The 62,858-nt window shown below is 32.3% G+C and overlaps 2 protein-coding genes across 2 annotated transcripts in view; both read left to right on the top strand.

Annotated features, from left to right (window-relative positions):
• The window catches only part of ena (ENAH actin regulator enabled), a 26,585-nt gene extending 3,117 nt beyond the window's left edge, over positions 1 to 23,468 (top strand). The window contains exons 2-9 of the mRNA XM_011508219.1: positions 15,720 to 16,041; positions 17,661 to 17,830; positions 18,829 to 18,890; positions 19,533 to 19,731; positions 19,909 to 20,551; positions 21,985 to 22,188; positions 22,368 to 22,638; positions 23,092 to 23,468. Coding sequence (XP_011506521.1) covers positions 15,720 to 16,041; positions 17,661 to 17,830; positions 18,829 to 18,890; positions 19,533 to 19,731; positions 19,909 to 20,551; positions 21,985 to 22,188; positions 22,368 to 22,638; positions 23,092 to 23,120 — 1,900 coding nt within the window. The 3' untranslated portion in view covers positions 23,121 to 23,468. The remainder of the gene's footprint in view (positions 1 to 15,719; positions 16,042 to 17,660; positions 17,831 to 18,828; positions 18,891 to 19,532; positions 19,732 to 19,908; positions 20,552 to 21,984; positions 22,189 to 22,367; positions 22,639 to 23,091) is intronic.
• Positions 23,469 to 37,553: 14,085 nt separating this feature from the next.
• On the top strand, positions 37,554 to 57,918 carry LOC105368997 (uncharacterized). Its single transcript, XM_011508218.1, is given in 19 exon segments — positions 37,554 to 37,721; positions 39,236 to 39,912; positions 39,914 to 40,056; positions 40,730 to 41,013; positions 45,287 to 45,382; positions 45,632 to 45,811; positions 47,114 to 47,320; positions 48,068 to 48,315; positions 49,007 to 49,196; positions 50,307 to 50,502; positions 52,339 to 52,436; positions 52,555 to 52,578; positions 52,849 to 52,893; positions 53,098 to 53,173; positions 53,264 to 53,431; positions 55,350 to 55,476; positions 55,691 to 55,798; positions 55,877 to 56,029; positions 57,698 to 57,918. Coding segments are annotated over 18 exon segments (2,664 nt in total). The 5' UTR covers positions 37,554 to 37,721; positions 39,236 to 39,646; the 3' UTR covers positions 57,753 to 57,918.
• Positions 57,919 to 62,858: the final 4,940 nt, after the last annotated feature.

The following is a 62,858-nucleotide window of genomic DNA, read 5'->3' as shown; positions in this document are numbered from 1 at the left end:
CCCACCCCCCGCACACATGCGAACGCGCACATCCCCCCACCCCCATCTAAATTAATCATCGCGGGTAAGACAAGGAGACTTAGAAGCGTTGATTTTTTTTAAAATATTCGTAGATACTAGAACTCCATCAAAGTTGCGACCCATTTTCGTTTGGTCGTATTTTTCTTGACAATGTGCCTGTCCCTTGGCGGTTTACCTCGGGAAATATCCCCCCCCCCCCCTATTTAGGTCTGCAAACCTTTGACGACCAAGTTGACGAACGGAAGGTCTTTATGCAAGAACCACCCGAAGCTCCCGAAGCTCCACAATTTATCTGCAACAGAAGGGTCAATAAGGAGAGGATACGTTTGCTTCTAGTTTTTCTTCCTGTAACTTAGTTACATCTTATTTTGCATAAATTATTTTGCACTTGGACGAGATTTTACTTTGCATCTTTCTCTATAAAAGAACGTGTGTTTATGATAACCATGCAGCCATTAAGGGCGTCAAAGTCGCGGCAAACGTGCAGAAATAGCATTGGAGTATCGTTAGAGAATTGTGACGTGTGACGTAAAAATTCCGTAACTCGAATCGCCCAGCGCAAACGCACTTTAAGCTGTTAAAACCTACACACATTAGCTCGGTTAAAAATTGCCTTTGTGTGCGCCCAACATATTCTAAAGGTAAGATAAAAGACAAGAACGACGTTGGATAATCGGGGAAGGCAATGTCAAGGGGTCTTGGTGACAATCAACAGCTTCGTAAACATACGGTAAAATCAGTTGTCGAGTGGAGCAAGACGCGTTCAACGAATCCACGGGTTACCATTGTAGGCTAAAGGGCGTAACGAGAACGTCGAGGAAAAACCTCGATCCGCGAAATGGAACCGACCGGGGGTGGCGGGATAGCGTTGGCGAAATGAGGTCGGGAGGGGTCGCGAAGTCGGCCAGAGTCGTAAAGAGCTAAAAGAAGGATGGAAGACGAGAGAGGCACGTGATTCTCGAGCATCGCTTCCTTAAAATCCAGACACTTCTTGCTCTTTCAACTTCATCAGCTTGGCCATTGAATAAGTAATCAAGTGTTCGGTACTCCTTATCGCCGCGTCCCAATCGAATACATAATCTCAAGACCTGGACAATGTCTATTACGCTCTCGGTAATTATCTATTTAGAGTGCGTTCCTTTATTATAATTTACCCTATAATAAAGCACTTTGTTCGTTAACCCATACTAAGATAATTGCTGCAAGATTACCACACCATAATGATTATAGGATATTGGTGAAGGATTGGATATCAAAGTGATGTTAATTCTTAGCTAAACACACTCCTCGTAATTCAATTTCGACTAATGAAATTTAAAGTCATCGAGATTCGATAGGCAATTACTGAAATTTAATCCTTTGTTCATTTTTTCCCTTCTAAATTAAGCTATTAATAGTTTATTAAAAAAAAAAAAAAAAAAAAAAAAAATCATGTGGATGTGATTGAAATTTATTAATATAACGAATTGAATAAAAAATCATTTTCAATTGTTTGTAATTCATAAACTAAAAATTAATTGCTCAAGTAAATTGAAAAGTTTAATATAATAATATATAAATATTATTGTTCACAATACATTTTCATTGTGTCTTAAAATAAAAAAACAATGATTAAATTTAGATATAATTATATCATTAGGTATTTAAAAAAACTACGCTCCATTTATTTCAATTGAATTTTTATTAGTTTATTAAAATTCTATATAAATTGATCTACCGAATAACGATGAACATTGAATATTAAATGTTGTTATTATTATTATTATTATTATATATATATATATATTCCAATAAAATTAACTTTATTTATAATTACATTTTTTAATTTATTAAATGATTAAAATATAGCAATATTTATAAAATCTTTAGATATGAAAATTACAGGTGAAATTATTTTTCGGTAAAATAATGTTAAAATATTATCTTAAGGTTAGGTGTGATATAAATATAAGATTACACGATAATATCAATAAAAGCCATTGATATATATCCCGATTAAATAGTAAATATGTAATGGCATAAAAATTTCGAACAATGCGGTAATAGATTCGTAGGTAAAAGATTAGATTTCGGAAATTTTTTTTTTTATCGTCGGCTGTATTTATTCTTGTTTTCGTACGAGAAAGCCTTGTGTGCGATAGGAAAAGAAAATATTTAGAGATGAAAATCATAATAAAAAGATTTTTTTTTTTTTAAATAATACAAGAAGATAAATTCATTCGTTTTTATAAAATATAAAACTTTTATCGTAGCAAAAATTTGTTAACAAAATTTTTCTTTTTTTTGTAAAAGTATTCTCGTAATTATTCGTAGTTTTAAATAAGTGTAGAGAATTTTTAATACTAATAATATCTTTCTAATATCATATACCAAATTTAACAAAAATGTTATATTTATTGTTGTTGAAAGTCTCTCATTATAAAAATAAAGTAATGAACAGGCCGCCACAATGTAAGAAGAAAAGAGAAAGAAAAATAATAATGAGCACATTTCTATTTAATACAAAAAGAAAAAAATCTATAAACAAGAGAAAACATTAGTTTTCACAGAAAAATATTTAAATATAAAAATTCTGAAGTACAAAATTAACGGAGTAATTAATGTTTTTCAATATTCGAATAACTACAGTTACGTATAAATCAGGCACAATTTTTTGAGATTTATTATAAAATGTAAAGGCTTTTGGAAGCTTTTAATCAATGAATAATTTCGAAAAGAGAAAAAAAATACGATAATGCATGCATGCACGCAACACACGCGCGCACGCACACGTACGCACACACATGCACGTAGGCATACTGAATTCGAAATGAAGTTCCATTTTGTACGTAAGGGGGGCAAAGCTTAAGGACTTCATTAATTGCAATGAAATGCGCATATGTTGACTAATGCACATAAAGAGTGCACTTGCACTAAATAATCCGATCAATAAACATATATTTTTAAGTGGAATTAAGTCCGATGAAATATAAGTGGATGCAAAGCCATCTCTCGCGATACGTGCCGTTACGACTCCTCAAATTCAAATGTGCTCGTCCTCTTACGCGTCATTTACTGTTTGTGACGTCAGTAACTATCACGTTAAAAACATTGAGAATATAGGCAGCGCGTTTGTTTTTCTTGGCATATCCATTAGGTGCGGCGTGCTTGAAAGTTGGCTCAAATCTTACACGGAACTTACGAATGAAATGTTAGTTGTAGCATATTGGCCGAGTGCTTAGAAAATTCGTGGCAATAACCGATAGGAGCAATTGGCCACGAGGGGCACTATACTTCTCAACACATCTCACTCTCGGCATCTTCGCAAGATGCGCCCAACAATGAGAGTCTCGGCTAATGAAGTACGCCGAAGGTCCTTGTCCATGCGAGAACACGTCCCCTCATCCTACCTTCTATCTCCTACCTCTCCTCCCCATCCCCTCCCCACCGTTCTCCTCATCCCACAGACAATATGCCACTCCTTGCCCCTCGTCCCACCCCCTCCTCTATTAGCTCGTATTCTCCAGTTCAACACCTGGCTTGCTCGAACTTTTGTAGCTCGGTGCGTCAGCCCGAGAGCCAAGCTCCTCGTGCTCTCTTAAAAGTCCGTAATCCAATCGCTGGCTTCGGTATGGAGAAAAAGAACGAGGGGAAAGAGGCCCCGGTTGCGGTCAATAAGGCCGGTCGGACGGACAATATGCCCAACTTGCGACGAAGAAACTGGCTCCTCGCGACTGTAAGATGAAACAGCTTGCGGTACCTTAAGACAGACTCCCTTTGCGTCTTTTTATTCGACGATCGGCACACTGACTCACATGGAGCTACTCGTATAGGCGCACCGTCGACCGAATGCTACGCCTCGCGCTTCGCTTTTATTTTCGTCCAGCCCCGACGTACTTCGTTAAGAGCGTTTCGCATTTAATAGCGGGCGGCTGGAAAAATCGTGGCCCCATGCGCTAATAATAGCGGCCGGAGGGTCCGGGAGGCGTCGCCACGCGCCGGCCATGTGTTCGCCAGGCCCGGAGCAGCCTCTAGCAATTCTCTGGCTTCATTCGGAAATGGGCCCAGTGGCATCCGGAAGCGCCCTCGGCTCTGGGATTCGCAAACTCCATTACACTTGCGATTCGGAGAGCGCGCCATGCGTGATTCATCGCGAGCGTCAAAAAGGACGAGAGGAATTGGTAACGGTGAGCTTCGTGGATTTTAGCTCGACGGTCGGCCGAGACGACCATCACTGTCCTATGGAGTGGTGGAAAGACTTTGTGACCAACGTTAAATACTACTGTCGAGCCATGTGTTCATGTATTCGATAATTAAATGCTCCAAGGTATAAGCGCAACGGCGCCATTTAATTTCGTTCCGTTTAAAGTCCGTTTTGCGTTGCTTATTTGCCCCAGAATCTCAACAAGGAAATAGCATCAATTCGTTATAGCTGTTGATAGCTAGTTTAAATAGGTTTAAATAAATAAAAAGCAAAAGGAGAATCGCCATTTGATTGACGACGGTTTTCCTCGTTGAACGAATAAAGTCCTACATATTTGTTAAACACGATCCTTTTGCAATGCTTCTTCTTACGCTAAACATATAAATTCGGACATGAGCGCTCCTCTGCGACAAGCATTATCTGCAAGGTATTTTTTTTGTTTTGTTTTTTTTGTTTTGTTTTTAATAGAATACCATTAGGTCTACGATTGTTTTTTTTGTTTTGTTTTTAATAGAATACCATTAGGTCTACATCGAAATTTCTAAAATTGTTTATTTGACAGCTGAGAGAGCAAAGGGATACGTATTTCCATACTTCTTGTATTACAAGTAAAAACGGCCTTCGACTCAAGATATTTTCACCTTTTTTTTTTCTTTTTTTTTTTCTTTTTTTTTTAGCGTAACATTTTCAAACGAAGACTCTCAGATTTCTATGAACAAATTTGAGAACTTGTAAAACATATGTCACTGAATATGGAAGTTCGGCTAAGTCAGAATCCCTATTTTTCCATAAAACCAATGTAGGACTCCTGACAATTGTATCGTCGTTATTTTGTTTTTAACAGAGATCGACATTTTTCGTGCAATGATATTATGATAATCTTTTGTTTTTTCTTTTTTTTTTTTTTTTATTATTATACAATGTAGCTACAGGCACGTTCGAGACAATGTTGAAAAAATATAATCGATATATACTGGCAAGATCTGAAATTAAAATTTAGTATAATATTTAACGATAAATAATTAATTTTTACTTATTTATCAAATTGACAATGTGTATTATTAATTTGTATGAATTCAAAAGATTGACTTTTATTTTATAACTAAACAAGTTGTTCATTGGAATTATTTACATTAATGTTTGGAAATTCTAAATAAAGCATATGTAATACGTTGGACAATATTTTTTCGTAATTTTTAATTTTTTTTAATTTTTGACCAATTTTCACACCACAAATTTATTTATATATATATACATATATAGTAATATTTAATTATTAGTATAATTCTCAGTAATTACATTATCAATTAGGAAATAAACTATGTTTGTTTTTGTTTAAATATTATTTAGAAGATATTCTTTGTAATTAAATTAAGATTGCATAATTACAAATACGAGTTTTAACTTTTTAATTATTATTATTATCGAAGTCATGAATAGTATTATGATTTCAAAACACTGGCTCAATTTTAAACTCGTATTATATCTATCCGAGTTTGGTAAATATCCATCTTTATGCGCCCACATGGTCGAATCAATTTGTAATTAATCGATTATAAATAATAAAGTTTCTCATTAATCTTTGAATCTGAATTATTTATGTGTACCAATACTCTCTACAGTTTTTGCACCCTTCAAAATTATTCGTCCCAGCTGCATTGTTTATTTTTGATACTTGTAACTATAATAATAAATGAGTTCATTTTATTGATTATACAAGATATCTTTGATTAATTTGTTAATCTTAAAAATTTAATCATTCGAAATATACTGCATATGTATTGAAAATTTTTTTTTAATTTTTTTTATTTTTACAACGTGTTTATCTTTATTAGTTTTTGTATTAATTATTTTATATGTGTCATACTCCATAAAGGGGAACAGCAAACATAATAAAAATGCATTAGAGTTGTGAAATAATTGTTTAAAAAATATCGCTCTTTGTATTTTGGCGGTGTAGCGGAATGGTGCAGTCAAGCGTTTTGTTACGTTCTTTCTTTCGATTTAGCCATTTTGTTTAGTTGATTTTGTCGAGAACGTTGCCTACAGGACAGCTGTATGTGAAATTAAAATTGTATTAGCATTATTTTTCATATTGAGATGATTGATATTATTCGTTAATATATAATGATAGATATTTGTATGAGATATCTTCTCGTTTTCGTACAGCCAATTGTGAAAAACACTGATATTACATTTATATTGAGTATGTATCAGTAACAATGACGAATGTAAAAAAGAGCGACAACCAATAATTATTCGATTTTAAAATAACAAGGGTATTTGTCATATTGAGAGTTTAAATTGAGAAAAGTGGTTTTCAATTAATTAAACAATTCTATTAATATATATGGCTTATTTATACATTTGTTTGGTTAAAAAATTCTTAATTATTATATTTCTCATCATATTTTTCATAAAAGCTGTAATGGTATAAATGGTATGCTAATATGTTTTATAATGTCATTTAATAATAGATTGCCGTTAAAATTGCGTACAATTTTTTATTGCACTGAACTTATAATATCAACATTTTTAATGGCGAATAATCGAACTTTTCTCAAGTACTTTTCCAAAAAAAATTGTCTTTCTTACTCTTGCATATCAAGCTAATTTGGCAAATATTTCAGCATTTTCGGTATTTTTTATTTAAAACAATAGAATTGTTCGCAGTCACAATGAACATTTGAATAAATATTTTATTGCTTAATCCATAGTATTTGCCGACAAATATTAATGCAAATAAACCTATGTATCATATCATTTCGCAAATTGTTTAATTATATCTATATTTTTATTCAACATTTTATTATGGGAAAAAGTAATATAAATCATTAAGTTAAAATTACTTATTACATAGCTGATGAGGTCGGCCGTTATTCGGTCTAATAAACATTTTTTTATTTACTTTTTTAACTATAGTTTGATATGCGAAACTTGTTAATTCTGTGCAAATAGCATATAAACCTATATCACACAAATTAAAATAAAGGTCTTTATATTTAATTTGCTGTTATTTTATAAGTATATAGTAAAAGTATTGTTTTTAGCGTAATTTAAGTATTTAAGATTCTCTAAGAACAAAATTACATAGTTATTATTTGACGGTATGGCTAGTTAAAAGCAACAAGTTTACAATATTATGTGCCGTGTGTATTGTTAAAATGTCTTGGCAATATTTAAAATTTTTGACGGCTATCGGCGTTTGTTTCTTATTATTATAGAATCATTTTAAAAGGAAATCTTATACAATTTTATCCATTTTATTTAGAAATTTTGATTTTTATATACAACCATCTTGAATGTGTAAACTAACATTCTTAATTTTATTAAAATCATATCGCCATATTTTAAGCTGGTTTAAGCTATAGGAAAATATGATTGCATTCTAGAAATTTCTAATGCTATTCGATTAAAGACTAAAGATTTTTTCACTTATCGAAGATAAGAAATTTCTGGAATGAAAGATTATATTTGTAATATTTACAAATTGTCTTGGTTTTTGAAGACTTTAAGATGGGTCATTTCAAAATATATATAATACACTCCTGCCCACCTACTTGCCTATCATTATATTCTAATTAGATATTTTATTCGACACCTTTATGAAATTTTTCCGTAAATATAATTATTCCTCTGAGCATCATGAAAGAAATTTGAGTGATTTTTAGACATATATTAATCCTAAATATTTGCAGTCATCAATATATCTGCATTATTCTTTAACCGATTTAATTGATATTATAGACAAATATATAGCATAATGCATGGACACACATACACACACAGTGTGCGTGAACGGTACATCGACCTATTTAATAATCCGGCATGTAAATGTTGCAATACATTTATTTAAACGCATTCCTTGTCTTCCTTATAATTGCCGGTATATATAGTATTTTGATTCGGTAGCGACATGTAATATATAAATAATTAATAATACAGCGGAAATAATGTTAATAATTGCTGGCTAGCATTTGTCACGCAAGGACACTAATATTACGTAGTTTTGCGAAAAAGTCAGTGTAGAATATAATTTGTTCATCGACGTTACAAAAGTCGTATTTTTATTAATCTAACGATAAATACGGTGCGAGACGATTGCCATTGTTATTCTTAAAATACGCCTTCCGACATTAGAATCTGCTCCAGAAACATTGAGACTACCAGTTTGTCGAATTGTGTTAAAATTTTATGGAAACCGCATCATAAGCGCACACGAGTACAATACCCAATATTCTTACAAATTCATCATTGCCCGATCTAATTACCTTCGATGAATATGCTTATCCATGTACGCATATATTATTAGTATTATGCAAATCAAGGAATTAACATATGCCTATGAATATAAAAGGCTTGCAGTTAATTCTTATAGAAAGATGAAAAATTAAACACGAAATAGAAAATCTTCAATTAAAAAAGTTGAAGATTGCTGGCTTTAATGAAAGTTCCTGATGAATACATCAATTTGTGGAAAATAGATTTATAAGCGCACGAAGTTGGGTGAATGCCCTAGTAAACGAATGGCTCGCGCAGCTATAACGAGCCGGTCTATTATATGTTTTTTTGTTTTGTTTCGATTTGTTTGTTTGTTTGTTTGATTTGTTTTTTTTTTTTATCGAGACAAAGGAAGCACGTTCTAGGCGTACCGCGAAGCAACGGCGCGTTTAGTTTTCGGAAGCGTCGATGAAATTACGCTTTTTATCAATGAAGAGGGAGGAGATCGGTAGAAGTAGCCATTGGCTCGTCTCGTTTTTTGCCTTATCGCCGATTAATTCACCGGGGTGGGAAAATTTTTCTCAGAACAAAGGGAACGCGCGATCGCTCGTCGTCCTTATCACCGAGAGCCGAGAATTTGTTTTTGCGCATCGTGGTTATGGTTTCTCGGGATCGTCTCGCTTCCTTCATGGATAGAAAGCCAGCCGTGCCGTGTCCTCCACGCGAGAGCGAAAGTTACGCCAAGGCGGGGGGGGGGGGGCAAGCCAGGTCACGTGACTCATCGTTAACTTTCTCGTTCTATTAATCTGCGCGGGTGCGCGGCGGCGGTGGTTTTCGCGAGGCTCGGAGATTTTCAGAGCATAAAGCGAGTTGCCGGTGAGTGGCGGCCACGTCGCAATTATTACAACGCTCTAGCCACTTCCTGTAGAGGCGAGTGCATCTCGCGGGGAATAGACGAATATTCGAGGCCAATTTGCCGAGCGCGTACTTGTTTTAACCGGGGATGGTTGCTCAAAGACTATTTCATTACGCTATTGCAAGCTATTGCGAATGGCGATGGTTATTTTTGTTTTCCTTACATAAGCATCGACGAGATTTAATTGTCCGTTGAAGCTGCTTGTGGACGAGTTTGCGAGGATTAATGAGAAAAATAAAGTTTATAGATATGCATACTACCAGCTGATTGCAAATTCATAAATAACATTCATTTGGCTATTGTTAGAGTGTAGATCCGAAGCTCAATTAATTCGGAAATGGGAAAAAATGAAGTATCCTAGGTAGGATTAATTGGAGATTAGATCTAGAACTTTAGAGTAATTATAGAATAGAGCATTTATTAATAAGAATCGCTATTAATTATCAAGGAATAAATCGTTATTATAAAACGTATTACTCGGTATAATTACTAGCACTTTAAGCAAGATTTTGTATATAAAGTTTTGAGTGCGCATTACATTATTCGTCCGATTGCCGACGTAGTATATAAAGTGTATAAACTGTCGTGGCAAAGCTCACGGCGAACGATGAAAGAATGCGATAAATTCGAAACATTAATTTCCGGCGCGATAAGCAATAGCAACAGCGGTGACGGCGACGGCGGTGACAACATTAGCAACAGCAGCAACAGCAATAGCAGCAGCAGCAGCAACAGCAACAGCAACAGCAACAGCAACAGCACTTGGCATACTTTTGCACTCGACAACAAGTATCGTGGAGAGGAAACAGAGACGTTGTTCGTTGAAAGCGGAAGAGCAGTGAATTATTGGCCCGCGTCGTTCGAACGATTTGTAAATCGTGGCTCAGCAACTCATTCTTCGTGACCTTTTATCGCTCGGTGCCTACCTTTAAGCACTGCAACCTCTAGTCCTTCTCTTACCTCGGACGCCCATTCGATCGAATTAAGCAGCGAGCGCACCCAGAAAACTGGGTTCTGACCTCTCGATTCTCTCCAACCGCTCCCGTCGCTTTACTCCACTCCAATGAAATATTGCAAAGTGCGCGACGATTAATTGATTTGGTGAGGCGCATGGGGGTCAAGTGCTGTTTAGCTTCTGCGCGGGTAAAACCTTTGTCTGACGATGGATAAAAAATTTCTTTGAGATGAAAATCATACGCCGAAAATAAAACAATGAAAATAATTTCACTAATAAAATTACAAAAAAAAAAAAAAAAAAAAAAAAAAAAAAAAAAATATAAAAGTAATTTAAATTACATGCTATTTATGAGTGTTAGGAAAGTAAGTATAAAGAGCTCGTGAAGTTCATTTTTATAAAAATATTTTTAATATTTTAAATATTATAAATATAAAAATGCTGCAACATATATCGAGATGATAATGACGGTGCACGTGATTTAGTATGAGTTGACATATTTTCATGACAAATTTCATTTCCGACAAATGTTGGTACGGCCTTTAATATTCGATGACAAGCAATGGAAAGCGCGCGCATCAAAGAGCGATTTAGTGTTCCTGTTTGGGCGATTCAGCTGAAAAAAGAAAAACCTTAGACTACTGTAATTGAAGCAACGAGTTTGTCTTTTCTTTTTTTATTTTTTTTTATCGTATGACCTCGTAAGTTTAAAATAGTATATTTTCTAGTAGCGTTGAAGCGGCAAGAAATGAGATCTCTTCGGTAATGTCAAATATTATTTTCCATGAAATTAAAATCTTTACACAGATTATGGATGCTTATCGATTAAGAAGCTAAACTTTCAGATTAATTTGATATTTTACCGATATAATATAAACAATAACAACAATAAAGATAACAATAATAGTAAGAATGGCCAGATTAATAGTAGCAACAACGATAATAACGATAATAATAATAATAATAGCACGAAAAATAAGAACAGCTGCTCTTATTATCATTATAATAATTATTATTATCATTAACATTATCATTATCATCATTATTATTAGTAGTATTATTATTATTATTATTATTATCATTATTGTCGTTGTTGTCGTCGACGTTGTATTTGTTGTTGTTGTTACTGTTATGGATAAAAAGTACTTTAAATTAAAACGTTTTAGCACAACTTCGATTAACGTTAAAGAGTCGCGGGGAAAGTGCGAATCGGTGAAAATTGATCCGCGTCTCGATTTATTGCGCACAATAAAAGACGCGTCGACAGATAATTGAAATTAATCGGTCATTTTTCCTCCGGCATCAGAATGCGAAATAGAGCACTTTTATCGGCTTAGCTATGATTTCTTGGCGTAAATTACAGATAAGGATAATTTAAAAGTGTGGCGCGATTCGCCAGTGCCGCTGCTACGCGTCTACCATTCGTCGTATTCTCGTAGATAATACGTCGCATAAGTGTGCGCGATGATAAAATTGATGCTGGCGTTGAAAGAGCCGCGGAGAGAGAGAGAGAGAGAGAGAGAGAGAGAGAGAGAATTCAATGAGAGGAGAAAGCCCGACAGTTCCGTGGAGAGGCAGCAGAGTCTCGTCGCTGCTGCTCCCGCGATGCACTGCACGCACACCCGCGCGATCCAAAAAGCGGAAAATCGGCGCGGAAAATCGACGCTGAGCGAGGGGAAGACGGCTTACGGCGGTGGAGGGGGGTAGCCTAACGTAGTCGACGAGGCTTACCGGAACCGCTGTCAGGGCTGTAGAGGTTGGCGAGGGAGGGGGAAGCCGGACTCGATATCGCCCCACACATCCCATTTCCACGACTCGACTCGTTGCTGCCGTTCGGCCGCAGTCCCGAGCGGCCGCCCGACGCGGCCCGACGCCGTCGCCGACGCCGCGATTATGAACGCGTTCCGCTCAAGCGGTCTCTACCAGATGCGTCTCAGTGGCGAGGAGTCGAGGAGGTCGCGCGCCCGGATCTTGGCCGCCCGTTCCCTCGATTCCACCGTCCTCAGCCCACACCGACTCGACGACACCAGCAATCGGTAATGCCGAGTGGTCTCGCAAGGAGGGCCACTTAAATCGAGTGCCTCGCACCGCCTCCTGGGGATTTTAACGGGAGTCCGCGCGATGAAGTATTGTTACACAATGTTCGCGGCGTTTTTGTCCAAGTCTTTCAGCAAGTCTTTTATGTATTGGCAAAAGCTGGTAGTTTCGTAACGAGTGTATGTATGGGTGTGAGTTTCGGTGGGTGTGTTGGGGGGGGGGGATTATGGTGGTGATGGTGGTTGTTAGACCTACTACCGGTGTTTTGCAGCAATTGAATTTTAAAGTTTTCGTGGGTATTACTATCTATGGAAAATGGCGAGCCCGTTTCTTAAACTGGGTTTACAGTGACACGAAGCAAAGTCAGTTATTTGAATGTAATTAGTAGAATTGGCGAATGGACGGAGGCTAGTGCAATAACCTTAAGTAGTTGTTGAAAATATTTCACAAATGACTTACGAAACATTAGACATTTTGTAACATGTACCTTTTGTACTCGTCACTTTTTCTATATTTGGCTCTTGTCAGTGGCAGTAAACTATGCACGGACGATAATTTTCGAAAATTGTTTGGAATCTTTTATTTTTTGTAATGTGTACCTTTTGCTAATTTTCATATTTGTTCGCATTTTTGTTCACACTTTTACAACTTTAGACGCTTTCAGAGATTAAGCATTCTGTCTTTATATGATTATTGAGTATATAATGCATATCTTGAAATTTACATTTGATTTCATGAAGTTTTTTCAATCAATATTACAATTTAAATTGCGAAAATGTTTTTAAAAAAACTATCGCGATATGTAGATAATAATTGTCAATTATATAAAATTTCGTCAAAGAAAAGATTTGCAAACGAATGAAAAATATCCGAGTTTAAACACTACGACTACTAACAGACTCTTGGTTAATTTTGGTTAAGTGAAAGTCAGGCAAGAAATTGCATCTAGTTGCACACCTATGTTAAATTCAAGAAAATCTCAACAAATCGACAAAATACAAGAAATAATAATACATAAATGACGTTTAAATTTCCATTATTTGTAGGTTTTGATTTGATGTTGATTTTTGAATCGTACATTCGCAGAGAATTTTTGGGATACGGAACAAAATTATATTTAATATTGAAAATTTCATAAATTTAATTTCATAAATCTTAAAATATATGGTAGAGAAAAAAAATCAATATGTCGTTTAAGCAAACGCATTCTACTTATGTCAAAATGTATTTTACTGCATCGATCAAACAAAATAAAATGAATAATTTTATAACTTTTTACATCGGCAAGTTTGAAACAAATATATTATTCACCGGAATACGATTTTTTTTCATTTAAAATATTTATCACAATTATTGAATCAAAACAATAATTTTTAAGACCATCTATTAAATAAATATTGGTATTTTTATTTATAAATATAACGGCACTGATAATAATAATAAAAATTATTATGATGACGATGATAATTTTATTGTTTCTCGGTAAAGTCGCAAATTTCCGTATGCTGTTTCACGTTTTATTTTGGTTTGCAAATTTAAATTTATATGAAAATTTTATAAGTAATATATAATTATTAATAATTCTTATTAATTTTTTTTAGATAAAATAATTTTGATATATTGTTTAATAGGATATCATCGACGATATATTCTATTTCATACATTCATTTATGAGTTTTTATAAATTATCTTTTTAATTTTAAATCTTTTTACAATATGAAGTAAATAATATCGTGATACTAATTGTCTGTCAAATGGAACAAGTTTTTCAAATTAAAAGTCTTAAAATCGTTGATTTTGTAAATGAGAATAAAACGAATTGGTATATTTTTTGTATTCCGAGGAACAACATTAACCGTTTGTTAGTTCGAAAAATTTTATTCCTAACGTAACATTAATGAAAGTCTTGGTTAATTGAAAAATTAATTGAAAAATTTGAGAAATTATTTTATTAAAAATATGTGATAATTATATAGCGTAGCTCGGATTATCCTGGCTAAACGTAAAAGATTATTTATCAATATATTATTCTGTTTAGAACTAAAAATTCATTAAATTTTGTACAGTTATTGTGTTACGTGCCGCCTACACAATTATTAAAGATAGTATCACGCAAAAGGAACATTCTATTTTTTATTTACAGAGGATACTCAAAGTAACAAAAGATGCCGTAATATTTAATACTAAATTTGTTTGCGAATAAATTATATTAATACGTCATAGCTCATTTTCATAGGTTTTCATTCCAAGTACACGATAGCACGAAATTTAATGGAATAATTAAATTGAAAATTATAATCGCTTTCCGCACTTAGATATAAAAGACAAATTTTATAGCTCTCGAGTAATTTTCAAATGATATTATTATAAAATTTATAATTTGTGACTCAGCATTGACTGTTTTATTTTTTAAAAGCATTGTGCGTCTCGAGACGTAAATGAATACGTAGAGCATCCAAATATAATAAAAACTGTGCATGTATTGATGCAACTATTATTATAGTTGTATAATTTTGTCCTTATAGAATGAACAGAAGGTTTAGTGGTATTAATGAGAATATTATGAAGATAAATTATTTAAATTTGTCTAATCGCACGTTCGTCTCAGAATAAAGATGTCTCAGGGCGTTTATTGACATTATTTAAAATTTTCATTGTTATCCTAGGGCACTATGAACGATTATAATAGGGCAGACTTGCAGTGATTAGGTAAGCAAGTAAATGTCGATTCCCTTAAGAAATTATTAGTGTTTACGATCAGTAAGGCGAGGCTCCTGGATTTGCCGGTTGCAATGATAGTTCCACTTAGGATCACGAGTGCGCCCATGGTCACGCGTATTGCACGCCCACCCATTATCGTTTAAGGCCACAACTACCTGAATTTGCATTGACGGGTAAAAGTCAGGTAGCAGCTCGTAGCAGCCAGGGATCTTTACCAAAGGCTCGAGCATGGATTTTGCTTCTTGGAACAGATGCCATATTGTCTGAGGGAAAGTGAAATATTTCTACGTCAGAAGGAGGCTCGCTGGATGCCCGTGTAACTCAGAGGCGATTTTTTAACATTAGTTATTTTGGATGCTTTCTTGAGACTCGAGATGATCGTAGAGCAACGTCTCACTTTTGTTTGTTAAATACAGGAGCGCTTAATGTATAATGCGCACGTGCGATTTGCAAACCACTTGAAATGCATAGCTCGGACCGGTCGTTGCAGCCTCCACCCCCTCCCCAACCCAACCACAGTCGCTTTATCTGCCTTGTTTAGACTTCGTGGCGAAGGGCAAAAAAAAAAAATAATAATAATAATAATAATAATAATACACGCGAGGCTTACTTGTGGACATGCACCAGGGCATATCTAACGTCTCGATTAACTTCTTGTGTTACAGCGAAGTCAGCATATCGTCGGCCCGGGCCTCGGTGATGGTTTACGATGACGTAAACAAAAAATGGGTGCCCTCGGGCAGCTCCTCCGGACTATCGAAAGTCCAGCTGTACCATCACCAAGTGAACAACACGTTTCGCGTCGTAGGACGCAAGCTCCAAGATCACGAAATCGTCATGAATTGCGCGATCCTGCGTGGCCTCAAGTACAATCAGGCGACCGTCACCTTCCACCAGTGGCGCGACAACAAGCAAATCTATGGCTTGAATTTCTCGAGCAAGGACGATGCAGACGCTTTCGCCAAGGCGATGCTGCAGGCTCTCGACGTAAGTATGGCCCTCGTCTTAGCGGGCCGGCATTCACTCGACTTCGCGCTTCGACTCGTTGGAAAATTTGATGGTTAGCTCGAGCGTGAGATGAATATTAATGGAGTTCCTTTCGCGAGAGTCGAAAGAGAGTAGAGTCGCTGTTTAACAGGATATTCACATTACTCGTTATTTCTCGATCATGGATTTGAAAATTTATGCGGACATTCGTAATTACTTATCTCGCTTATTTGCCGTGGAGAATATAGATTACCCAGTCGCTAAACATGACCAACTTCATCCATATGCATACTTTCCTTAATTATTACATTGTTCAAGTTAGAAAAGCATCAAACTTAACCTTATTATTTTTTTTTTTTTTTTTTTTTGCACGTTCTATATTTTATTTATATTTTAACATCGCGTACGGGGCATAATTTTATTTTCAGTTTATTAGTTGAGCAGAATCGTAGTGGTAGATACTTACTTATACACACATTTTATATATAAAGTAAGTTGATGGGAGAATAACTTATAAATTTCGTAAAATCACTCTTTAATATAAAATTGCATTAATTAATTGATATGTAAAATAGATCGTTTTAATTGTAATACTTCTTCTAATTATTTACATTTATCGTTTACTTTTCCTAATTTTTCCAAATGAAATTGATTCATTTATTTCTAACGGTATAGTTGATTACCTTGGATTGGTAATTATAAAAAAAATATTCAAAAGTTCAAAATACAAATAAAATTTCCAAGTATTTGCAGAATAAATATACGAGTGTATCAGTGAATGATTTAGCCTTGACTCATTGTAAATTCTTTGCATTAGTACGAATCATACGTTTTCTCTTTTTTTTCTTGTATTTGTAGTTTCTTGCATTTTTGAATTAAGACTATTATTATAAAAGCCTAACGAGTATAAAAGTTTTAAAAAATTCTTCCTTTTTTTTTTGTTCATGTTTTCAGAGTTCGTTCATAAATTTTCTGCAAGAACATTCATCTTTAAAAATATATAGCAATGAAACCATCGATTAAAAATGTTTTAATTAGTAGAACGGAAATACAATATTCAAAGAAAAATGAAAGGCATGTAGAGTAATATTAAAGTTATGAAAATACATAGTGTAAACGTGTAAAATAATGCATATATTAATTATGCACGTTGAATGATCATTTTCACGATCATTTAAAAGTAATTATTATTTTTAATTTTTATAAATAATTTTTTTTTTTTGTGACAATTCAATGGAACGCAACTTTCTTAGGATATTGCATAAAATGGATAAAGCACGTATTCACGATCTGCCATATGTATAAACTTTTCCTTTCTTATTACGAGAGAATCGAAAAATTAAAGATAATCTCTTGTCCGTGATCCCAAACCTAACAAGCTCGTTAAAATTACTCCATCTCTTTATTTTTGACATTTAAAGAGAAGCCCCTACTACTCCCATCGTTCAATTATTTCATAAAAAATACCTCGCATTTTGCCTTGTCATAAAAAATCGCAAAAATCTCTCAGCCAGATCACGTTATTCGCATTAGCGTACAAACACTTCGGTCAAATTGAATTTACGATTTGACTAACATCGGCCTACTAATACGAACTAATTAACGTGTTTATTGCACAGGTTCTGAGTAATGGTACGAACATATCGAGGATTCTTGGACCATCGGTGCAGGCTGCCACTCAACAGCAACAGCAGCCACAACAAATGCCTATTTATCAGCAGCAACAACTTGCGCAACAACAGCAACAGCAGCAACCGAACGCTCAGTACGAGGAGGATATGGGATATAGGTGAGTAATTTTTTGCGGAAATACAATCGCTCGAATGGTTAAATGAAGGCAAATGAGATGTTCCGTTACTATACCTTGGTTGCACGAATGTTGTTGAGACTGAGCAGAAAGAAATTAAAATATCTAAATGAGACGCATATGCTAATAAAAAACACATTTCTTGTCCGCTTTGGAATGCTTAAGGTGCATGATTATATTTCGAGCGTACATGTTTTTCAGCCACAAAAGCAATTTTGTTAACCATTATTTGTACCTGATAATATATTTTATAGTACCTAGTAGTATATTGCAAATCTGTTTAACATTTGGAGGCTGATTTAAGTAAGCTATCGTATTGTAATATAAAAAGTAGATGATAAATAAAATATTTTTAGATTCTCATTGATCCAATCTTCCGCAACTATGAATTTATTGTTAAATTTTCTTTTAGTTATAAACTGAATTGGATTACACATTTGTGACTAATGCATATGTTTTTAGAAATATAACATTAGTTTATACATCTGGATACGTTCGTCTTATAATATTTTTAGTGTTAATTTAATTATTATATCGAATAGTTTTCATACTTCACCAACGTTTTTTAATAATAAAATGCTGCCACTATATATCCATTTGCATTACACGTATTTAAACAATTTGATGCGTAATATGGTAAAATTAAAAACTAATTTTCCATAATAATTAATATTTACAATAATTTTCGTTATAAATTGTTGAACATTTGTATACATTAAACAAAATATAAGATTTCAGCTTTGTTTTATTATACATATCACACACACACACACACACACACACACACACCCACACACACGCGCAATCATGCGCGCGCACAGAGCAGAGAGATAGAGAAGGAATTTAAGTATTTATGTATATTTATGCTTGATATTTGAATCTATTGTTATGGTTTTATTGTTTACTTTCTTTTTTTAATCAAAGAATTTATTATAATTTAACGACCAATGTTTAGAAATATATAGATAATTTTTTTACAGAACTATGACCAGAGAAGATGTCGCTATAATGCAGGAACGAAGAATGTCCCAACAAAATCAAGGTATGTAATATCTAGTATTAATTAACCCAATCTCAAAAATATATTAAGATTTATATAAAAAATTCTAAGCCGTCGGAATTTTTAACATTATCAATTATCATCTATAACTTTACCTATATATATATACTTCATACATATAATGATTATAAAGATTTTATTTCAATATATTGATTATTAGTAAGTATCTCATTTTTAAATACTAACGAATAAAATTATTATATTCTGCACAGTTAAAATAAAGAGAAATGTGAAATAATTTGTAAGAAAGTAGCGAAGTTTGTTATTCGTTAGTACGTATAAGAAGAAATATTGAAATGCCTTAATAACAATATTTGTATTTTGTAGTTTGAATGATACATGTTTTATATTCTAAAAAATTATATTAGTGATATTCAAATCTTTTTTGCGTAAAAATAAATTATTAGCATTAGAATTAGGTGCTTGGCTGTTTAATTCGAATTTTTCTAATACAAGAATTTAAATCGACTCTAATGGACAATTATTTTGATCGATTCATATTAGCTGAAATACCGTTATTAGCTTATTGACATTGACAAGATACATTATCAACAAGCTTACATTACGCGCCTTATCGATAATTTCGATAGTCATTCTTCAATAGTAACACTTTCGGTTTTTCAGTCAGCAACAGTTTGAATGCTATATCGCCAATTTGTCCATCGAACACCCTAACTCAACAGCAGCAACAGCAACAACAACAACAACAGCAACAGCAACAGCAACAACAACAGTCCGGTCACCATAGAACATCGTCAGCGCCTCCAGCCCCAGCGCCCCAGGGACAGGTTACGTTACAGCAACAGTTGCCGATGCAACAACAACAGCAGCAACCACAATCCCAACCACAACAGCAGCAGCAGCAACAGCAGCAACAGCAACAACAACTACCACAACAACCACAGCAATCACAACAGCCACAGCAACCACAACCACAACAACAACAACAACAACAACAACAACAACAACAATTACCACAACAACAGCAGCTGCAGCAGCTACAGATGCCTCCAGTGCCGCCACCACAACCTTCGATAGCCCCACCCGCGCCACCTTGTCCACCTTTAATGATGAACTTTCCCGGAGCAATCGCACAGCAATATGGTCAATCGACACAGAGCCAGCAGTCGCCTTCCGGAGCGATCACCACGGTATATGGGACTCCGAGTATCGGGCAACCGCAAGCCCCGTACCCGGTGCAGCAATACGGGTCTGGAAGTCAGTATGGAAGCCGAGCTTCTCTCAACAGCCAGTACGCGCCGTTGCCAAGCGGTGGCCAATACGTCAGCCAAGGCCCCTATGGGCCCGTCGTTTCCCAACAGCCGCTTCCGCAATCCCAGCAGCCTATCGTCGCCGTGATCAATCCCTACGAGACGCCGGTAAACGGTCTCAATCAGCCGTATGCACATCCACCGATGATGGGACCGCAGCCTGATGGCGGTAGTCCTGGCCTCCAGGCTCCAGTGCCCCCACCGCCCCCGCCTATGGGGCCTGCTCTTCAAGTTGCCCCGCCACCCCCGCCACCACCGCCGACGCTCTGCGGGAGCAACGGATTTGGTGGTCAGGATAGTGGCCCGCCGCCAGCGCCCGACGTCAACTCGTTGGCTGCGGCGCTGCAAGCCGCCAAACTTAAGAAGAAGCAGGTGGGTTTTTTTTAGCGCCCTTCCAACAATATCAACTCGTAAATCATCTTGGGCTTCTTGATACCCCGCGAGCACCCGTGCGCTGAATCATGAAATAAATATCCCCGACGTAGGCATCAACACTTTTCTGGTTTCTCTTCGTCGATGCACTTTGTTGCTTTCTCCGTTACCTTTACGGTTGATTGCTATTGCCTCTTAATACAAGCTTAATACTCAAATTTTACGGGGCAGAGTAAAGAAAGTTTAAATCAACCATTAATTGAATATATTGACAAATTGTCTGTGGTACATAGAACGATGTAAATTTAATGTCTTTTAGTAGCGCAAAGGCCTAAAAATGGTAATTTTTTATTTGGAAAATTTTGGAAAAAAGGATGAGTTGTAAAAACAAGGAAATGTCATTTTCTAGATAAATGAATTAACGATCTTTTAATTTATTTATGACATATAAGGTTTTCAAGAATTTATAAAAACAACTATATAGTCGTAGTCGTAAAAGAGTATAGTAGGCGGACTGAAAATATACAATTTCACATATTATTATTTTAACAAAATAATGACACACTAAGCGTTGGATAATAATTAGTGCAGAACAATTCGATTAAAAGTTAATTTGCCAAAATGATGTAATAACTTTTGAGGCTTAGGGAGTAATAATTGATCAATTCATATGATATTAAAACATCATTATTTAAAATGCAATGCACGCGTTTACCGATCAGATGGATTTGCTTCTGTTATTTATATTTACAAAATTAGTTCCCATAAAGTAACGAGTGCTCTATAAATTATATATTATATAATAATTGATTATTTTGTTGACAATCAGTGGTAATTTATAGCTGGCAATTAACGAGATTTCCGTACTATAGATTGAAACTTGATAATTCAGAAATTTATAAATTTTCAATTACTTCGCACGTGAAATACTTTATTCGATTTAACATGATATTTAGCATTTAACGGAACATTCACCTTACAAAACATAATAATGAATACTTATAAAAATATTGAATTAGTTTCGCGAAGATGAAACTACTCGCCGAAAATTAATGCAAAAACATACAACGCCTTATACGAGATTTTATAAAAATGCTGCATACCGTTTATCATAAATCTACTATAATTAAATTATTATAAGTAAATATTCTAATGAATTATAAATAACGTAAATTCCCAACAGTTTTTCCATCGGCTTTAATAGCTCTGCCTTATTTAAGAGTCACGTGTAGTAACGCTTTCATTGCCTCCTCCCCCATTTCCATTAGTTATGCTGCAAACTCTGACCCGACAAAATTCCCAACAACAATTCCTTACATCATCGCCTACGTCGTCTACATCGCCTACATCGGCCTTTCTTTGCGAATACCACAGGCACTAGTCGCCTACGGAAGATGCGAGAGTAAACAAAAAAAACTTTGTTTGTCAAACAGCAGTCGCAACCGATCGAAAATAGTGGCTCTAGCACAAGCAGCAGCGGAAGTGGAAATTACGGTACCCTCGGTCGTAATAGTGGTGGCGGAGGTGGTGACAATGCAGCTGGCAGTGCTGGCTTACCCGCCATGATGGTCGAGATGGCCAAGACGTTGGCCCGTAGACGAGCTGCCGTCGAGAAAAAGCAGCCCGATCAGCCTCCCGTAAGTGCTTCAATCGTTCGGCCAGCGCCTAAATAATCTAGGATTCGTGGAAAATGCTTCTTAGGCATTTATTCCCAGGAATTTAATAATTGTTCTACGATTATATTGTTTTTGTTTTTTGTTTTTCGTTGTTGTTTTCGTTTCTTTTTTTTCTTTGACGCTTAATTTTATTGTATTAGGAGCCTGAAAGTTCACCGGATAAGAAGTCGTGGGATAAGAGCAATTCCTCGATATCAAACAGCGCTAGCAATAATAAATTCTCGAATGGGGCCGAGTCGCCGAAAGCTCATCGTAAAAGGTTCGGCTCTGCATCCGAAGATACTTTACTCAAAGTTAATGGTGTCAACGAGGGCTCGACGATTTCCGCACAAGAATTGGAAACTTTCAAAGTGGAGCTCATGAAAGATGTACGGAAAGAGTTTCAGAAAATCAAACAAGAAATAATCGAAGGTACCATTCTTTATTTGATTACTTATTTTTAACATACATTTCTATACATTTTATATATTTGTAATACAATTATTTAATACATTAAATATATATTTGAAATAGTTATTGTAATTGCGTGAATGAAAGATTGTATTTGATCTTTACTTGGCTGCAAGAAATATTAACTCGTTAAATAAAGTAATTTGACGTTAGAGTAGGGAATAATATTCTGTGTGGAATAGCGGTCAAAGTATCATGACCTCGTAATATCTGATAATTCAATTTAATCTAATAATTCAAAAATATAAAAATCTTGTCTCTCAACTTGTTGCCAATAGCTTGCTCCGAATCCTTAATTAAATTAATTTGCTATACTTAAGTACGGGCAAAAGTCAATGACTGATTTATTTAAAAAAAAAAAAAAAAAAAAAAAAAAAAAAAAATAATAATATTTTCGTTAATGTTTACTTTTAGCTGTAAGAAGTGAACTGAATAGAAGATAAAGACAAGAGGAACGTTAATGCAGCGGACTGACATGATATGATACGAGCTAACCAACGACAGAGTAAACGAGAAATTTCACTAGATAGCTCAATTAAAGTATCATCTATAAGCCCATTTGTGTGTAAGCAGGTTTTTATTATGCGAGTTACAATTGCGAGTACAGTGTAGGCTATATATCCATGTATATCAACCACTTTCTGTGTAAGTACGTTAATCTAACTTGATATATAGTACTACGAAAGAAACGGACGCGGGCTCGTTGTATTTAAGGTAATTAAAATAAATCATCGTTGTCTTGAGATACGGATTTTCGACGAAGAGAGAGAGAGAGAGAGAGAGAGAGAGAGAGATAGGATTTCGAATTTCTTGAATTAAACGATTTATTTAATTCATTATTTATTAGATAAAATTATCAATACTACACATTATTATTATTAATATACCAATAATATAAAAACAGGATTTTTGTAACATCTACAGATATTGGTGTTTGAAGCTCTTTGAACTTTGGAATTCGCATCTCGTGTGATTTAGTTTGGTTAAATCAGTAAGCGCACAAAAAATTCGAAAAACGCACAATTTTATAGCGGAGGTGAAATTTTGATGTAATCGAAGCTTTTTTATGTTTATATGTAGAGAAAGACGATGCGAAACGACTAATCTCGATTACTGTCGCAATTTGCGACTTTTACACAATTTTAAGATTATCAATTGTAGATTCATGTCTTAAGATTATCATTCAAAATGTTTCAAAATTTTTTAAACTAAATAATTCGCGGTAAAACAAAAATCAAATTTTTATAAATATTTATAATATATGCCCACAATTTTTTAAAATCTAAATGGAACATTTACTTCTAAAACATTATCCAAGTTTTCCTAAGAAACATGAATTTTTGTACAACAATCATCAATGCTGTTTTAGAAAATATTTCGATCAAATTATTATATACGTAATCTGTTACGCCTTTTACAAATATTCGTGCTTCATCGTAGATTTTGAATGGTAAATTTTAGGATTTTCTAAAGAAAAATAATCTAACGGGTTCTCAAATGTGATTCATCGGCTTTCAAAAGCCTTTCTTGTAAGATTAAACCTATCCTATTTGTAAACTTGTACAGGAATTTTTAACTGTTTTTTATTGGCAAACTCGTGACGCTCATAAACATTCCGCACATTGAAATTTTATTGGTCGATAATGATGATTCAAGTGAGCTAGATAACATATTTTATGTATGCATTACATACCGTAGTTAGAAGATGGTAAATCTACATTTTAATGAAGATTTTTTTTTTTGTTTTTTGTTTTTTTAATGAAATGTTTAAATTAGTCCAAAACCAGTGAATACGATTGCATTCTATAGTCGAAAGTACAATGTCATTTTGCAATTAACCATTGTTATTATTTTAAGGATCGACGTATTTTTAATGGATTTTATCGATTTCTCATCAATAGTAAAAGAAAAATGAAGAGAAAAATTAACAAAACAATTTAATGTGCTTTTTAATAATTAAAAATTAAGTAAATATTGATATATAGGGAACCATAATGCGTCGAGATGGTACCAATATTCGATAACCTTTTTTATATAAAAGAATCAACTGACGTGTGATTCGTGTAATTTTCGTAAAAATTTGTATATTTATCGTAAAAATGAAAAAAAAAATTTAAGAAAAAAAAAGTATATACGAAATTGAATTTTAAAAAATCGCAACTCGCCCGATATGAACGAAAAAAAACCATAATAATAATAATAATAATAATAATAATAATAATAATAATAATAATAATAATAATAAGATGATTCTTAGCGATCAGTTTTTATTTCAATACAGAGAAAAATTAATAATGCTTTATGTAATATTAATGATCGATCTGTCGATTCGTCATTTTAAAATTGATAACGCGGTGGCACTTAAGCTTCGTGAACCGTGTTCAGTGCGCAGTACCGCCATTTTTTCTTAACTTTACGAAAGCATTTTATCATCCGGTAGGAAAGCGAGCATTGACTGATGCGGATGGCAATGCTAAAACTCACTTCCTATCGCTGGACTTTCCACTCGCGCACAAAAGTTACGAGCAAAACTTACCCAATGCCAATTGTATAATCCGAAACATTTAACGAATGTTGTCGATTTGCAAATAATAATAATGGCTATTTTTCGTCACCACCCCCTGTACGAGCTTAAATAACTCGGCAAACCTTACATCTTCTTCTTCATATTTTATGCGTGTGCATAAAATACGTCTTGATACGGTGATTGCGTTTCCGAAGTATGCAATTATTTTATTGCACGCGTGTGCTTTTGAATGCCTCAAGTTGACGATTTAATGAGCTAGTAATTTTTTAGCATGAATGGTCGTGCGGATAAATTCCTTTATGATCGATCGTTTGGCTGCTGCTACCACAGTTGAATAAAAAAGGGACGAGTAGCCAATTGACAATCTCGTTCCAAATGTCTTAGTATGAATATTTATAAAAATAAACAAAAAGAAATAAAATTCGATCGCTTAAAATAAATTCAAATGTTAAATCCGTGACCGTAGACCACGAACAGTGAATTTCAATTTTTTAGAAGACGAGTGACCAATTAAGTATTTTGTATCGCAAAAATTTTCCGAAATATCACGGAAATTTTCTGAATGAACGTCGCGTTGTCTTTGAGAGCTTATTTTCGACCTTCCACCGACTTGTAATGTAATCAATTGTTGCAAAGTGGAATTTGTTTATTCTTTTTTTTCTTTTCTTTTTGTTTGCATTTCACATAAAGCAGAATTTTTTAACTTTTGCTGATTTTAACCAATTAAAGATAGTATTATTTGCATTTTTGTAAGACAATGTGTGAGCAGTAAGAAGTCGAAAATTCACTTTGTAGCAGTTTTCATTAATGGAGGATATTCATACCAGGATGGCAAATTTTCTAGTCTAGACACGACGAACAACTGTGTACGAACTGTCCTCGGTGGAAATCGATGAGGCGTCTGATAATTACTGATTTAAATGTAGTTTTATAATGAATAAGGACAAAAAGAAGTGCAAAATACTTTGAAATAAAGTATGTGAGAGCGAGAGAGAGAGAGAGAGAGAGAGAGAGAAAATTAACTATACAATGTCATTAAATTTAGAAAACAGTCGAACATTAAGACATTGTAAGCAAGATACGGACGAAAGAAAAAATGATTTATCGAATCATTTTTAATACTTTTTATATATTTATATGAATTCTATAAATTAAATACGACACGTTTTAACGCTTTCGTGCTTTTCTTTTGCATTGTGTATGAGTGATGAAATATGATTTATTTCTCTTCAAGATGAAAACAATGAACGAAATGAATCAAATTTGTACTTGGCTAATTATCAGTGATTTGTATCACTGAACAATATTTGAAAATATCGTTTTTCTTCTTCCTTTCCCTTGTGAATTAATATTTGTCAATTCTTCTTATAGCGCCAATCCCTGCGTATAATTCTTATTAACTCCATGCTCAATATGTCCTTTTGTAAATATGATTCTTTGTCGGCTCTTCCAGTACAATATATTTATTTTTGACTAATATTTACAAGTTGATAAGCTGACGCACTGTAAATTTCCAATCAGCCAATCTTCGAGTTTTCCCATATTTTTTCCCATGCATTTCATTAAATTTTTTAAAAGCCTTCTCAAAATTGTCATTATGATATTTATTATTAATGATATAAAAGAATAATAATAAATAAATAAACGTACGTATAATGACAAAATTAATGACGTAGACGTCGTTGGGGAAAAGGATGATTGACTGAACATTTGCATCTCGCTAAACTTTGAAAACAGATAAACAATAATAAATAAATACCGAACAAAATAACATTAATAATAGTAATAATAATAAATAAATAAATAATAATAATAAATAATAATTATAATGATAATGATAATAGTAATAACAATAACAATAATAATATTAAATAAAGCAAGAACCACATGCTGGCAAATTTAGTATTAAATAGCTGCATTTATACAGTATATGATTATAAAGAAATGAGTAAGGTTTCTAGACTTTAAGTAGATTATAATTTCGATGGACCTAAACAAAGTGATGAATATTCTGGATGTTACAAATATGTTTGTCTCTTATTTTTCGTATTAATTAATTTTGTTTGCACACGCATGTATTTGTGTGCATTCGATTATACATGTACACGCATACAAAAGATATTTGTAGCCCAACAACGCGTTGGATACTTATCTTTATCTGTATTACTATTAACAAATATGTATAATCTCAATCGACATGTTCAAATAATTATTTGGCTCCGTCGAAGAAAGCATCGATGTTGGTACATTGAACAATTCACAAGTACATACACTTAAACATAGCGAAATATTCCCCGATGAAAGTTTTTATGAGAATAATACGGTGATGCTAAACACGACCGAGAGCGAGAGAGAGAGAGAGAGAGAGAGAGAGAGAGTGAGTTAGCGAGCAAACGTTCAGACGTGGACCGAGATTCTGCGTGTCTGTGAATAACGATTTTTTCGAACAGTATTACCAAAGAATTTTATTTTTTTGACCATTGATATAACGAATTTTCCTAGCTTGTTAAATGTTATTCGTACGATACGCAGTGTAAAGGTAAATTTTCGTACTCCTAGTTTCAACTACGTACAACGTAAATTCATCATCATATAATGGATTCGAAGTTTTATCGTTGATGTTTTATAATTATATCATCAATAATAATTGCCTCTTGATTAAATTATCCGTGCAATCTATATAAAATAATCAGTTGCTTCAACAATATTTTATTTTTCATTTAACTTTAATCTCAAATTGGACATAATTACCATTTCATGTCAACAAATGTTTTTTTAGATAAAGCGGATATTCAATTTTTGACGACGAATTTACATTTAGCATAATTGACAATTTAAATAAAAACATAAAAATTTACCCGATTAAAAAAAAAACTCTTATTTAAAAAATAGAAAAAAAAAACTTTTTAACATAAACGCGCGTACATGTTTGTTTGTTTGTTTGTTTATTTATTGTATACATGGAAGACCTACACAATTTCTTCGGTCCTTAAACATTAATGTCTGAAAATTTCTGAATATAATTATATCCAGGCAGGAAGATTTAAAAACGGAAGTTGCGCGTGTCTTGGACTAATATTTCATCGTTTTGATATGTGAATATGAAAATGTAAAAAGAGTAAGTTTTTAATCCATGTTCTGTGTCCCCGTATGTCCACGTTTGAAACGTTGCCTCTCAATGAAAGCCAAGTTGTGAAATGTACTTCGTAAATCAACGAGTTGAGTTGCACGAGTTGAGTAACAACAGTGTTATTACTCGATTTGCGGATAAGTAAGAAATTATGCATAGGTCAAGCGATAAATATAAGAAAGAAGAAACGCAAACCACGCACTTTAATTCTTAAAAGCGCTATTCTTGATGACATTCGCATATGTAAATGATTGACAAACAATATAAAGAAAAAAAATGTATATCTACGCAAGTTATCGTCGGTAAATTATTGAGAAGGAACAAAAGGAATCTTATCTTTCATTTATAACGATATAGCACAATTCCTCTTTAAAATAGTTATAATTTATGGAGTTATTTGAATTTTTCAATAAAACTGGCTTTTCAAAAATGAACCCACCAATACTTTAATTATTTTCTTATGCCGTCTATTGCATCAATATTTACTTGCCGTTAATATTTACTTACGTAAATACATAATCCCAGCAGAGTCGCTGATTAACGAATAATTTTTGTCATCTCTAGCGAATTCAATGATCGAGTATGTGTAGCTATTACGAAATTCTTGGAATTTAAGCATTTTATTCGGCTCGTTTTTGGCTGAGGTAAATTATATCCATCCCTTATTTCTTAAAACGTGACCATAAACGTAAATTTATATTAAAGTAAAGGATATGCGTGTGTAATCAATTATATAATAAATAAATATATCATTGATAAATATTTTAAATAATATCTAATGAGGCATCAGTCGCGTGGTAATTGACGGAGAAATACAAGCATAATCGATGGTTAATTTACAAAAATTAATTTGATTATCCGCATCGACGAGCATTTAAAGGGTATGCCGATTGAAGATTGCCGACGATAAATTTTGTCTCGTTAAGTGAACGAGAGGCGAACGGTTAGCTCTGCAAAATATGAAAAGACATACGAAAAACATAGGCCAAAATCATTACTATCCACTTAGAAAATCTAGGATGCGTCGATGCGAGCGCGTAACAGCATTTATCAGAAAAATTCGAAAATTCTATTTCTAATCGGTTAATTAACCATACACGAACAGCCAGCCACTGCCCCTCCTCGGGGTAACAGAGAATTAATAATCCAATCGTCAATTGCAGCGGATGCAACAAAGACATATAGCCGATTTCCGTGCGAAAATCTCCTTCTCTCAAATTCTTCCTCCACCCGATTCGCCAACCAAGGTCTACCACGGCTAATGGCCGTCGAGGTCTCGCAATAACATCCGCGCGAACCATAACGATTCGCGGAACGGTGGCTCTTCGCGAATGTAATAACGTCACAGCCGATATCAAAGTCATAAAATTCACTCGCGTTTGTACGGGAAGTCGAGAGGCGCAAGTTGGTTTGGCTTTGGCTTATATTTTTCCCAGCCCCGCCCCACCACTCCCCGCGCACCTCTCGTGTCACTGTGTCAGCGTGTCCGGACGATTCACGGCAATCGACGTAACAGATGCACATGCTCGCGCAGTTCTTTTTTTGTTTTTGTTTCTTAATTTGTTTTGTTGTTGTTGCGTTGTTGTACGTATAGAGCGGCGATTTCATCAGCGACGCATAAAGCGCGGCACCACACCCAAGGATGACCGAGCCGATCGGGGCTTTTTTGCTCCTCGGCAATAAGAACGGACAACGATGTTTTTACAACAGACAAGGTAAGCTTATTCGCGAGCCATTTGGACCGCGTCGATTCTCCTTATTTCTATACCTTTCGTTCCCGCATTTACACAAATTACAAAAATATAACAAAAGAGACGCCGTTTTTATGGCGTTTTTATCGGAGCTCATAATTTCGCTTCAAAGATAATATATTAGGAATATTTACATTTTCTCGAACATTATTACGTAACTCGCAAATAACGAGGCTATTCTAATGGGTATTCCACCTACTTGGCGTTTTTTTTTTTTTTTTTTTTTTATCGATTCACTCAATACGCAACGATAATTCGGACGATGTGAAATATGCCAAGACGATATCGAACTTATCGCTCTTCTACATAATACGTGCACTCGGACATTTACACCTTTCTTAATTATTAGCTAAATAAATCGCATGTGAAGCGGTTTTCATCTCTACATTCGGTAAAAGCTCGACGCATTCGATGTCCCTGCGAACATTATGCTTACTAACTTTATTACTTTATTAACTAACCGTACGGACGCTTAAGCATTAAAACGCGAGGGCGGACAGAAATAATAGACATAACGCGCCTACACATACCCGCCGACACGAATAATAGTTTTAATCTATTTTAATATAGCGGGGAAAAACGATGATTTATCGTTTTGTACATTGCCAGCACACCACCCCTCTACCCCCTCTCACTCCCTCCACCCCCCTACCCCCCTACCGCCACCACTACCGTACTCTAATAAATAAATAATCGTGGCGTTCGTTCGGCTCGAAATTTATTTATCGCAGATGCTAACGAGCGCCGACCCCGTAAATCTGTTTTAAAAATTATTGAAACAGATGCATTAATAGGGAGGCGCGAAGTTTGTAAAATTCATTTGTAAAACGCAACGACGCGAGAGATTGGAAGGAATAAGAAGAAGTTGACCGATGGCTTTCGATTGCGGCCCCCGTTGTTCTGTAATTGAGTACGGACGATTGTAACGGCTGAGGCGGAACCTCGCTGTCACCGGAATATATCGCACGTAAGGGCACACCTGCTCGAGCACTGCGCACGAGCCGTCCTTGCCTTATGAATAATAATCTTATCATCACGAGAGACGATTATTGCGTTACCAAGGTGTTGGGACCCCGACTGACCTGGATCGCGAGATATTCTCTCTCAACGGCCCATTACAAACAGGTCAAACACTCGTGAGATAGCGAGAGAGATAGCCCGCGCGAGAGAGAGAGAGAGAGAGAGAGAGAGAGAGAGCAAAAAAGTTCGGGAAATCTGGTGCGAGTCCTGCTAACGAAAATGCTATTCTTCGTATTTGAGGGGGTCAGAGGAGCGGGGGGGGGGGGGGGGGGTCTCCCGGCGGCGCCTAACGCGCCCTTTTCATTCGCGCGTCCCGATCGATAGCAGACGACGGGAGCGAGTGCGCGCGCCTCAATGTGCATCGCCACCACTCACCAATGTTCCTCCTATGTTCGCCTCGGGGTTCACCTTACGCACGTGTGCGCAGAATCGTAGAACACGCACGCTCGACGAGCAAAAGTCAAAAGTCGCGCTGTCGAGTGAAATGCACGAGGCGGCCAGCCGTGGGATCGAGCGAGCGAGAGAGCGAAAGGATGCCGGCCGGTGGTGGGGAGGAAGGGAACGAGAGCACACACCACGATTGCCGTGCGCCTCGTGTTCTTCTCTCCCTCGTCATTCGCATGCCCGTCACTGGCCTCGCTCCCTTCCCCGTTGGCTTTCAGTTCCGTTCGAGCGGCCTCCGAGCCAACTCCGGTTCTCGGGCTCGTCTCCCTCTCGCCATAGGGACGCCCTCGATGCTGCTTTGTCACCAGCTAAGCATCTCGTTAATGCGATGCACCGCGAACTTGTAGGTTAGGCGAGCGGGAACTCGGGCTTTTGCGCGAGTCACCGCCGCCCCGTGCTCGCCAGTTCCGGAAGAGTCAACATCGCCAGCTGTCGGGACGGCGATGACGGCGAGTCCCAGCCTCGCTCGAGGTACGTGTTAGCCGCTCATTCTACCCTCGTCCACCTCTTTCCTCCTCCTACTACCCCCTGATCACCCATCATCAATGGCCTCCAGCCCCGTTGTTCACGGGGGCGCCTGATCGAGTTGATATAGCTGCTCTCCTGTCAATCAACGGCTCGGTCGCCCGACTTTTCTCCCGAATATCCCGGCGAATGCGCGCAGGAAAGCAAGGAAAGCTCTCCTTTCCCGAAGGCCCTCTGATCTGCATCGGAATTTCATTGTCGTGCGTACTCGCTGCCTTAGTTGGATTATTAAGCTTTGTTTGTCTAACGAATGGCCGTTCCCAGTCCATGCCGATGCATCTAGTCGATAGGCATGTTGTCCGTTGTCGTTGGCCTGACAGAAACTCGTTTGTTTCTGTCTCGTACCTTTGCGCGCGCGTAATACCAATGGTTAGAGAGTGCCCGTGAGATAGTTTGTGGCGAGCGGCTTTTAAATAATTCAATTGTGTTTGGCCATCGGTTGGGGTATCGGTGGTGGTGCTGCAAACGCTCGAGGCTCGAATTGTGAATGGTGAGATTCTAGCGAGAGACGGACAGTTTCCTCGATGATACTTGGGCCCGAGCCGTCGACAAGAAGGGAAGGTAGCATTGAGAAAAATTCCAAGTTCGTACCATAGTGCGAGGGTGCAAGGGTGGTGAAAGAGCGATTAGACGAATGGAGCGTCCTTTATTGGCGGGGCGAAATTTATCGTGAATCAGTTTGGGATCTCGAACGTCCGCTCGTTCGATGTTATGACGAATGGGATGCTATGGTGTTCACGAGCTGCCGATGATGCTCGGCTCCTCGGGAAGAGAAGATACCGGGACCGATGTATGGAGTGAAAATCGATGTCGGCGAATCTTTTAGGGTCGAGTTATCTTCGCGAAGGAGTGGCCGAGTCACGCGGGCGATCCGGTCTCGGACTTATCGGTGTTGCATTGCGTGGGAGGTCGCGATTAGTTTGGCTTTACGAGTCATCTTTATGGGTACGTGGCGCAGCTTCTTCCATTTTGCCGATGGTCATTTTGTAGATTTAGCCATTAGGTGAGCTCGCATTGCGTTTACCAATCCAGTGCGGAACAGCGGAACGTAATTGAGTTTTATCTTTGGTTGGCCATTCATTAATCGCTAGCGATTATTGTCAAGACGTCCGTAGTCGTGGTCGTGTACGTGCTCCGATTGAGGCTATTTGTCTAGATTTTTTTTTTTTTTTTATTTTTTAATGCTCTCGCGACACAAGCAACAATCTGCTTCATTCGCAAATATCGTTAGAGCTTTACACTTAATATGCATTTATCGAGTTAATGATCGATACAATTGATTTAAACATGCGATTTAAACATCCATGAAATTTTTGCTGATAATAATAGGATTAGCATATTGCTGAGAAACATAATTGTATTGTCGTAAATCACAATTAAGTAAGTGTAGTAAGGGAGATTCTTTTATTTTTCGTCTATTATAAATATATATATATATATATATATATATATATAAACATGTATAAACATCCCCATAAAGCTTCAAAATCAATGAAAATGAATGCATTTTATGAAATTACTTTATTACGAAATTCAATCAATTGGTTGACAATAACAATTATAAAGTAATGTCTGAAACATATATGTGCCAATGGTATCGAATTAACAAGATTTTCAGCCACTTTAATAATCTCTCTAATAATAAACATTAGTCATCGTTCTCTACATTGAAATACATCATCACTATCATTTTATGCTTTGGCCGAGAATGACGCGAGTGCATAAGAAACGCATACTTAACGTCATTATCTTTCATATACGAAAGACAAAAATAACTTTAATATTTTTCGTCTATTATTTTTTTCTAAAAAGACAAAAAAAATTCTAATGACATGCGTTATATTCTACTTTTAATGATATTTTACAAGTATACATACGATATTTATTTATCGACATAAGGAACAAAACAGTACTGATGATCAAACTCTGTTGCTTGATCAATGAGTATTATTTAAATATTCTGTCTTTCTAAAGTATTTTGAAAATTTCTCAGTATTATAATACCAAAAAAAAACTTGTAAAACATGTATAGATCATTGGGTATAATTAATTAATAACGGTGTCGATGTGTTTTTGAACGAGTTTTAACGTTCTGACGATTAAACAAAGATATATGCTGCAACAAGTATTTTTGCAACGTCTAAATTAATATCAATTTTTTTAATTAAAGTGAAATATGTTTATTTAACCTTAAAAGAAGATTTGATAAATTTTTCTTCGAGTGAAATTATTCCTTACACATATTAAGCATCTTTGTATTTTCGATTAAATTCTATAATCCTTGAAATTACAGAATTTTAAAAAATTTCATCCACATAAATTATTTAAACAATAACAGTTATTTATGCACAATTTTTCTAATGTAATATATATCGATAAGTATGGATTGCTTCTTATTTGTTAATTAGTTTCAAGAATTATTTTGATTTAAGTGTACAACGTGTTAATAGTTTTGTTGACAACTTACGTACATAGAATTCGTTATGTTTTGTTTATGTTTTAAGCGCGTTATTGCCTCAAGACTTATACTTTAATTAATTGTAATAAAAGAATTTTAAAAAATTATTTTACTAGTAAACTATTCAATATAAATCATCAATTAATAATTAAAGTTTTGTATTGTTTAGAAGAAAATTGCCGTCGTAATTTATTGACCAATCATTTATTCTTGGCCATAAATGTTGCTTTCACTTTCAGCTAATTTGCAAAAGAAATATCTGTAATTTTCCCTCTTTCCCGTTAATCGCCCAGATTAATCAAACAATTAATACACATTGTTACATTTAGCAATAAATTAATCATATTTGTTCTATATATCCTTCATTTATTTATTTATTTTTCTTTTAATGTTATTTGTCCGATTAGCTAAGCAATTACTTTTTATATATCAATATTCGATGAAAAAATCTAAATTATCAATTATTAGAACATTTTTAAATTTGTATTTTTATATTTTTGAATGACATTTTATTCAAGCATTGAAATTATATATTCAAGAGTAATTAATGAAAGGATTGTTTTTTAACATACAATTGGCGGAAAAATGTGTCAATCAATCATCACGGAATAATAACGACATCGCATGAATATTTATATGGCCAATAAAGACTTCGTATACATATTCGATAAGAAGAAATTACTTCTTGATAAGCACCGTTGCCATTTTGAATGTTTTGAAATAATCTTTATCGGTACGATTTTAATAATATTTTTATATAAATTTGGCTTCTCTCGTGATATATTCGCAGGTTACTTAAAGCAGCATTGACCAATGAATAAATAGGAGGTGCAATTAATGAATATATAATTACATTATCACTTATTATTATTTCAATACATACGTTCAGTTCGTCGAGTGCAAGAAAATAATAAATTATATCTTGCTAGCAATCTACTTCTTACATTACATTCAGTATTCCTATCGCCGTTGCGCGTTTAATTTGAAATATTTGAGCGTACTTTGATAATTATGATCATTTTTACATATTGAAGTGATAAACAAAGGTATTTATTTATGTTATATTATATACCAATTAATTGCCAATCGATATAAGCACTCGCGATAAAGTTCATCTCCTTTCACAACAATGCGATAATAATATAATCCTAGATAAATTGTCTATGTATTGATTTTTGTTAATTAGCTGTTCTGTTTGCAGAGAAAAGTAATTTGCATACGGAGGAGAGCTTAGGAAATCGAAGATTTGCCCGGGAAAAGAAAACGAATGGTAAACTGGGTTGTTCCGTAATAGAAGGACTGGGGCCTGTCTCCGTCAAATAAAAAAGACAAAAATCCAAGTGGGCGCAGGGCTTTCCCTTTATCCGCAGTTAAATTTTTTCCGTGATTGTACACGGGTGTCTCCTCGTCCCCGCGCCAATGACTCATCGCCGTATTGAATCGAATGAACGGTCGTCCGAAGAGACGGCGACAACGACCACTAGATTTAACACGTCCATCAACCTCGATCCACTCGATCGATCTTTGTGTCGATCGATCGCACTCCGTTCCTACTCTAGCCTCATCCTTCTCACCCTTCTCATCCTTTTCATCTCTCTAATCGTACGGATACCATCTTACGGATTGCTTCTTCGGACATTTTCTCGATTAGTTTGGAGCAATTTGCAAGTTCAGGTAACTGGTGATTGTGGTGATTTTTAGAGTCTCAAGTAATTTTGCAGAAGATTCGCTTAAATAGCGAAATATTGATTAATTTCTACTATTGGTACTTTCAAACTTGTATTTCCAGTATTTGTGTTTATTTTTGTTTAGTTTTTAAATTCCCGATAAAATTATTACAATCAATATTTATCGCCTATCAAAATTGTTTTCGTTAGCCTGTCAATATTAACCTTGAGGATCCTATTGTGCAAATATTATTTAATAGTATAATTTTAAAATTTGGCAAGGAGATCGTAGAATTAATTATTCTCGAACGTTTCGATGAAATGATATGTAAAGAAAAATAAAATTTATTGCAAAAAATTTCCAAGCCAAATTCATAGTGCTCAATTAGTTTGATAAACATTCTATAATTTTCTGGAGTTCTTAAATTTATATGAAACATTTGTTTATTTAAATTCTTACATTTAAATATATATTCTATATACGTGATGAATTTATATCGGAAACCTTGCGCTCCAAAAATAAAATAAAGAGTTAGATTAGTTATGTTAGAATATTAATTATGCATTCGTCGATTAATTTAATTAGCTTTCAATAAATTCATATTAAAATTAATCGAAAATATAAAGTTTTAATTAGAAAATTCCTATTAAATTTATTATATTACGTCTTCAAAAATTACACGTATTACAATCACATTATACATGTCTTTTAATATTCTTTATTAAATACGTAATTTAATTTATTAATACAATATATTTATATATATAAATTTTGCCATTTTGTGATTTTATTTTTTCCTCATTTGATTTATTTCAACAAATATCAGATTAAATAATAGTATTTTTTCACTTGTTTATTATTTTACAGTATGAAAACAATATCATAATATCAAATTAATAAAATTGCAGATTAAAAAACAATATATCATATTACTGTGAATATAAAATTGATTGTATCAGTGCTTCTAATTATATTCTATTTTCTTTTATTTTTATTTTCAGTGACTTTACAAAGAAGTGAATACTGATATTATGGATGTTAATCAAGCACGTAGAAGAATTAAATTAGGTATAAATAATCATGATAATATATCCTTATATAAGCCAAGTATATTTTCGTAAATTCTTATATTTTAATTGCACTTAATTTTAGTAATGACAGGCATTAAAAGCATTGTTATCATTATTTCGTAATAATCTACAATTTTATCAAATATTAAATCATTGTATGCAACATTTTTAAGATTCCAATTTGCTCAAGTTCAATTAATGCTACTTTTTTTTTTGCTTGCAGCTTAATAACAAAAATGGAGGATTGTCATGAGTATTTTTCTACAACTGGAAACAATTTACAGCAATATTTTTCTTACATTTCTGGAAGGAAATACTGTTTTCTCAGAATTCATAGTTAATTAAAGCAATGGAAATGATTACAAAAAGTGATTTATAATAGAGAAAGTACAAAAGTAGCACGATTGCAAAAAATTTTCTTATATTCTTCATTCGCGCTTCTTTTGAACAGGTAAGTAGTATTAAGATTTGTTTACTTCACACATGAAAAGTAACGATGATTAATTAAAATGAATTAAAAGTTTTAATTAGAAGTAAATTCAATTACAAAATTATCGTATTTATTTGAACTATCGATTTGCTTAATTAAAACTTTTATTTATCGCTTATTAAAATTAATACAAACGATTTTTTATATATTTAAAAAAATTTTGCAATCTTAGTATTTTAATTTTAGTAAGTTGAGTTTTACTTGACAATAATTCTTAAATTTTTAAGGTAATTCGTTGTTATTAGTTGTTTAAATTATAATTCCATCAATTTTGATAAATTTCTACCAGTTGAGAAAATCAAAATAGTAAATACTTATTTACATTTGTACTAATTGTTGGTTTTTTAGATTTCTTGAAAAATTGTTTACTTAATAAAATTGTTCATTTGCTACTACCGACTTTACATTCATAAGATACACTTACATATTAGTAGAATGACAAAGTAAATTTTATCGATATACTTTTTTGTATGAATTTATTAATTTTATTATACATTTTATATACTTATGAAAATTTATATTTTATGTTATATTATAAAAATATAATTATGAAAATTAATATAAATAATTAACATAATATTATTTATACTAATAGTTGATAATAAATAAGAAATCAGTTAATTTCTTTCATACAACTAAACTTATGATAATCGTAAGTAAATAATTTTATTATTATGTTTCTGACAAACGGATTTAACGAACAAATAATGCGTAATATCTATGTATGCAAAATATGCTGCTAGATCGTATAATTCATTAATTGTTTTAAATTAAGTTTGTAATTAAATATCTTGTATTCTATTTGTATGAGATGTACTTGTTATTATTAGTATTGTTTAATATGTCAGTGCATTTATAATTCATATAACTATACATAATGAAAATTTGGTGTATTGCAATAATTAAATTACTGTATTTTTACAATTCAAGATATCGAGGATAATATTTATTGAAATGTTGACATATTGTTATTGTACGATGCTCAACAAAATGACACAAATTGTTTAAACATTATAACACTACATACAATGTTGTGTCAATATTGGGGGATAAGTTTTTATTTTACCTGATTGCTTTGCTCTTCAAACGTCGGTTGTTTTACATAAAAAGCTATTGAACAAAAAGTACATACGCATTTACATATTTTTATTGCATAATTGTTTAATTGCAGAAAAATTGCAGATATTGAAAAGATTGAAATAATAGTAATTCTTACGTTACATTGACAAGACGTTGGGGTTCGGCCAAAGTTAGTAATAATTGTTGGTAGTATCGGTGACGTGTAGTAATTTTGTAATTCTTATGCTTTTTTGTTTTTTGGATTATAAGTTATTGGATTATAAGACGGCAGAGAATAATTATAGTTTATATTGTTATTTTCGTGAAGTTTTGGCCGTGAACTAGTAAAGCTAGATAAAGTCTTTGAAATGACAATAGCAGATCATCGCGTTAATTTGTATTATTAATAATTGTAGTCGCAGCTAGTAATACCAACAATCTCACGAGCGCAACTGCAATATTGGAAAGAAAGAAAATTCTTGGGAATTTCGGAGAGGCGAGACGCAGCACGAGTCATGGACACTTTGACAGCATCGAATCGTCACCGTGCATAAAAGAAAGCAGAGAAAGTATCCTATAATAAATGCAGTCGGTGCTACGTTGTTGGCGATATCGTTTACGAGCCGTTGGAGATGATCCGGCAGAAGCGTTCATGGGTTACAGTGGCATGGCTTGGTCGGTAAGGAGGCTGCGCGCCGGGTAAGTCCGGGGCCTCGGCTTGTGTTGGCCGCCGTGGGGCGCGGCGTCGGCCGCCCCAGGGTATATGCCGGTGCTATTAATAACGACTTTGAGGCTCGCTCGCTGCTCGCGGGTGAAAATAGCCGAGAATGCTCGCGGAATCCAATTGGACTTGGCTGGCAGGAGGATGGGGCAATATGGCCGACTTGGCCGAGCGGGTGGACGATCTGATATGCAGTTTCGACTCATCCGCCGATGCGACAATGGACACCCTGTCGATGCTCATCTTCGGCTGGATGCTGCTGGGTCTGGTGATTCTCTGCGTTGGCAGGTTCGTCTACAATAGGCTCCATCAGCGGCGCAGGGCGCAGCCGCCGACGATCGCCGGCCATCATCACATCACCGCAGCTAAAGAAGTCGGCTGCTGGCCTCCAGTCCATCGGCGACAGCGTCGTCCGGCTGGGGGCCGGCGCATCGGCCTCGGGAGTCGCCGCCGCGGTCGCCAGGTCCAGGTCCGCCAACGCCTCGAGGAGCACCGGTCCAGGCTACGCCACTTCCGGTACGCTTATGCGACTCTATATCTCTCTCTTGTCCTATCCTTAAATCTCGATCGATTTCGTTACGTCGCATGTGTCGAGGCGGAAACAAACACAACGCGCGCTTCTGGTATCTTATTTGTGTATTGTGATTAGACTGCCCCTTGGTTAGTGCCAACTTCGCGAGGACGGTTGAACGGCTACGGCTGTGGCCGATTTCCGTTTACGAGACGCGTCAAAGGGCCCCGGCTACGGCCAGTCTGTGTTTCTCGGTGATTTTGAAACCCGAGCCTTGCCAAACTCGATGATCTATCGTGCAGATAAATATCGATGCAAAAACAATGCGACCGGCTGATCATCGAGCTCCGTGAGATATAAACCTTAGGCCGTCGCATTTTGTAGATACCAACCGTTTTTCGCGGGCCAACCCCTTCACCTTCCGTTCTTTACATTTTCTTGTGGAAATAAGATCTTGACAGTCGGCCATACGGCAGCCAAGGTTGACGTAAAGGCTATGAGCTTTCGATCGTGCTTGAAAAATCGTCGACTATTCTCTCTGTCTCTCTTTTCCGGGTTCACTTCGCATTCGATTGGACCTCATGGCTCTGTGACAGCAAAATTATGCGCGATTATTGGTCGAGTCAGATCGTCAGGATCGCTGTTACCGCCAATGTCTGATGTGAAGGGCATGTGTAGGAGGTGGTGGAGGCTTATCCTCGTCCTTCGGTGGCTCTGGTTATGTGCCGCCAACGCCACCGGTGAGGAAGCGGTTGACGAGGAAGAACTCCGGGCCGCTGATCAGCCCAGCGCGGAGCTCACGTGCTTTGCATCTGCCGACGTCAACGGGGCCCGATCCGGAAGCGGTTAGGTGGACGAATGAGATGTTGGTGTGGCTGCACACGGATCTGGTTGTGCTGGACGAGCTACTAGGCATCTGGGTAAACTCCCTCAACGACTTTGTCGCCTCCGCCATTTCCGAGGTAACCGATACTCCCAGCCTCTGGGCTCACAACGTCACCTGTCCTTACCACTAACATTTCCATAAATAATAATAATAATAATAATAATAATAATAATAATAATAATTATTATTATTATTATTATTATTATTATTATTAAAAAAGTCTAAAAAACAAATGAAAAAAGTCCATTACCCTACTTGCTTCGATTTCATTGTAATTCAGTATTACAAGCAACGCCGAAATCCGATATTTCAATCAAGCAAGTATTTTGCTTTTATAAACAATTAAAGCTCCTTTGGTATGTTAATATTAATATTGCATTTTCCACAATTTTCCAAAGACCTTGCTCCCAAACTCCTAGGATTCAAACAGAATGTTATTATTGCTTACGTGTACGTATTATTACAAATACTGATAAATTTTGTGCCATCTCGCAGATGATTTGGGGAGAAACATTGCTCAATTGATATGAAACTGCTTTTGAAAAAATACCAATATTAAAATGACCAATTTCATAACAATAATTAGCTAGTGTAAAAAATTTTATCTATGAATTACAAAAATGCGGACAGTAAATTCAAATGACATTCGATACAAAATTTTTGTAAATATACGTAGCTAATTAAAAGCTGAGTGAAAATATTAGCCAAAATTCGGTTAAAATTTCGCTTTTGTTATGTTGTTATGCTCGATTTTCATAAGCACGTATGCATAATAAAGAAAAAGTAATATTCATTTTCATTTGCTATAACTAAACTCGTTAATATTCACATAATCATCATGCATACAAAATTGCTCAACAAAGTAAGATATTTTCTTTAGCCTTGAATAATGTTGGTTAATATTAAGTCGCGCATTACAATATCTATGAAAACTAATAATAAAATGAAATAGAAAATTTGCCAATTATATAATTTCTAATAGTGAAAAAAAAATCTATCAATAAAATAAAAAAACATAGTGTCTCGTATGTATAATCAATGAATAGTATTATCGATTCGCAGTCGATGTATTAGCAGATTTATCTATTTTTAATGAATCGTCTTCGCGAATTGCAAACATTGATAATTTGCTCGTATATTTTGATGCTTGAGATATAGGCTTATCGACATCGGGAATCGCTATGACAGATATCGGGGGTGGGGTGGATGGGGGGGGGTATAGGAGATATCTTTATTGTCGACAAGCAAGGCTATTTTTTCTCGCGTTATTTATATTATAAAAGATATATTTGGATGTGATGATGTGTCGAAGCACAGTGATGGTCATCGAAACACGTGGATACGAGTATAAACGCGATGCAACAGGTGTTGCTCAGTTTATATAAAATGTTTTCATCGACTTTTTTCTTTCTTTATAAGCCAACCACCATAGATATTTTCTTAGAGAATAATAAGAGGTACATGTTCCCGCTTCTTTCAACCTTTAAATGTCACATTTTTTCCATACTTTTTAATGTCCTTATCTCTTATGAAAATATTTCATTCCATGTTCCTTAAGCAATTCTTAATTGAATATTTAATGTGCTGTAAAAACTTTATTTTTCGAGTACGAATGTTTCTTTATAATAATTGAATCAATGCATTGAATTCGGCTATTATCTATCGAATATTTTTCATATTTTTAAATTTTAAATTTGTCGTATTTTAAACAATCTAAGCCATTTGATACTTTCTTCCCTTTTCAAATGAAAATCTTCACGGAATTTATGAAGTGAAGGATTTAAAAACTGTTATTATAGCAAAGTAAGTAGATTTTCAAGAAAGTATGCACATTATATCATCCCATTTATTGAATTTTGTTGTATAAATAATATTATATTCAAATAATAATCAGATTAAAATACTGGCACCTATGCAATTATAAAGTTGAATATACATCTTTTTAACAATTCTGTACTTTTTTCTAAAAATATTGTATTCTAAAAAGAGTTAATAGTGTAATACTATTATTATAAAGAAAGTTAACCATCTAAGACAATTGGTCTTTGTCTTTATTCTCGTAAAATCTACCCCTTACTCAGGGTCATGTGCGTCTTAATTTTTATTTCAACTTGGATAAAAGTAATGGTGAATCGTGTGAAACTTGTTCTTCTTGTTATTATCGTCATAGATGAAAAAAATATGCCACAGCGAGGAAGAACGAATAAAATGGCTGGTAAATGCATTTAAACTCGAAATAATATATGATTTTATACGTGCTAATCTTCAATCCGTTAGACGAACATGGTATAATGGATGCTTGAAAATACGTAGGATAAACAATAGTTGAAATCGAATACTAGAGTGTGCATATAAATTAGCGTGTGTTTGCACGTTAAATTTAACCAATCAGTGTATGAATAATTTGAATCAATGAATTTTTAGGACTGCCATTTTAAGTCAATTTGAAACATTAAATTTGCATAATTTACTATTACAGTATCGAATAAAGTTTCGAAATCGTATTTAGAAAAATCATATTGCCCATCATTTATCATTAGCCTTTTTTTTTATACGTTAATGAAATAAAAATGTTTATTACGAATTTACATCACTTGTATTTTAATGTAATGACGGTTAAATATTAAATTATTTATAGCTTGTCGACCTTTCAATATTATTAAAATGTTAATGAAAAAACGAACTATCATGCTATAATTGGATCGGATTTAAAATGAATTCTAACGATTCTCTCTATATTTTGAAAATCATGTTTATTTATATAATATCGACCATTTCATACGTACTTTATTTGCAACTGCACTCACATGCACACGAGCACGTACGTACATGTACATATATATATATATATATATATATATATTCATAGAGAGAGAGAGAGAGAGAGAGAGAGAGAGAGAGAGAGAAGAGCAGTGTGTGTTAAGGTAATATTTTTGAAGCGTTCGATTGCCTTGTCAACCCGTATAGATTTGACTGGTAGGGTGAACCAACAGCGGCCCTCTTGGAATATAATCCGTAATCCGCGGCGCTGCGACTTAGCGGCCTTGTCTCTCGCTTACCTATGACGTCATTGACTCCTGTCCAAAATAGCGTGCCACTACACAACGTCGCTCCGTCCGTGTCTGCGTACGCCCACGCTGTTCACCGACTTTGATTCTCATTCTTATATCTAACATCCCATTTTTCTCGAATCCCTTCTATTTCTTTCTCGTGTTCTTATATTTATCTCCGTTTCTTTATCTCTATTTCTTTCCGTAAGTTTTATTCTCGGCAAAGATTAACCTTCTTTCATTATGTTCAAACACACACGTGCGCGCGCGCCCGCGCGCACACACACACACACACACATACAAAGAAGCGGAGTTTTCTTCGAGAATATGTTTTCTCGATCAGAAATAAACTTTTTAAAAGTGGAATACCCAACTAATATAATTCGTCTTCTTTAGGATAATGGGATTTTTCTAATATCTTTATATATCTATAATTTATAATTTCTAAGCTGGGTATTGCTTAAACATTATATTGAAAAGTGGATAAATAATATGATTATTAGATTATGTTAAGTATTTACGGTAAACCGAAAATGTATAATTGTACTTATCGTAAAATTACGTGTATATTTCAATTGGCAACGTACGATATTTCTAAATAAAGACCATTAAGCACGTACTTTAGCATTACGTTAAAACATCGTAAAAAATTAAGTGTTGAATTTTTAAATACAATATACAAATTTGTAATTTTTGGAAAGAAAATTTTGTTAATCGCGATTTAAATGACTAATTAATGGTTTATTTAATATTTGTAGCTTTTACAGCTGTGTTAGAAAGATGAGCGCACACGCACGCACGCACGCACATGTTTATTATGATATAATTAAGGTATTATTACCAAAAGAAATTAATAATTATATATTTTTATTATGAAGATTGAAAATAATGGAATGTAGGTAGTTTTGCTACTAATTTATCACCAAGTTTATTAAACTCTATTTTGGCTGTGATCGTGTATTTGCAATTTTATCAATGCGAGGAAGCCAATGACTTGGAGGACAAGTTTTGAAAGGTTATTAAACGCTATTATATGCTTGGATCCACGCACTATGTAGAAATAGGATTATATTCTTATTGTTATTATTACTTTAATGAGCTCTTATTGCGCACGACATTAGCTCGAGTATTTTTAAATCATAGGATAAATATACATTATGCTTCAGTATCATAATGTTATTTAAAATAATTTTGATATTAAAATTTGCAATTATTTAATTTATAAATACTTAATCTGCTCTTAATTATAATTGTACATATAATCTTTTACCGACACGAATATTTAAAAATTTTTTTTAGCATGGCATCGGCGTTGAATTCGTTAGAGTTCTACCGGAAACTCATCCACCTATGTTGTCCAACATTTTTTGCGAATGCGATTCGAAAGACGACGTGGTAAGATTTTAAATATCATTACATAATAAAACATAATTAATCGGACAATATTATATAAAAATTGTGCACAAGACTTTAAAATCATTAGCCGCATTATACATTTGAGAAGATTAAAATGATCATTCTTAGTTTTATTATAATCGAATAATAATATCGAATAATATGAGAAGCCTAGAAGAGATGGAAGGTCATATAAAAATTAGTGATTTATCGAGCAATGGCAAGTTCACTATCGTTAAATATGTTTAGACAGTAACGTGTGACTGCGAAGCAACTCCCGCTCTACAGCTAAAGGCATTCCGTCAACACGGCGATAAAGTGGAAACTAGTCATTACAGAGTCAACGTGAATCGCTTCCGAGCCCGATTGAACGTTGTATGCATAACGGAAAAGCTGTTGATCGATCTCAAGTGCGATGGATGGCCAGAGGTAATTTATTGGATTGCATCGCCAACCCACCTCACGGATCTCAATCTCAATGTCGTTTTTCGCCTCTTACCCCTCTCATCCCCTCACTCCCTCGCTCTGTTAACGAAAGTCTTCCTTACGAGAGCTGCAAACTACTGCTATTGGTATTAATTTCCGTTGCAGCATCGCATTCTCTTTTCAAAAGTTTGAGTTTTTACTTATATAACTTAGCAACGATTGCAATAAGAATTCTTTTTCGCGTTACAGGTCACGCACACTGTAGCGACAGTATTTTTTGCGAATATAGATTGTCTGCTCAAAATTTGTACGTAATACTACTTATGTTGATTAATATCAATTAGTCGCACTTTTTATTCTTACAGTATTATATAGTTATGATGCTTACAAAGCGTATGCTTTGTGCGTATGCATTTGACGATGATAATGTTGTATAAAATAAGTGCAAAATGAATTATTAATGCTTTAATGCGATTTGATTATATTTTGCAATAATTTTAAAGTCGTATATGAAATAAATTAAATATCATGTAACTTTATCAAAATTAGACATGCGTGGTTAGTTATGACTAGATTCATGAGCAGTAACTTTTTTACTTATTTATTTACATTTCAAAGTGTGTTTCCTATTTAACAGTTATTATATCAAGTATCTTACTGTCTCTGAACGTTCTTCTGAATTATTTATATTTATATATATATATATATATATATATATATATATATATATATTGGAACGCACGCGCTCTATATAATATGATAATTAGAATATTTTCCTTCAAAAATTTATGAGATTTATTTTAATAATTCAAATGTAAAGATCAATAGCTGTAAGATATTTATGATCTAACGTATATGATTAATAAAATTTTAAATAAAACAAATGATCATTTATACGATGCTTTCAATACAAAATTTTAATAAATTTAATTTGAATACCATCATTGATCTTTCGACTCTGAAGAATCATTCACTTAATAGGAATTTATAAAGATACTTGAATAATAATAGCAATAATGAACGAATGAGGACAAAAATAAGAATAATAATGACTGTAAAAGTTTGTATAATATTTCTTATCTTTTATTTTATTTTATTTTATTTTATCTATATTTGAGTTTTGCGAGTACGAAATTTAAGGAGTAAAGCTATTTAAAATTAATTGGCAATACAATGTTGGCAAGAGTCGCACAAGAGCAAAACTTAGCTTTAATATTCTCTCTATGCCAATCGAATTTCAAATCTAATTTGAAATACAGCTTGATCTATTCGACAATTTTAAAAAAGGGATTGTTTGTCTAATAGGTGAAGGTATCCATGGCACCCGTTGGCACGATAAAAAAGGACTTTGATGAAACTCACATGCAAGAGCTGCTGACGGAGATTGTCGTGGGCGCCATACGCGGCACCAATGTGCATCTCAATCTATCCCAGTATACAAACTGTCCGCGATTATGGCGGGAACCGATCAATCACTTGGGTTATACTTTGCCTATGCACTACGACAATATGGTTGGTTCATACTACATTGTATTAAATTTACGAATTTATTTCATTAATATAGGGCATATGGCGTTACGGACGCTTATTCTTTACGTGCTTATTCTTTCATTTACGTCCTTTGAGAAATTCATTACTTTTCTCTGGATGATATTACTTGCTAAAAATACATCCAATTATCAGGGCTTATGACAATTTCTGCCTTTTAATATTTAAAAACAGTAAGAAAATTAGTTTCTGACATTTGACATAATACTTATACATAATGTATAAAGTAATTGTAATCATTAGATAGGCTTTTGTATTCTAATGAGAATACAAATGAGAATATCTGTGAATTGTTCAATTTCCGAAATTATAAATTCAGCATGCCAAGCCGTATTATTCAATAAATATTTTTTTATACTACAGTCGATCATTTCATTGAATAATCTATTGCAATTTATTTCAGGATCTTTACGTGATAATTCTTATGCAATATAAACATCTCTTAAATTTCAATTTAAATTTCCAACCCTGCGACTTTATCGTCAAAAACAAAACAAAAAATAAAAATAAATAAATAAATAAATAAAGAAATAAAAACAAAATGCAAATTTCACCATATAATTAATTATTTACGATGCGCTAAAAGTTAGAGAACAAAAAAAACTCTGCCCGCTGCAAAATCTATGAGCCATAAATGCCTTGGCCACTTTAAATAATTAATTTGAAAAGTATCAGCAGTTTTGCAAATTCGCCTGGATTTTAATATTTCAGGCTGGCTCAAACTCAACGATTAATCGCCAGCGACACGGCCACATGCACTCATCCGGTTCTACGATACAGCAATATTCACCGGGTGACCGTCGACTACTCGTCAAGGTTGTCCGGGCGGCGGACCTCGCCGGGCAACTTGAGTGCAGAGAACCGTATTGCGTTGTGGAGCTGGACGAACCACCGCAAAGACACCAGACATCGATCAAGAAGGACACGAAGAGCCCCGTGTGGGACGAAGCCTTCCTCTTGTATGTTTTCACAAACATTTTCCGAAGGACTGGCATTTTCTTAATATGCAATGACGAATAAAGTAAATTTAATGGAATACCGCCCGCAAGGATGTTACGAAGTATTTTCTTTTAGTAATATTTAGAGAATACGAAACGCTTTACATTTTATATTAGTTAATAATTTCAAATTAAAGATTAAAATAATTCACGCGAATCAATAGAAGTGTGTAGGAAAAAAAAAATTAATAACATTAAAATAATTATAATAACATGTATGCGGATACCCGTTAGATTGTATCGTAAAGTAATAAATATCTTTTTGGATAATAAGTAAAAGTGGAATTAGAATACTAGCGTCAAATTACGTACGTATATGTCGAAGATAATGTGTAATAACATTAATGTCAATGAATTAATAGACGTTTAGCGTTTAAATGATATCACAGATATAAATAATGTTATAAAAACACTAAGGCATTCGATTAATTAACAAATTCGATTAACAAATGCAAGTACGTAAAGTCTCTTTGTAAACGTGAAAAACTTTCTATTCACATACGACATGAAAAAGTCTAATTAAAAATTTACATTTTATTGAATAAATTGGTATTACATAATTATTGTACGACGATAAAGGGGAAGTGCCGGTGTTGAGAAAACGTTGTATATTTAGCATGTGCATTTAAAAATTGTTCATTTCTCATTACAGCGACATAAGCCAAAATACGACAGAAGTTTTACTTGAAGTTTACGACAGAACTAATATAAACGACAGATTTTTGGGCCTTGGTATTGTCGCAGTCGAAGAACTGCTAGCTAATCCTAGTCAGAGGCAAATTATACCTTTACAAGCAAGGCCTTATGAAGAAGATGAAGTTTCTGGCACCCTCACAGTCGAGGTGATTCAATGGTTATTTATTTTGAAAAGGGCGTATTCTTAGATCGCGTACAAAAACATAAAAGTCAATTATCAAACACTCAAATGATATTGAAAATACTGTTGAGTAATATAGTCGACTGTCGAAACAATAAAAATATTGAGTTTTTTCATTATGTGAGCGATATGTACGCGTTTATATACAATATGAGACTTTTGAAATTTAATAAATCATTTGCTGAAAATAAGAAAAATAATTTTTCATAAAACTTTTCGTATATTAAATATTTATGATAGATTTTTCGTTGTTGTAATTATCAGAGTTTAAGTATTAAATTTGTTTTGCATCAGTTACTTATTATTTGTAAGTGATATTTGTATTTATAATAAATAAATTTAGATGTTTTTTAAATGATAATTTTATATATAATATACTTTATAAAATATTAGCAATTCTTAGTATATTATATTTGTTTTGCATCAGTTACTTATTATTTGTAAGTGATATTTGTATTTATAATAAATAAATTTAGATGTTTTTTAAATGATAATTTTTTATATAAAATACTTTATAAAATATTAGCAATTCTTAGTATATTATACATAAAATTCAAGGAAATATTAAAGAACATATTAAAAAAAAAAAATTTAAACAAAATTATTGAATCGTAAAACAGCAAGAAATTATAATTACGTAATCGTTTGCAATGTAACGCGTAATTTAATTCCTACTTTACTTTTTAAAAGTGATTTTGTATCGTAGCACTTTGTTTATTTTTAATTAAATATATAATTAATAATTAATCCAAAGATCTTATATAATAAAGAAATAATAAACTATTAGTGTCAAATCGTTGATTATACACAGAATTATCGACATAACTAAATTTGCAAATAATAATAAAAAAAAAAAATGAAGTGTCGTTTTTGCGAAATAACGAAAAGTTTTCGGGGGTAGGGCAAAATATAAGTTGGTTAACGAAAAAAGCATGAAGGACCGAGATGCAAATTAATAAAAAAATATCTTCTACGCGAGTAATATTGATTAATTATTATTGACGAGGATTGACGATTAGGACTGACGAGTAATGTACCGATGCATCTAATCGTTATCATTTGTTAACTTTTACAGTTTCTTTTTATCGAGGGTGCGGAAGTGCCGCAATTAGGCAGTAAGCCGTTCAGGGTGAAGGAAACAATCAAACCCCCAGCCTCACCAACGCGCAGTTATAATCCTACAAACAACGTATTGAGCAACAATACTCTTAACTATAACAACGGTAACAGCACTCTTATTTTGTACGACTCTACAAATGAATCGGGAGGCGGTAAATATCGATTATATCGACTAGTAAGAGAGAGAACCCCCGCGTGTTCGCCTTGAATAAACAAACAAAATTTTTTAAAATAAGCTCGCGTTCACCATACCAACCACGCCTGCCTCCAAGCATTATCAACTGATCCCATTCTCTGGATGTTTAGCGTTTAGTAGAGTTTTGTTTTTTAAGCTCTTATTTGATTTTTTATTTTTTTTTATTTTTTTTTTTTTTTTTTTTTTTTTTTTTTTTTTTTTTTTTTAATCATTAATTTCCTTTAAGAGACATATATATTTTAGGTTTTCATGAAATTCCTGGAAAGTCCACTGTTTTATCTGAGGGGCTATTCACTCACTCTTTTGTTTTCTCATGTAGAATGATGTTGTTCATGTGATTATTATATCTTGTATATAATGATTTCTTCTATGATTTCAGTGATGTTAAAATGATTTGTTCGATAATTTTACGTGATTTTACGTGATTTTACGAATGTAAAAGCGGCTTATGATGCTCTTCGAATAAAAGAGAAGAAAAGAAATTTTAATAAAAATGTGTCGATTAATTACGTTATGTGCGTGCGTGCGTACGTGGAATAAAAGTTTGTGAATATGTGTGTGGGTGGATGCGTTTAATAATCAAATCAATATAAAATATGTATTTTATAAAAACATAATTTATGCAATTGTGTTTTCAATATTACACGTAAACATATATGTTATAAAAATACGTAAGGAAGGATTATTTAAACATTTTCGTTTTTGTGAAAATAAAATGACACTTTTAAAATCGGAAATAGAAGAATTATTTTCTTTTAGGTATTAAAGAAGCGTATGAAAGTTAAAAATGACTTTGAAGAAGAAATTTGAATTTATTTTCAATAATAAATAAATATTAACGTTAACTAAAGATTTTAAATAAAAATTAATTTAAGTAAATGCTTACGATAGCTTTTAAACTTGGTTTTTTCTTTCTCATTAAATATATTTTAATTTTAAAAAGTCTTCAAGTAAGGAAATATCATTTATTTACCAATATTAATACAAGTTGACATCTCAATGACTTAAGTAGTGAATGGTCCCTTAGTTTGGTTCAAATATGTGCCTAGAGGCACTGTACAATGTGAGTTTGTGCTTTGCCTTATTTTATTGAATAATATTCTTAAAGGATCATTTAAAATCGAGGAAAATTGTTTATATTGTAATTTTGGCACTTAATGACATAATTAGTATGTATATTTTACTTGGAGTATTGGTAAAATTATCTAGAAAGAATTGAGTTTTTAATTTTTATTTTAAATTATATTCATTTGATCTTGCATTGAACATTCATTGTTGACAAATATCATTTCTCTGTCTTGTCATTCAGTTACATAAACATATAATACAGAGCAAAACAAGAATTTAGTATAAATTGAGAAGCAGAAGACTCACGAGTTAAATGTTCTACTTGTAAAACATATAGAAATGATAATAGGAGTTGTGCCAAAATGGGTAATGAACTTTTAAATATTTAGTTGTGGGACTAGTATTATTGTACAGTTTGATGAAAATTCCATAAGTATCGTTTTATAATACCCTTCTAGATTTAGTTTCGAGAGAATATGGCAACTTGCACGGCCAAATACGTTCTTTAATGCTGTGACTTGTGTTTGAAAATTTGCACGTGTTTTTACTGAAACTGTAGATTTGTAGTTGTATGTGAAATGTTTCAAAATCTCACTAATTTATGTAGATTAAAGTGACTTATTAAAAAATTTACTATGACGTTAGTGTTGTTTTAAGAGAGAAGATTTTTAAATACGTACGACGTATAAAGAGAGGCAACATTTTCATTCGACTTCTTTTACAGATTTCTTAACTAATGGCGGTTCAACGGTTGACTCGCCATACAGAAGTGGACAATCAAATGGTAACAAAGGAACTTTAATCGTTCACAGCCAGCAAAGGGTAATAATGACTTTTAAATGTATCTTAAGTTTTTACAAACTGAATGTTCCAAAGATTTGTTTTGTTTGCAAGTTCCACAAAGTTCAACTAATACAAAGCATGCTCTTTCACATTTTAGAAACCTGAACGTCAAGTTGTGAAGGTGAGCCTAATTTAAATCTTAATAATCCAATGCTTCTTTAATCTCTCAAATAATTATTATATTAATTGAAATAAATTAAATTCATTATCGTTATTTTAATACGAAATAACTGATAATAATAGCTGTATTATGTTTCTAACAATAAATAAATATATAACATCCGCTACTTTTCATTCCTTAAAGTTTTATGAGAATGTAAAAATATAATTGATAATATCGAGTGTACGTAACATGTTTTTAGTGTCATGTGTATTTTTACTAATCTAATAGGTCACACTGAATGAGAATGGCGGATGGCGGGAGATTTCTTCTGAGGTAACTAAAGTTTATTTGCATAGATCTAATTGAAAGAGATTTAAATAAGAGCTTAGCATCTCAGCTGATTACTCGTCTTTAGAGTCCTTAAGTGAATAATAAAATTAGCGAACCATTAATTTTGTTATTAATTAAAATATAAATGAGTTTATGATATATTATTAGCTACATAAATATTGAAGTTATTTGAAATAAATATTTTAGCTTGGAGAGAAAGAAGTATATACAACTTCTGGCCAGGAAAGTACACCAAATTCTTCAAACTCTGATGGTACGAAAGGTAAATTTAAAACAATGGTTACTATATATTTATACAATAATTTTACAATATGATAGCTGTATAATCTAATCTGCCGTGATATTTAATTAGAGAGAGGAAGAACTAGAAGAAAACGGAGAGATTTCTTTGGAACAATCAAAAAGAGACTTAGTCGTTCTAAAGCAAGAAGTAGATCAGTTGGACCGGAAGGGGATCCAAATCACGAGGAGGCTCATTCAAGATCTATTTCAGCAGACAGAGCAAGAGATCCAGGATCTGGTTAGTATATATATATATATATATATATATATATATATATTTATCAATTTATGATTATCTAAGTTATTAATCCAATAATTTAAAGTAGTTACAGCTTTTATAAGTGGTATATCGTATCACTTTTATTTAAATTCTTTCTACTATATTTTTAACACGTATTTGTTTGTTAATTTTTAATTGATAAACCTACCACAGTGGTTAATGCACCGAGGAGAGAAATAAATATAGTAAATTAAATTCAAAAAGTAAAAAATATACAATATAGAATGCAACCGTTGACTTAAAAAAATTACCCACTTATTAACATTAAAATATTCATTTTACATATTTATATTACATATTTATGTCATACGTATTTATTTATAATATTTAAGCAGATAAGCAAACGCACTGGCATACGAATTCATAATAATAAATTGTTATAATTATAATTAATAATTACAATTGTGATAAAAATTTATAAATATACTTGAATTTGTCTTTTTTAATCTTCACATAAGTCACACATATATAGAATACAATTTTAATTCTTCAAACATTTAATTAGTTGAAATATTTATAATTAAAAGTCACAATTCAAATTTTAATTATTTAAAAAAGAATTACTTACACGATATGACAATAGCCTCGAATAATTAATACAAGAAATATGGCAAATCTAGATTTTGTCACAAATGGTCAATGGTATATTAAATAGCTTTTCATACAATAGCTCAATCAATACAAAAAAATTGTATATTATAATATATTTTTCTAAAACAGGGAAATTTCTTGATTCAACTGTTATTATATTTATTCAATAGTATTCATGCAACAACTATAAATTTATATTTACCCATATTATTTGTATATCTATTCAATAATCGTATCTTGATTTTATATACTGCTTTATTTAATATTCATTATCCGATATTAAATGCTCATTTATTTATTTATTTACATCTTATTCTTACAGTCACGATTTCAAAATGCAGAAAATTTCTTTCCTATCTGCTTAATGTAGAAACTGGCGGCACTGCTTCATTCCCGTAATAAAAAATTTAAAAAAAAAAATAAAAAAATATAAAAAAAAATACTCAACTGCAAGTATTGATATTGCCAGCTTTGTTTGTTTTTGCCCTAATTTTATGTCAAATTTAATTTTTACAATAACGTTTTCTCTACAATATATTAGTTGTCAATAATTTTTGTATAATTATATAGTCAGAAATGAAACTAATCTCGACACTTGCAATATTATGAACTTTTATTTAGTTTGTAAATGGATTGGTACATAACGAAAATTCTAATACTAATTAATTGTATTTTCAGAAGTTTTGATTCTTTTTTAAGTTCTGCCTTGTTTGTAAGTTTTATATAACACGTTTGTAAAACCCCTTTCGTTCCTTTGCCACAAAATCCGTGGCAAATTTTATTTCTTTTTTTTTTTTTTTTTTTTTTTTTTTTTTTTTTTTTATACTCATAGTCATAGAATATGAATTGTTTCCAATTAATCAGATTAATCCAATCAATGTGAATTCTTTAATTTCAAAAGATTTAGAGCCGCTTTTTTATTCATGTAGATGTAGTTGGTGAGTAATTTAATCTTATTTTATAGTAAAATTTCTAGTACATTTATTTATTATTTTTAATTATCCAACTGTATTTCTTTATAATATAATGGTAAAAAAAAAAAATTGAACTTTTAAAGCGATTGACTACTAAGTAATTATAACATATTTCCAACAGTATATTGGAATGTATGTGTTGATGGCTTTCTTTATATTATAAATTAAATATTATTACTCGTTTAAGAAACGGAGATTGCGTTGAATTTTTTCCTTTTTGTTATTATCACGATTTTAATAGTCAAGTGTAAGTTCTTTATATGTTAAGAGCAACGTAATCTACATAAATTAAAATTTTTTTTATTATTTAGGTCGGGAAGGACACTCGAGAAGATCAAGCGTTAGTGAAGCATCTGCGATAAGTGGAACTTCAACAAGAACTTATATAAATGAAGCGTCGACATTAGTCTTGGAAACCGTTGAGAACTGCATCAGAAAGTATGCTAATAAGTTATTAAATAGCTCGATATATTTTTAATGTTAAATTAAGTTTGGAATAAAAAGACATTAAGCGCTTTGATTAAAATTTCATTACTTTTGAGTCATGAAAGTATAATTAGTTTTTAATATATTTTAAGCCCATAGTAATTTTCATAATTAAAATATTATTTATTACTGAATATATGAAAAAAATATATTCCCATTGCTCTAGACATTATCTTGTCCCACTATCATTGGCACAAAAAAGTAAATGGAAGAAGAAAGGAACGAAGCTTCATATTTTCAATGATCATACATTTATTGCAAAACATATGGCTGGGTAATTTAATCCTGATTTATCAGTCTTATTTAAACTATGGTTATATCGGATCTTGTCAACGAATAAAATTTCTTTTAGTGGCACTGTGTGTGAAGTATGTAAAAGAACGTTGGCGCGAAGATTAGGCAAACAAGGCTATGAGTGTAGAGACTGCCAAATGAAATGTCATAAACATTGTCATGTTAAAGTTGACTCCATGTGTTCATCTTCCGCTATACAAAGTATTGAACTGTGAGTATGATGCTAATATTTTTTTCACTATGAACCATGTTATTTAAATTTAAAAACTTACTCAATAAAGAATTTAAAAAAAAAAAGTAGAAAAAAAAAGAAAAAACAAACGCAAAAAAAAAATATTAATTTTAATCTTAAAATAACAATTACATTCATATTATTTAAAAATTTAATTCGTTCATAAGAAAATAATAGAAATTTTTTCAAATATTTTCTAATATAATTTTCTGTTGACCGTAAAGGTCCCTACTTCCTGTTCTGAGCGAGTAGGATAGGTAAGCTGACACTGAGCAACTTAATTTGACAACAATGCGCTTAATATATTTTCTTTATAGTTACTTTTCCCTGTTATGGCGATTAATCATTGCATGACAAATTCTTTTTTCTTGCATCTATTTATAACACAAGTTCTTAAAATTTATTATAAATACATATTTGTACATAAACTAGTTGCATTATAATTAAAAATTAACACTTACTGCAATAACTAGAAGTAATTCTAGCAAAGTTATCTCTTGAACTATTAATTTGCTATTAAAAATGATCAACGGTAATAAATTATTCAATATATATATATATATATATATATATATATATATATATATATATATATGAAACATGCAAAATTCTTTGAAAATGTGATTAAAATATTTTCGAGTTAACTGGATATCGGCATTTTTCCAGAATTACCATGAAAATTTTTTCTATTTATATTTATTTTTTCAACTCGTTTTATTCTAAAAAGTACTTTACGAAGAATTAATTATAATATATACACACGTTAAAAAATGTATATCCACGAATCTACGAATATATTAGTGTTTTTAAATATATTTTTATGATTTTATGACAAACTGATTTGATAATATTGTTAGAATCCACTAATTATTAATCTAATGAGGTGAGTAAAAAAAGAAGAGAAAAATTATGAAATCTACTTACAAATAGAGTTCGCACTTTACCGTGTTGTTAATAATAAATTAATTCTAAATATACAATTTATAGTTGACCAATTTGTATACAATGTTTTCTTGATCATTCCTACGTATGTGACAATCTTTATAATCGATCGCTACAACAAATATCTAAGAATTTAGAATTTCTCGCATATAAATTAGTCTCTCTTATTGTTAGTGTTAATTAATTAATCATTATTTTTCTAATAAAATATTTTCGTAACAATCCTAGGACTTTACGTATACTATTAATTGAAATAATAATCAGCATGTTTATAAACCTATGCTTACATGTAGATAATGTATTTTTAAAATGACCTGCAGTTATTTATGTAACTTTATTTTTTTAATGTTTTATGAATTAACATAGAGCGGCTTAGTGTAATGCAATACTGATTTAGTTTGAATTAAAACTTAAGTGGATGTGACTATAAAATTCATTATAATATATATTAGTAATAGCATTTTTAATACAAAATTGTTATAATTAATATGTATTCATTTATCGAAGATTATTGCAATATAAAGTAGATATTAATTGATTTTGATTTCAATTTTAGCAAAAATAATTTTTACTTGATTGTTCGTAAGTTAACTCTATAAATGTCAAATCTTTCTCACATTCCCTTTAACGTGTGTGCGCCTGTGCGTGCACACTTGTAATATTATTGAGAGTAGAAAACAAAAAAAAAATTTTTTTTATCAACAGGATTTTTATAAAAACTCCAGAATTGAAAAGGAAACCTTCAGTGCGGATTTGCTAATGCTTGCAAGCAACGTCGGCATTATCAAGAAACTCGTTACGCAGTTCAAGATTCGGCTAATGAAACTTCACTTCGTCGAATTCCACTTCTGTTATTAATAATATACAAATAATAATATTGATTTAAACTCCAAGCCTTGGCTATAAGTAAAGAGATAAAAAAAAAAAAAAAGAACTAAGCGAACGACCGAGTACCTGCTTTTTAAGTTATAAAAATGTTGAAATAACAGTTATTAATCATCAGTGTCTTTTACTTTGATATACTATTTATTTATTTACGCGATACAAAAAGAACATTTATTATTTTATAATTATTTATTTAAAAGACAAGGATTTTCTAGTCTAATTATCTTCCTAATGTAATTATTGAGGCTGATAATTTACGAAGTGACTAGTATTATGAAAATAATTTTGATCTATCAATTTCTCACTCTGGTCCTCGATATGAATGTCTGCAGAATTATTTATGAAATGATACTTTTATATAAATTTATTTGTTTTGTTTGAATATGATCTTTATATATTTTTGTTTGTATAATTATTGATGAATTTTTATAAAATTAATCGACTGAATGATTATATTCTTCTTTTATAAATCTGTAATAATCGCTTCAGCTATGAAGGAATAATCAAATGGCGCACAAATGTCTTCTTAATTTCATTTTATGATCAATCATACACAAAAATAAAATAAATTCAAGTACATATTCATTTCAATCGTTATATAGAATTACTTTACTTGAATTGTTAATTTCGTTTCAGTACATCACTTTTTTTTTTTTTTTTTTTTTTTTTAACGATCATTACAACATTTTTTGAAATCATAATAAATACTTTTTTACGCGACAAATATATATATATTCGATATAATGAAATGTCATATTCGAATATGTAGCTTTTGTACTTATATCGGTGTTTTCATCAATTAAGTAAATATTTACTTAAATTTGTTTACCCTTATAAAAAAAATAAAAAAAAAAAAAATTGACACCGATATTTACAAACAATAATGACATTAAAACATTTTTTTAATACGATACGCAATATGACATATATATTTAATAATTTTTTAATTAGTGATTGATATTGTTAAATAAAGAAAATAATAATTTAAGCACTTTTCAATCTTCAATCGCGTCTACCAACAATACACGATTAATTAAAAAATAATATAGTGCCTAGATATTTAATAAATATTCTTGTTATACACGCATAATATACATAAAAATATATAAAATTTTATTATATTAATATATATTACAATATATTAACACCATGTCGTTGCAATATTAATTTGTAATTATAATAATTTAAATAATTTATTACATAGAAAAAATATATAATTAGGAGAATTTTTAGCTCCCGATGAGAAATAAAAGTTTTGAATTTCACATAATATATTGTAAACCATAACAACATTATATTATAATAAATTATAATGATCAAATCATGACTGTTTTTCAAAATCCTTTGTGTTTGTTTTTGTGTGTGTGTGTGTGTGTGTGTGTATAAATAATGTTTTATAGTAAAAAAAAAAAAATTGTAGCTAAAATATTTTCCTTAGCTGTTTTCTTTAATTTTCCTCGAATATATTAATACCAATTTTTACAATTATTACTTTATAATTTTCAAGAAAACAGAATATTTCAATTATTCCATGATGATAATTATTTGGTAATTTCAATTAAAAGACCTGTGATTTGTCATTTTTATTAGAGACGTAGTTCGTTCCAATGGGCGTTAAGATTAATGTTCTTCTTGATTGTTTTATGCGGAGAAAAAAGTTTTTAATAAAATCTCCAATACTATAATTGATTTATTATTAATGTTTTTAATATAATATTTTCAAGCTCATAAATGATATAAGATTATCGACAGACGTGCCTCGTTTAGATTACTGACATTTTAATTGAATTTATCTGTTACAAATTTATTTGTATATATAGAAATTAATATAATAGTTTTAAGTAATGTTTGCTTGGTAATTGAACAAATATTTGTATTTAATTTAATGAAGTTTGGCGTTTTATATAATAAATTATTTAAATGAATAATATTATACCTTTTCAGATAATTATTTAACTTATTTAAAGATTACAGAATTTTTATGATAGTTTTAGTAATTAACAGTGTCTTTAATTAATTTAATTTGATAAGATTAATTGACCTAATAATTAAAATTTAATTACCGTTGACAAAATAAAATTGAATATCAAATTTAATAGTTAATATAACCCATTTATAATTATACAAATACGATACAGAGTTATCAAATTAAATATAATCAAAACGGTTTGAAATAAATAAAATTTCTTATCTCAACGTCGATGTTTTATTTAATTAAGTCAATTTATATTTATTAAAACGTTCATAATTTATATAACATAAAGCAGAATAAACGTAGTACGTTAATAATATTGCATGTTCATTCTAATAATATAATTGTTTTTACAAATTTTAATGCTTATCGAATGAAGTAGTAAGAAAATTTATTATAATATAAATTACGATATTGATTATGTTAAATGTAAATAAAAATGTTAATACTGCAAAGGAATTTTTATTATCATAAATTTTATTTGAAATATATGTAAGTATATATTTAAATATTATCTTAGAAATAATTTTTCTGAATCAATTAATATTCTTACACATTTAACGATTGAATTAAGAACGAGAAAATTAAGCAATTTTTTTTTAATTCATTTAGATTCTAATTTTGTAGGAATTCATATTTTACATAATTGTAAAGGCATAATTCATTGCTGATCCTTACAAGATCAGCAACAACATCGACACCATCAACAAGGAGCATCTCGTGATGGTGAACTGTGGATCACAAGATCACGTCAAGGCCACTGTATCGTTGTGATTGAATATATATTATTATAATAATAATCTATGTAACTAAACTCGTACGATATACAAATTAAAGTATTTTATAATTAGTAGATATTGTTTCTATTTTAAAATAAAACACGGCAATAGTAAACTTTACTATACAAATCTACCAACGCACATAAAATATATTGATATTGTACTTATAGATACATATAATTTGTAATTTATTTATCTTGTATTATAGATAATTAATTAATCATAATTAAAAAACAAATAGTTTAATTTATCTTTCTTCTAATCCATTAATATCTTACGAAATTTTACTATTGTAATATGTAATAATTCCAACATTTTTAAAAATAAACTTAAATATTTACTAATTTTCGAAATTGAAGAATACAAAGAAAATAAAGATGATGTTGAAATAATAAAAGTTACATATATAATGCATTAAAGTTAGATTTTGAAAAAGTTTTTGATGTAGGTGATTGTAACATAAATAATTAAAAAAATGTCTCGCTACATATATTGTATGTTGAATAGTAAAACATAATTTCAATTGATTAAAAAAAAAAAGTAATTGTTGAGTTACAGGAGAAGGGAACTAGGAAATATATCTAGAATGTCGGAATTATATATTTCCTTAAAAAGTATACACGAATAGGTTTATTTTTTTTTAAACAAAAATACAAATTATACGTATAATCAAAGTTCCCTTATATGTTTTTGTATAATTAATTGCGTGGATAAAAAGATAAATTATTATTCTAATATTAGAAAATTTCAAGTAGTATTTTTTATAAAGTTGATTTAATTTATAAAAACTTAAATAATTCTTTAAGCTTAATAAAGAAAAATTATATCTATATATATATATATATATATATATATATATATATATATATATATATATATATATAAAATTTTACATATTTTTTTGTTCATTCTGTAATATTTTTAAACCATTGAATATTTAGGCAAATCAAGCAATTTGACGGCTTATGTTATTTTTTTCCATTTTATATACTTTTTAATAATACGAAATCATTAATAATATTACGTATGAAGTGTAGCGTCTAAATGAGTTCTTAATCGCTCTTCTTCAAACTAGAAATTGTCAAATTAAAGAAATAGTATTTAAAAAAATGTATCTAACTCGGATTTGTGATACGATATTTCAAATTGAATGTATGAATTATCTTAGATTATATAATTATCAAAAATATTCAAAAAAGTCTTTTAGTACTATTACTATTATTATTATGGATGTGATTGTATATATATCAATTTTTTTTTAATTCATATTAGATATTAAATTCTGGGCTTATAATTACAAATCTAGTATAAATATTATCAAATAAACTTTATCAAAATTAATAATATACTTTAAAACAGAAATGCTATAATCTAAAAGCAAATGACGGATTCGGAATTTGATTTTTTGCAGTCAGAGCAATTGCAATTTATACAATGGATAGATGGTGCTGGGTGTAAAACTTCCTTACCTTACGATTTGAAATGTTACATCATTCGTCCGATACCTACAAGGATTAGCTTTGCTTATAAATATTATCGGTTGTTCTTATTAATTCATGCATACAGTCGCAAACATTATATATATATGTATATATATATAGCGTGCACGCGCGCACGCGTGTGTGTATTTGATACGTGACCGAACGTGAGGAAGATTTTATGAATAAAATAAGTCGAGCAGAGTACGTGCAATCTACATTGCCGACTGCTGAAAATGATGCTCGACGTGTGGCAGAATTGTATAAAAGCAGATAGAATATGATTTTATATGTAATCTCGACTAAAAATCTTAGTGCCTCTATAAACCATTTAGACGAGCGTTTAAAGGTCATTTGAAAGTATAAGATATAAAGGAAGAGGTAAAGTAAGTATAGGATGTTGGAATAGAGAGTAGAACGAAGACGAGGTATCATCTTATAAAAGATTTCAGGCGTTTTAATAATTGAAGTCAACGAGGTGAGCTTAAGTAGAATTTAAATTTGCTCCTTTAATACGGCGTGCCTTTGCTCCTTTAAAACCGCATCCATCCGCTTGCGTGTGTTACAGAGTGTTATGAGCCACACAGTTGCCGATATACGTACGACGCACTTAGCGCTTTTTCGCTAAAGCGCTTAAAAAGAAAATTTATGAGTAATTTAATCAATCTTGGCGAGTTTGTCGCTCATTAAATGCGTCCTCGTGCGCGCGCGCCCATGAATATGCGAGAGAGAGAGAGAGAGAGAGAGAGAGA

This window comes from Ceratosolen solmsi, unplaced genomic scaffold (genome assembly GCF_000503995.2).
Source record: "Ceratosolen solmsi marchali unplaced genomic scaffold, CerSol_1.0 scaffold1, whole genome shotgun sequence".
Taxonomy (NCBI): Eukaryota; Metazoa; Arthropoda; class Insecta; order Hymenoptera; family Agaonidae; genus Ceratosolen; species Ceratosolen solmsi.
The sequence above is the reverse complement of the archived record's forward strand: the minus strand, read 5'-3'. Positions and strand labels throughout refer to the sequence as shown.